Source organism: Oncorhynchus nerka, linkage group LG4, assembly GCF_034236695.1.
Source record: "Oncorhynchus nerka isolate Pitt River linkage group LG4, Oner_Uvic_2.0, whole genome shotgun sequence".
NCBI lineage: Eukaryota > Metazoa > Chordata > Actinopteri > Salmoniformes > Salmonidae > Oncorhynchus > Oncorhynchus nerka.
Genome location: NC_088399.1, coordinates 41884052 through 41956140, shown reverse-complemented (window position 1 = coordinate 41956140; position 72089 = coordinate 41884052). Strand labels below are relative to the sequence as shown.

At 42.2% G+C, this 72089-nt stretch overlaps 1 protein-coding gene across 1 annotated transcript; it reads right to left on the bottom strand.

The window, feature by feature from the left end:
• Positions 1-33623: 33623 nt before the first annotated feature.
• On the bottom strand, positions 33624-62540 carry LOC115128926 (reticulon-4 receptor-like). The gene is made up of 2 exons (XM_065018109.1): positions 62465-62540; positions 33624-35724 (listed from the first exon to the last, which is right to left on the bottom strand). Exons 1-2 carry the CDS (start codon positions 62538-62540, stop codon positions 34334-34336), a joined length of 1467 nt encoding a protein of 488 aa, XP_064874181.1. The 3' UTR covers positions 33624-34333.
• Positions 62541-72089: the final 9549 nt, after the last annotated feature.

Genomic DNA, 72089 nt, shown 5'->3' with positions numbered 1-72089 from the left:
GCCAGAAGGAAGCCACTCCTCAGTAAAAGGCACATGACAGGCACATGTTATTCAGCGGTAGGGACTTGGAGACTAGTCAGGATCGTGGGAAAGTTGAACGGAGCAAACTACAAAGAGATCCTTGATGAAAACCTGCTCCAGAGCACCCAGGATATCAGACTGGGGTGAAGGTTCACCTTCCAACAGGACAATGACCCTAAGCACAGAGCCAAAACAACGCAGGAGTGGCTTCGGGACAAGTCTCTGAATGTCCTTGAGTGGTCCAGCAGCCAGAGCCTGGACTTGAACCCGATCGAAGATCTCTGGAGAGACCTGAAAATAGCTGTAACAGCAACGCTCCCCATCCAACTTGACCATGCTTGATAGGATCTGCAGATAAGAATGGGAGAAACTCCCAAAATAAATGTGTGCTAAGCTTGTATCCAAGAAGACTCGAGGCTGTAATCGCTGCCAAAGGTGCTTCAACAAAGTACTGAGTAAAGGGTCTGAATACATGTGTAAATGTGATATTTCAGTTGTTTAGTTTTTTTAAAATTTGCAAACAATTCTAAAAGCCTGTTTTTGCTTTGTAATTATGGGGCATTGTGTGTAGATTGATAAGGGAAAAAACGATTTAATCAATTTTATAGTAAGGCTGTAACGTAACAAAATGAGGAAAAAGTCAAGGGGTCTGAATACTTTCTGAAGACACTGTATAACCAACGTTGATGAAGATTTGAAGCTGTATCTTTATCTAAGAGCATTTGTGTTAGATCCGTGTTAGATCTAACTTTTGTCTCCTATTTGAACGCCGTTGGGGGGGGTGATGGGTTCTGACTCCTAAACTTGAAATATTGAGTGCCATAATCTGGTTTCTACACCAGAAGTTAATGGTTATCTGTAGGAGGAATGTATATGGTGGAGGCAATTAAGCTTGGAATGTATTGAGTAACGGAAAGGCAATAACATGGTCGCAGTCACTGATAAGGGTGGAGAGATGTTGTTTAGTGAGGAATGGGGGGCCGAGGTCAGGTCACATTAAGGGAGAAGGAACAGTTTATTGCTCGCATCATCATCAAACATGTCTTTGTCTTATGCAGTTGTATGACCCAGTGGGTGAATAAACTTGGTTTGAGCTTTACTAAGCGTCCGTGAGGTTTAGTCGGTTAATTTAGAACCTAACAGGGGGAATAATTTATCTCAGATCTGGATTTTTTTATTAATTAAATCCGGTGGTCTGATTGACACCAGACAATTGCTTATATAGCACCAGGTTGCAAAGCACATTTCGTTTTCTTCCTTTTTTTGTAAGTATGGTATTGGAGCCCTAAGGACATCTCTGTCCTACAGGGAGAGGCTATGGAGCAGCCTGCACCAACACAACTTCATGATGCCGTTATTGCATTGACTTAATGTGGTTTCAGAGTGCCTGTAATCTTATTAGCTTGCCTCTCACAGGAACAGCTCTCATAAGCCACCTCACGCTTCCAAATCTGATTGCATCACTGCTCACACCAATGATTCTATATCTTCATTGGTGACATCATGGAACATGTGTTTCCCGCTGTGATGTGTTTCTCTGTGTTTATCGCTTGAACATTTTTCCTAACAGGGCAAACTGTAAAACTGTTTTTGAGTGCTACATTAAAGATGTTTTTACACATGACTTAAAGGTCAACGTGATGCACAACAGCAGTCTCTGAACAAAGTAGGTCACATATTGGTCTTAGTCATGCATGTGCCTCGAAGCACGACACAAGGTGTTCAGTGAGGTTTCACTATGTCATGCTTCTTAACACATTTATGAAGTACATAGAACATAACTGTTAACTCAAACACGCCAACAGCATAGTAAAAATGGACTTGCTTTTAAGCTAATACCAGGCTGGACTCGCTTCAATGTTGTATTGACATTGAACACTTGACAGCTTCCATTGTTTTTTGCAATAATGATTGAAGTGGAACAAATAGGAACGGTATGGTACTTCTCTCCTCTACAGTACACACACACACACACAGTTCTGCATGGCCTTGCTTCCTCGATCCGTGTAATGAGGTGACAGTTGGACAGTTCACGCTTGGCTTGCGACACAACCTTAGGAGCTGCTTGTTGTTCTTTAGGCTTCCGCTAGCCATGGGTGGAGATTTAACCTTGAAATCCATTTGACTTATTTACAAAAAAATGCTGATATGTAATAGTTGATTTTTAGAGTTGGGTAGAGATGTAGAGCTTTCAACAATTCTTTTTGAAGAATTCTGAACTGTATTTTACAGTAAGGGGATAGTGTTCCAGCCCAGGAAATGAGATGCTTTCAATTTACGTCAAATGTTTTATTTATCTGTTTGAGAGAAACAATGTCATATATAATTGCTTGAAGGAAACCATGTTTCATATTCGTCTACACCAAATATATTTTAGCAGCAGCAGTAATGTAGGCAACACCACCACTTCCATCCATCTGAACAGGGTGTGGTCTCTGCCTTGCAATAATAAGCCCGCGGTTGCGGTGGCTAAACTCCAGAGTTATACCTTATCAAATATTAATGTTCATACTCAAGTTAACATGAAATCATTACTTGTGTTGTCACACGGTACAGTACAGGGTGAGCAGATGGACGTAGTGCTCTAACGCTTGAGTAGCTTGAATATTTCATCCACAGGGCACCATAGGATGTGCAAGGTACAAAGGCTACAAATCACGGTCACGTATGCATCGGATGGTGCATGCGCAGCAAATTTGCAGGTGTTAAATCTTGGTGTTGAGGTAAAAAAAAAAAAAAGTGTTGTGAGTGTTATATCTGAGTGTTGAGTCTAGTGGAGTTAACACCAGTGGGATTGAAACTGACACCGCCTGCTGTGAATATGTGAAGTGTTAACCAGGTGGTGTTGTTGTTAAAATGACTGTACTCAGTTAATTTCCGTTAACTCTCAGAATTTCCGTCAACTCTCAGTTTAGATGATTTAGGTAGTCTCATTAATACATGTCCCTACCTTGGCAATCATTCTTACTGCAGATTGCAGGAGATTTTAAAAGGTCCAATTGTTGGCTCTCCTAACTCTGGTCGGATTCCATTAGGAATGATGTAACACTTTGCAAGCCAGCATAATTACTTGCCGTGGCCTGCAACCCAGGAGTTTCAGACTACTACAGTATGTTAGGGTAAACTAGGCTATCAAAGTATGGTATTGTCCAAAAAAATATTTATTGTCATAAATAATTGATTTTTTATAACAAAATATTTACTTGGTGAAGGCTACAGGAGTGAAAGCCATTGAATGCACCAATCATGTCTCTGTCACTAGCCAACACAGTAATGGGTGGTACAGGTACCTCTGAAATTCAAGCGAAAAGAACCCTGGGAAATAAATATGCAAATAAGGCTTTACACCCTACAGTGTTAAAACAACTCCCCAAAAATAGTTCCTGTAACACAGCAGATGTTAATTGCCTAACACTGAAAAAGTGTAACTGCATCAGCTCTAATATAATGTTAGGGACCCAACACTCTTGGGATGTTAGTTTATTAAAACATTTTGAATAGTGTCAGTTTAACACTATTTCGGTTGTTCACATATACACACTAAGAAGGGTTACATTTAAAATTCTGATCTCAAATTTTCTATGATGGAATGGCATGCTTTGAGCATTACTAAAACGTGCATGTGCAAAATTAGTCAAAAGTGCACACGTTTGAGCACATATCCATTAGGTCTATGGATTTTTTTTTTTTATCAACGCGAATGCGATGGAGCTATAAAAGCCCCACTCGTGGTCTTCTGAAATTAAACCTTTTTTTTTGACAGTGTGTGGAGCACAATATCACGGAGATGTTCAGACTTGTGTTCCATAGGCTGGGATCTGCACTCTGCCGCTGTTGCAAGATCACATTTTTCACTGGCTGTCCACTGGTCGCAAAAACAATGATTTATAGGCAGCTTGAACTTCTTCAATTCAACCATTATTGGGTTCAAATAGACATTTACATTTGTGAACAGCCCTCCACAACAACCACAATCCGTAAGGCGCAGATAGCTAAACGACAGAGCAGCAGTGGGATTGACATCATTGCGCTATGTCGGCCTAGATATCAATGATAAGTGATATCAAATCAAATGAAATTGTACAGGTCGCGGACACATATTTAGCAGATGTTATAGCGGGTGCTTATGATGGTGCTTATGCGAAAAGCTTATGTTCCTAGATCCAACAGTGCAGAAATACCTAACAATAAAAAACAATACAAACAAATCCTAAAAAGAAAAAGAAAGGAATTTAGAAGTATAGAAATATTAGTACGACCTATGTCAGAGTCCGATATATAAATATAGATGATGGGATGTATAGACAGTATGGACAGTAAACGGACAGAAAAGGGGTGTACAGCAGTATTTAAATAGTATAGGCCTTGACTAGAATACAGTATATACAAATGAAGTGGGTAAAACAGTATGTAAACATGATTAAATTGACCAGTGTTCTATGACTTTGTACACAGGGCAGCTGTCTCTAAGGTGCAGGGTTGAGTACCAGGTGGTAGCCGGCAAGTAACAGTGACTAAAGTTCAGGGCAGGGTACTGGGCAGAGGCTGGCTAGTGCTGACTATTTGGAGACAGAAGCTGTTTTTTAGTTTCTTGGTCCGAGCCTTGATGCACCTCTACTGTCTTCGCCTTCTAGATGGTAGAAGGGTGAACAGTCCGTGGCTCGGGTGGCTGAGGTCCTTGATAATCTTCTTGGCCTTCCTGTGACACCAGGTGCTGTAGATGTCCGGGCAGGCAGTGTACCCCTGGTGATGTGTTGGGCTGACTACACCACCTGCTGGAAAGCCCTACGGTTGCGGATGGGACACAAACAATAAAGATTGCTTTTATGCAAATTGCTCGTAGGCTTCACCACTGCTGTTGTCCTTAACTCTGTGTTTATTCAAATTGGAAGTATAATCTTTGGATGTCAACAGCAGTCTAACCATTGGAAAACAGCATACCACCCTGCATCCCACTTCTGGCTTGCTTCTGAAGCTAAGCAGGGTTGGTCCTGAATGGGAGACCAGATGCTGCTGGAAGTGATGTTGGAGTGCCAGTAAGATGCACCATTTACAATGATCTAACAATTACACTTGTGCCCCAGGGTAGTGACATTGCCCTGTGTAGGGTGCTGTCTTTTGGATGGGACGTTGAAAGGGTGTCCTGACTCTCTGTGGTCTCTAAAGATTCCATGACACGTATTGTAAGAGTACAGGTATTAACCCTGGTGTCCTGGCTAAATTCCCAATCTGGCCCTCATAACATCACGGTCACCTAATCATCCCTATGTTTACAATTGGCTCATTCATCCCCTCTCCTCTCCCCTGTAACTATTCCCCAGGTTCTTGCTGTAAATGAGAATATGTTCCTGGTAAAAAAAAAAAAAACATATCTTGGACTGTAGCCTGTTCCTGATCTTTTCCCGCGATCCATCAAACACATTTGGTGTCATCATAGTGGTCTCTGACTTGTGGTCAGGGCGAACAAACTTAAACTTGCACCTTTTTGCTGATTTGAATGTCATTGAGAAAAGAGCAAGGTGTCAAAAAAAAGTATTGTGCAAACATCCAAAAATACACATTCTGAATTTAAAGGTAATCCTAGAAGTAATCATCTACTTTTTCTGTAATCTGATTACATATTTTGTTGCTGGAAACGTAACGGATTACATTTTTTTTTTTAAGTGTTACTCCCCAACCCTGCATTTCAGAGAGACAAAGACTGTCTATCTGTCTGCAGTCTATAGTTCAAGAAGGTCTAAACCGGAAAACGGTAGGCTATATGATTAGAGGGCCATTTGCGCACTCCTTAGACTAACATGTGGTCAGGACTTGGCAGAAACAGGCTTTCAAGACCATTTCAACTCCTATGTGCATCTTCATAGCACTTATCAGACACAGTCTAATTCCCTTAACCCTGTGTGTCCTTTGACAAGACATCTAAGAGGAGAGATAATGGCTCATCCATATGGGGGAAATGAATGGGGTAAAAGCAATCTTTACTGTTTGTGTCCCATTGATTATACTCTAATGCATTCATGCACCTGACAATCTCAATGAGGTGAGAAAGCAACATTCAAAATGAACATTGCATGAGGTAAGAGAATTAAAAGGCATCCGGAATGTTCTGTAGATGTCACAGAAGGTGCAGCAGCAGTTTAACATTATGTCCCTCTGATGTAATGCTTACTAAACGATACGTATCCTTTTGGATTTTCTGTCCGTAAAGGCACGGTAAAGCCGTGATGTGTGAGCTCTCTTTGAAGAAATTAGACCTGCCTTAAAAAAAGCCATGACATAGCTACTTATCGTACATTTGACTGAATTATTGCTTATCCATGAATTATAAATCTCGTAAAATCCCCGGAGTCACCAAATCTGTACACCTCTGGCTATTTCATTCTGGCCGTATTGAAAAACCATGTATTGTCATGTCATGGCTTTTGGTTCTCAAGCATGACAGGAGATTACTTAACCCCTGACCTTGGCATTTTTGGAGCAGAGTTTCATCTCACGCAACCTCTACTGTTTTGAATAGGGTCATATTGACCTTGTATTGTAAAGGTTATACATGTGAGGAATACCTCTGAAGTCACCTGACATTGAAACTGACATTGCATGTACCTGATCCTGTGTTCAGTGTTAATTTCATCAACAATAACTATGATGAAAAATACTCTGCAATTATCTGTTTTGTTCAAGCCGAAGCATGCAAGCAGAATATTTTATGTAATCCTCTCACTGGCAGAATTTACATTTTTCTGTTCCAAGGTCTGATTGAGCTGATCTGCCTGGCTTTCTCACACAGGTTGTGAGCATTGAGCAAGTTGAGGAAGCTAAACTCCTAGGTATAACATTGTTCAGTCAATTATCATGTTCAAGTCATATTGACAAAGTTGTTGTGAAGATGGGGAGAGGTATGTCTGTTATAAAATATGAACTGTGTTTTTTTTAACCCAAAAATCAACTGTACTAGTTGTTCAGGCTTTAATCTTGTACCATCTTGATTACTGTCTGGTAATATGGTCAAGAGCAGCACAGCAAGATCTAGCAAAGCTGCAGCTGGCTCAAAACAGAGCAGTATGCCTTGCCCTTAACTGCACAAACAGAACTAACATCAACAACATGAATGCCAGTCTTTCCTGGTTGAGGGTTAGATGAGAGAAATTTTCTAGATTTATGAGAAATATTAGAGTTATGACAATTCCAGATGGTCTGCCTAATCAAATAACACTCAGCTCGGATACCCATACATACCCCACAAGAAATAACATTCAGCTCAGTCACCCATACATACCTCACAAGAAATAACATTCAGCTCAGTCACCCATACATACCCCACAAGAAATAACATTCAGCTCAGTCACCCATACATACCTCACAAGAAATAACATTCAGCTCAGTCACCCATACATACCCCACAAGAAATAACATTCAGCTCAGTCACCCATACATACCTCACAAGAAATAACATTCAGCTCAGTCACCCATACATACCTCACAAGAAATAACATTCAGCTCAGTCACCCATACATACCCCACAAGAAATAACATTCAGCTCAGTCACCCATACATACCTCACAAGAAATAACATTCAGCTCAGTCACCCATACATACCCCACAAGAAATAACATTCAGCTCAGTCACCCATACATACCCCACAAGAAATAACATTCAGCTCAGTCACCCATACATACCTCACAAGAAATAACATTCAGCTCAGTCACCCATACATACCCCACAAGAAATAACATTCAGCTCAGTCACCCATACATACCCCACAAGAAATAACATTCAGCTCAGTCACCCATACATACCCCACAAGAAATAACATTCAGCTCAGTCACCCATACATACCCCACAAGAAATAACATTCAGCTCAGTCACCCATACATACCCCACAAGAAATAACATTCAGCTCAGTCACCCATACATACCCCACAAGAAATAACATTCAGCTCAGTCACCCATACATACCCCACAAGAAATAACATTCAGCTCAGTCACCCATACGTACCCCACAAGAAATAACATTCAGCTCAGTCACCCATACATACCCCACAAGAAATAACATTCAGCTCAGTCACCCATACGTACCCCACAAGACAAGCCACCAGGGGGTCTCTTCACAGTCCCCAAGTCCAAAACAAATTCACAGCAACGCACATTATTATACAGAGCCATGATCGCATGGAACTCCCTTCCACCTAAGAAAACAGATTGAACAACATCTCATGTAACAGCTGGGACAATGAGGGGACACACACACAAACACACACACACACAGACACATTAAAAATCACCATTGTTTTATGGTATTGTTTGTATTATCTTTTGTTGTTGTATTGTTTGCATGTCATTGTATTTTACATTTGTGTGACTGTCCTTGTCTATCAGTATATCTGTGTTTTGTTACTTGTCATGCTTTGTATTCTTTTGTGGACCCCAGGAAGAGTAGCTGCTGCTTTTGCTAAAGCTAATGAGGATCCAAATGAACAAATAAATAAACAGCTCCCAGGCAGTTACTTTTGAACTGATGCGAAGCCACTTGTAACTAGCCATAACTAGAAACAATGTTTAGTCTATCTCTTACTTTCATGTAGGCTATTTTTGTGTTGATCACATCAGAATCAATATTTCCCCATGTGCACTGTTATTCATTCATTTGTGTTGCAGTTCTTGCGCCGCAGTCTGCAAATGCAAGTCGGGGAAAACAAATGCTATTTGTTGAATATTAGGAGTACAGTAATTCTTCTAGCGTTTTTGTAAAGCTCAAATTCTCCCCTTTTCAAGGAATCCACTGTTATTTTACCCTCAAACACAGTTATAATGGGGGAAAATTGGAGCTGTAAATTATTTAACCTGTAGCCAAGGGGTTAATTATTGCTGGCATTGGTTACAATCTACCACAATATCAATGCTGCCAGCTAAGATATACGAAGGGACAGCAGGCCTATTAGGACAAGGCTATTTTTTATTTAACTAGGTAAGTCAGTTAAGAACAAATTCTTATTTACAATGACGGCCTAGGAACAGTGAGTTAACTGCCTTGTTCAGGGGCAGAACGACAGAGTTTTACCTTGTCAGCTCGGGGAATAAATCTGCCAACCTTTCGGTTACTAGCCCAAGCGCTCAAACCACTAGGCTACCTGCCACCCCCTATCTGAATGTGCATATGATGGAAGTTAGAGGTAGCCTAAATTGAGTACCACAGTATGAGTCATAATACCCCCTAAAACCTAGCTGTAGAACCCAGAAATGGTTCCAATCGTTTTTCCATCATTCATTTTTCCGTAGGGGATTTTACATCTACTTCATATAAGGTCTGTATTTAATGTAGGCTTACCCTGGCATGATGTTTTTGTAACCACACAAATATCTTCGGGCAAAGTAACATTTATCAATATATATGAAATGCAAATTAACAGCTAATGCGGCTACCATGCAGAACTACACATCCTGTTGCAAGCTTTGACATAATCGCTCATTGCCCAACATTGTTATGTTCCATCCATACGTCCATCCCTTCCAGACGGTTCCCCCTACCAATGTTGGTCCTCCTCAGTGACCACACGGCTGAGGGTTTTAATTCTCCTTTTGAGAACTAGAATCATAAGTACAGCCGTATAGCTCATCGCAATACTTCACCTCTTCGAGTATATAGTACCCTAGACTGTCCTGATCTTCTGGTTGAGCGTTCCAGATAATTCCTCCATTCCAGCAGAAATGTCCCATCTGCATAGTAGGATTTTACTGTGACTACAGTCAAGTCTGTTGGTTATAGTATTTGAATATAGACGTAACCATTTTAGTAATCAACATAGCTAGCTAGTAAAATGAACTTTTTTGTTGGTCTTTCAGAAAGGGTGGACCGGAAACCCAGTGACAACACTCAGGTCTGCAGCTGCCATTTTCCTGTGGGAAAGAGAAATGGTCCTGTATTTACCAGAAAGGGTAGCACATCCACCATGGCAGAAGAGGAAGATCCAGACACATCCACCATGGCAGAAGAGGAGGATCCAGACACATCCACCATGGCAGAAGAGGAAGATCCAGACACATCCACCATGGCAGAAGGGGAGGATCCAGACACATCCACCATGGCAGAAGAGGAAGATCCAGGCACATCCACCATGGCAGAAGAGGAAGATCCAGACACATCCACCATGGCAGAAGAGGAAGATCCAGACACATCCACCATGGCAGAAGAGGAAGATCCAGACACATCCACCATGGCAGAAGAGGAAGATCCAGACACATCCACCATGGCAGAAGAGGGAGATCCAGACACATCCACCATGGCAGAAGAGGAAGATCCAGACACATCCACCATGGCAGAAGAGGAAGATCCAGACACATCCACCATGGCAGAAGAGGAAGATCCAGACACATCCACCATGGCAGAAGAGGAAGATCCAGACACATCCACCATGGCAGAAGAGGAAGATCCAGACACATCCACCATGGCAGAAGAGGAAGATCCAAACACATCCACCATGGCAGAAGAGGAAGATCCAGACACATCCACCATGGCAGAAGAGGAAGATCCAAACACATCCACCATGGCAGAAGAGGAAGATCCAGACACATCCACCATGGCAGAAGAGGAAGATCCAGACACATCCACCATGGCAGAAGAGGGAGATCCAGACACATCCACCATGGCAGAAGATGAAGATCCAGACACATCCACCATGGCAGAAGAGGAAGATCCAGACACATCCACCATGGCAGACAATAAAGTTCCAGGCTCCTCTGCCACTGAAGAATGTAGGAGGTTGCTCTCTGCATAGTCGCAGAATGTTTTCACTGAGGTGCATTTTGAGGAAACAGCGCAGCTCAATGTTCTACTGGAGAATAAGCTGTATACCCGTAACAGTTATTCAGCATCACAGCTGTCTCATAAAGTAGTTAGGATGGAAACAAGACTTCCAGACAACGACATGTTCAACATTGTTGTTGATTACTTGGAATATTACAAGGTCACAGCTGTCAACTGCGTTGTCTAATTTTCCAAGTGGAGGGTCGAGATGCTGTAATTTGAGGATCAATTGTCTATTGCTCTTATGAAGTTGCATCACAGCTACACCGACTTGCACCTGGCAATGTTGCCATCACTTTCATTCACGTGATCCACAAGCTTTTTATCATTAGCATCATGAAGATTGTTCCAAGTCGGGAGAATAAACAAACTTGTATGCCTGCGTCTTTCAGGGGTCCAGCAGAAACTGCAGGATGGTCATTGACAACCACAAAAGGTTCACAGAGAGTGAGATACATCTCACAAAAGACATGGCGAGAAACAGAATCCATGTTGAAAGGGTAAATACTCAACCAAAAGATTTCAAAATCCTGAGATTCACCCCACCTCATCTGCGTTGTTATAGTAATGTGCTGGAGGAGACTTGCTGTGCACTTGTAAACATCCAAGACCCATTCATCAGAGAAGTAGCTGTTGATTGGGAAACAAGGCCAGACAATAAGGCATGTCGATTGGGTGTTGAGGGACCACTTGTCACATTGTCCAAGGTGTGTTTATGTTACGATAAACAATGTGTTTTCTCTCCAGATAAAGACGGTGATACAGCATTGAAGAAGATCTACCACTGACCAAATGTCTCTTTGTTTTCCAGTCCAACAGGAGTGCATCCCTCAGACCATCCGGTGAATGGACATCCTGTGCCAGTGTGGAGACTACAGTTGGGTCTCCAGTTGTGGAGACAACAGCACATCGAGCCTGTGGACGGATAGGTCAGTAACTCATCAAATATGATACAATATTGTGAAAAACAATGAATTTGTAGATGCATCACCATGTTTACTTTATGAACCCTTTCCCCCATGTTTTAGATGAGGCGTGACATGCGGAACATCAGGCTCACCCCACGATAAGCAGTGCATGATCAACGTCACCCTCAGCAAGAAAATATGCTGAAAGTGATTTCTCTCCCATCCTTAGACGTTCTCTCTCTCTCTCTCTCTCTCTCTCTCTCTCTCTCTCTCTCTCTCTCTCGTTAAGCAGTCCAGATGATTTTTGTAGGGTGTGTCCAATCCAACTCCACTTCCTCCTTATTTTTATTTAACTTGGCAAGTCAGTTAAGAACAAATTCTTATTCACAATGACGGCCTACCAAAAGGCAGGGGGACGGGGGCTGGGATTAAATATAAAACATTAAATAAAAATATAGCACCAAACATATCACGACAAGAGAGACAACACTACATAAAGAGAGACCTAAGACAACAACATAGCATGGCAGCAACACATGACAACACAGCATGGTAGCAACACAACATGACAACAACATGGTAGCAACACAACTTGGCAGCAGGACAACATGGTAGCAGCACAAAACATGGTACAAACATTACTGGGCACAGACAACAGCACAAAAGGCAAGAAGGTAGAGACCAACAATACATCACGTGAAGCAGCCACAGCTGTCAGTAAGAGTGTCCATGTTGGAGTCTTTGAATGAAGAGATGGAGATAAAACTGTCCAGTTTGAGTGTTTGCTGCAGCGAACTGAAAAGAGGAGCGACTCAGGGATGTCTGCTTTGGGGACCTTTAACAGAATGTGACTGGCAGAACGGGTATTGTATGAGTAGGATGAGGGCTGTAGTAGGTAAGATGCTGGGATGCCAGTAGGTAAAATGCCAAATGCAGGGATAGCACATAGCCCTTTGCTTTGATGTTGCTTGCTTTGATGTTGGCAGTTAATTTGAAATATTGTCAGTTAATCATTCAACTTAAACTGTCTGGCTAGTTAGCTGACAAACGAACATGCTGTGCAGATATATCTACAAATTGACCTGGCTAATTGATAGTTTGAGGAGGAGTGACACGATGCTGTGCTGTTACATTTGTAAATTACCTGATATAACAGCAAAATGAGCTTAACTGAAACTACATTAATCGTTGCATTATTTCAAATACTGCTGCCATTTTCCATTGGGAAAGAAAAATGGCACTGCATTTACCAGAAAAAGAAGCTCCGCACAATGAATGGGGAAATAAATGATTTAAACATCACAGCATCATTCCCGCTGTGCCCATGATAAAATACAATTTGAATTGTGTCGGGCTACTGAATGAAACTGTGAGGAGATGCACTCAGACCGGCCTTTGTGATTGAACCTCCGTTAACTACACTACTTTAGTTGGCTGATTTGAGCTAAACTTGTATGCAATAAAACCTATTCTGAGAGCCTAGTGTGTGTGTATGAACTATGTGGACAGGAGGCGCAACGAGAACGCTCATCCAGTGCCCCCATAAAAAGAACACTAATTGGATATAAAACCTCAAGGTAGGAACAAAAACTCATTTGTGTGCAATTTTGGGAGCATGTGGTGCTTGAAAAATCCCTCTAGTCCAGCAAAGGAGTCTGCCAGATGTCGTCACACTGGTGATGGAGACTTTGGTAGTCCACACAACGAAGAAGCAAGTCTCCCTTCCAGTGATGTGGAGCTGCCCTTGGACCTGGTGCCAGTGGGGATGGTCTTCACGGAGACGGTAAGACCCGGTCTCTTCCTGGATATAGAAATCCTTCAACTTCACTGCCTCTTCAATGGTAAGGTCCCTTGCACCATAGGGACACTTGACCTCCAACACTGTGATGCCCACTAGACTATCCGGTGGGGCAGCCAGGATCCCAGACCCCGTGACCAAAAGCCCTGACTGCTGCACATCAATCCCTGTAGCAGACCCTTTTCTCTGTATATATCAACGATGTCGCTCTTGCTGCGGGTGATTCCCTGATCAACCTCTACACAGACGATACCATTCTGTATTCATCTGGCCCTTCTTTGGACACTGTGTTAACAAACCTCCAAACAAGCTTCAGTGCCATACAACACTCCTTCGGTGGCCTCCAACTGCTCTTAAACGCTAGTAAAACTAAATGCATGCTTTTCAACCGTTTGCTGCCCGCACCCACTCACCCAACTAGCATCACTACTCTGGACGGTTCCGACTTAGAATATGTGGAGAACTAGAAATACCTAGGTGTCTGGCTAGACTGTAAACTCTCCTTCCAGACTCATATTACACATCTCCAATCCAAAATTAAATATTGAATCGGCTTCCTAAATCGCAACAAAGCCTCCTTCACTCATGCTGCCAAACATACCCTCGTAAAACTGACTATCCTACCGATCCTTGACTTTGGCGATGTCATCTACAAAATAGCCTCCAACACTGTACTCTGCAAACTGGATGCAGTCTATCACAGTGCCATCCGTTTTGTCACCAAAGCCCCATACACCACCCACCACTGCGACCTGTATGCTCTCATCGGCTGGCCATCGCTACATATTCGTCGCCAGACCCACTGGCTCCAGGTCATCTATAAGTCTGCTAGGTAAAGCTCCGCCTTATCTCAGCTCACTGGTCACCATAACAACACCCACCCGTAGCACTCGCTCCAGCAGGTATATCTCAGTGGTCATCCCCAAAGCCAACACCTCCTTTGGCCTCCTTTCCTTCCAGTTCTCTGCTGCCAATGACTGGAACGAATTGCAAAAATCGCTAAAGATGGAGACTTATATTTCCCTCACTAACTTTAAACATCAGCTATCTGAGGAGCTAACCGATCGCTGCAGCTGTACACAGCCCATCTGTAAATAGCCCATTCAATCTACCTACCTCATCCCCATATTGTTTTTATTTACTTTTCTGCTCTTTTGCACACCTGTATTTATACTTGCACATCATCATCTGCACATCTATCACTCCAGTGTTCATTTGCTAGATTGTAATTACTTCGCTACTACGTACTATGTATTGCCTTACCTCCTCATGCCATTTGCACGCACTGTATATAGACTTTCTTTTTTTCTATTGTGTTATTGACTGTATGCTTGTTTATTCCATGTGTAACTCTGTGTTGTTGTTTGTGTCGCACTGCTTTGCTTTATCTTGGCCAGGTCGCAGTTGTAAATGAGAATTTGCTCTCAACTAGCCTACCTGGTTAAATAAAGGTGAAATAAATAAATAAATAAAAATATCTGTGCCCCACTTTACAGACAACATCCCATCCAATGACTGTGATCTGAGGACCCTTTTTAGCAGCGACGGAGTAATGTGCTTGGCCCTAACCTGGCCGTCAACCTCTCGCTCCTCATGGTGTGCCAGTTGGGGGTGGTGCCCTATCCAACTGTTGACTGTCGTATAGCCACCTGCTGCTCCACCGACAGCGCCATGCCAGCCAGGATGCCTGCATGGGGATGACAGAGAGGATAGCAGTTGTTCTGGCTCAGGTTCAAGGAGCCATATCATTCCACTGAACCTCCCCGGAGACGGTTCCTTAGGCACTGAAGATCCTCTTCTGTGGACTCTCGGGTCAGAGGGTTGTAGTCTTCGACCGGGTACAGGTCCTCCACTGACTGCACCTGGTCGGGCACAGCTGGCTTCCTCCACTCGCAATACACATCTGTACAGCCAATATCGTGAATCACAAAAACAGCTGCATAGCTACACTTATGAGCTGCACGGGGTCATCTGCATGTGGTAGAGACCTGCCAAGAGGAAGGATGCCTAAATGCCATGTCTTTCAATACATGAGTTTGAACACCTTGAAATGCACTTGTTGTGAGAAATGTGCATTATCAATCAAGTTTGATTTGATTGATGCCATTACAGATGTAGAATATTTAATAAACTGTCATTTTAACATGAGGACAAGTGCATTTTTTCCCATAAACTTTATCACTTGACACACCAATCATACAGTGGGAAGGATCCCATAAATCAAGACTGTGTGAATGCATGTACATTTACATTACATTTAAGTCATTTAGCAGACGCTCTTATCCAGAGCGACTTACAAATTGGTGCGTTCACCTTAAGACATCCAGTGGAACAGCCACTTTACAATAGTGCATCTAAATCTTTTAAGGGGGGAGGGGGTGAGAAGGATTACTTTATCCTATCCTAGGTATTCCTGAAAGAGGTGGGGTTTCAGGTGTCTCCGGAAGGTGGTGATTGACTCCGCTGTCCTGGCGTCGTGAGGGAGTTTGTTCCACCATTGGGGGGCCAGAGCAGCGAATAGTTTTGACTGGGCTGCGCGGGAACTGTACTTCCTCAGTGGTAGGGAGGCGAGCAGGCCAGAGGTGGATGAACGCAGTGCCCTTGTTTGGGTGTAGGGCCTGATCAGAGCCTGGAGGTACTGAGGTGCCGTTCCCCTCACAGCTCCGTAGGCAAGCACCATGGTCTTGTAGCGGATGCGAGCTTCAACTGGAAGCCAGTGGAGAGAGCGGAGGAGCGGGGTGACGTGAGAGAACTTGGGAAGGTTGAACACCAGACGGGCTGCGGCGTTCTGGATGAGTTGTAGGGGTTTAATGGCACAGGCAGGGAGCCCAGCCAACAGCGAGTTGCAGTAATCCAGACGGGAGATGACAAGTGCCTGGATTAGGACCTGCGCTGCTTCCTGTGTGAGGCAGGGTTGTACTCTGCAGATGTTGTAGAGCATGAACCTACAAGAACGGGCCACCGCCTTGATGTTAGTTGAGAACGACAGGGTGTTGTCCAGGATCACGCCAAGGTTCTTAGCGCTCTGGGAGGAGGACACAATGGAGTTGTCAACCGTGATGGCGAGATCATGGAACGGGCAGTCCTTCCCCGGGAGGAAGAGCTGCTCCGTCTTGCCGAGGTACCATTCAGAATAAATATACTGAACAAAGATACAAACACAACATGCCACAATTTCAAAGATTTGAGTGAGTTACAGTTCATATAAGGAAATCAGTCAATTTATATAAATGAATTGTGCCCTAATCTATGGATTTCACAAAATAGGGACAAGGATCATTAAACCAGACAGTATCTGGTGTGACCACCTTTTGTCTCATGCTGCCTTGACTAATCTTCTTCGCATAGAGTTGATCAGGCTGTTGATTGTGGCCTTATGTAATGTTGTCCCACTCCTCTTCAATGGCTGTGCGAAGTTGCTGGATATTGGCGGGAACCTGAACACGCTGTCGTACACGTCGATCCAGAGCATCCCAAACATGGTCAATGGGTAACATATATGGTGAGTATGCAGGCCATGGAAGAACTGGGACATTTTCAGCTTCCAGGAATTGTGTACAGACCCTTGTGACATTGGGCCTGCATTGTCATGCTGAAGCATGAGGTGATGGCGGCAGATGAATGGCACGACAATGGGCCTCAGGATCTCGTCATGCCATCTCTGTGCATTCATATTGCCATTGATAAAATGCAATTGTGCTCGTTGTCTGTAGCTTATGCCTGCCCATACCATAACCCCACCACCACCACGGGGTGCTCTTTTCACAACGTTAACATCAGCTACCCGCTCGCCCACACGTGGTCTGTGGTCGTGAAGCCAGTTGGACGTACTGCCAAATTGTCTAAAACAATGTTGGAGTCAGCTTATGGTAAGGAAATGAACATTCAATTCTCTGGCAACAGCTCTGGTGGGCATTTCTGCAGTCAACACACCAATTGCACGCTCCCTCAAAACTTGAGACATCTGTGGGATTGTGTTGTGTGACAAAACTGCACATTTTAGAGTGTCCCTTTATTGACCCCAGCACAAGCTGCAGCTGTTTAATGATCATGCTGTTTAATCAGCTTCTTTATATACTACACCTGTCAGGTGGATGAATTATCTTGGCAAAGGAGAAATGCTCACTAACAGGGATGTTAAAAAAATATGTGCGCAAAATTACTAAGCTATATGGAATTGTTTTAAGAAATAATACCAAGGAACATTTTGCTATTTGATTAAACATTTCAAGACCCCTTGAAGTATCAAAAATATATTTAAAACAATTATTTGATGACATTTTTTATTTGGCCTTAATGCTATTAGCTCATACAAAAGCATTGAATAACATATTCACTGGAACAACAGATAGTACCACAAAACAATCTAAAGGAAATGTGTTTTGAAGTGTCTGTCCTATGTCTGAGAGATATAGGAAGTATCAGGTGAACACACTTGAGAGTCTCATCTTTCCATAGAGGGGTCATAATAGCTTGGACGCTACAGATGATTTTGTGAGAAGACCGATTTTCGAGACGTCTCATGGTCTGACAAACACAGCTCTAGCTCTGTCACCTTTCACCACAAATGTGGGAGTGGGACATTGGTGGATGCGGTCGATTGAGAGGCATCCAACGCAAAACAGATATCTCTAGCTTAAACTGACGTTTTTTTAATGGGTATTTTTGTATTATGCTAATTTAGTGACATAGTAGTATGGGCAACTTAATGTGGATGTGCAATTACGTATTCCTTGTTCCAATAACTGATATCACTAGACCCTTATTATCATGTAATTACATAGTAACATCTATGTAACTACTAAAGGAAAGGAAAAGGGGGATACCTAGACAGTTGTACATCTGAATGCATTCAACTGAAATGTGTCTTCCGCATTCAACCCAAACCCTCTGCATCAGAGAGGTGGGGGGGCTGCCTTAAACGACGTCCACGCCATAGGTGCCAGGGGAACAGTAGTTTAACTGCCTTGCTCAGGGGCAGGACAATTGATTTTTACATTGTCAGCTCAGGGATTCGCTCCTACCCGCCAGGCTAATTACTACTGTGGAGTTACATAGTAATAAGGGCAACATAATGTAACGCATTACCGAAAATGTAATGCATTGCATTATACAGAAAGTGTATTTTTGACATGATTTCCAATGTCAAAATATGTCAGTGCTTCTAGGGTTAAAACAGACATTTTCTTCTATCTAAAGCACTCGGACTAGGCTGTAGATATACAGTACATTACCAGCTCCCACAGACGTCAAAACGACCTCTACACAATGTTCTCAGCTTAGGGAAGCCTGAGGAGGACAATTCACAGTTTTTGTGAAAATAGATCATTTGTCTCAATCAAGACTATGCTCCTGGCACAAAGATATACAGTACAAATCAAGTAAATATTGAATGAGTCATGTCAATCGATTAAACAAGGATCTGTGAAATATCAGAGAGAGCATACCACAGAAGACCAGTTAGTCTTAAGACTAAGGGGCTGATGCTAATTACCCGCATGTTTCTTTCTCTCTCTCTCTCTTGTGGCCTTGTTAAGAAGGACAAGGTGTTTCTTATTCAGTCCCACCTGGGGACCTTCTATTTTCCAGCTGTGCTAGCGGAATCTCACACTGCTCAAAAGAAGAGAGCTAGAGAGAGCAGTATCACACAGTCCTCCTCCACATGAACCTGGCCATGAAAACAACTACAAGGATGGAAGCATTGAAGATCTGAACACAAAGACACAGCCAGCCTTCACGGGAAATAAAATGACACTTATTCTATGAAAGACGTACAGTTGAAGTCAGAAGTTTACATACAGTTACGTTGGAGTCATTAAACTTGTTTTCAACCACTCCACAAATTTCTTGTCAACAAACTTTAGTTTTTGCAAGTAGTTTAAGACATCTACTTTGTCCATGACACAAGTAATTTTTCCAACAACTGTTTACAGACAGAATATTTCACTTATAATTCACTGTATCACAGTTCCAGTGGGTCAGAAGTTTACATGCACTAAGTTGACTGTGCCTTTAAATAGCTTGGAAAATTCCAGAAAATGATGCCATGGCTTTAGAAGCTTCTGAAAGGCTAATTGACATCATTTGAGTCAATTGAAGGTGCACCTGTGGATGTATTTCAAGGCCTACCTTCAAACTCAGTGCCTCGTTGCTTGACATCATGGGAAAATCAAAAGAAATCAGCCAAAATTGTAGACCTCCACAAGTCTGGTTCATCCTTGGGAGCAATTTTCAAACACCTGATGGTACCGCGTTCATCTGTACAAACAATAGTATGCAAGTATAAACCCCATGGGACCACTCAGCCGTCATACCGCTCAGGAAGGAGACGCGTTCTGTCTCCTAGAGATGAACATACTTTGGTGTGAAAAGTGCAAATCAATCCCAGAACAACAGCAAAGGACCTTGTGAAGATGCTGGAGGAAACAGGTACAAAAGTATCTATATCGACAGTAAACGAGTCCTATATCGACATAACCTGAAAGGCCGTTCAGCAAGGAAGAAGTCACTTCTCCAAAACCTCATAAAAAAGTCAGACTACGGTTTGCCAATGCACATGGGGACAAAGATCGTACTTTTTATGCAAATGTCCTCCGGTCTGATGAAACAAAAAATGGAACTGTTTGGCCATATTGACCATTGTTATTTTTGGAGGAAAAAGTAGAAGGCTTGCAAGCCGAAGAACACCATCCCAATCATGAATCACGGGGGTGGCAGCATCATGTTGTGGGGATGCTTTGCTGCAGGAGGGACTGGTGCACTTCACAAAGTAGATGGCGTCATGAGGATGGAGAATTATGTTGATATATTGAAGCAACATCTCAAGACATCAGTCAGGAAGTTAAAGCTTGGTCGCAAATGGGTCTTCCAAATGGACAATGACCCCAAGCATACTTCCAAAGTTGTGGCAAAATGGCTTAAGGACAAAGTCAAGGTATTGGAATGGCCATCACAAAGCCTTGACCTCAATCCTATAGAAAATTTGTGGGCAGAACTGAAAAAGCGTGTGCGAGCAAGGGGACCTTACAAACCTGACTCAGTTACACCAGCTCTGTCAGGAGGAATCTGCCAAAATTCACCCAACTTATTGTGGGAAGCTTGTGGAAGGCTACCCGAAACGTTGGACACAATGTAAAGGCAATGCTACCAAATACTATTTGAGTGTATGTAAACTTCTGACCTACTGGGAATGTGATGAAAGAAATAAAAGCTGAAATAAATCATTCTCTCTGCTATTATTCTGACATTTCACATTCTTAAAATAAAGTGGTGATCCTAACTGGCCTAAGGCAGGGAATTTTTACTCTGATTAAATGTCAGGAATTTGCAAAAAAAACTGTTAAGATGTATTTGGCTAAGGTGTATGTCAACTTCCGATTTCAACTGTATGTGTTATGTAACATTAGTAAGACATTACAGGGTTGCATAGGAAAACATGTGTGATTTATTTAAAAGGTGTGGAGGCCCATAGGCAGTTTGCATGATATTTCCTCTTTTCAACTTTGCAAAAGTAGTGGAGCAATTTTGGCAGATAGACCCCTTACCCCCCAACTATGACACATAGCATAAAGCCCACCCAAGGCAGGACTTCCTTACCCCTGCACTGAGCTTTGACCTGAAATAAATCCTATTCACATTGCAAGATTCCAACAAGGATTTCACAAGTATTGTATTTTCCTCGAACCTCGCAGATAGTGTTTCAGACAAAACTCGCCTCGAGCCCTGGCAAGTGCAGCAAGATACAATGCCATAAGTAATTCCTTACCTTTGAGTTTGGGCACCAGATAGAGGTTGGTCGCCCTGTCCCCTTCAGCGAGAATACATTAAAAAGGAATTGCTTCAACGCTTGTGGTCTGGAAGCCTATAACGGCGCTCCTAGCGTGAAAAATGCCACAGCATGACATTTTGAATGCTTTTATTTCTTGAAGAGACGGCTGCTGGAAACCCCATGAGTGGAATCCAGTGAGGCTCTTCCTCTCCGGCTCCTACTCCTGCCCTTGAGATGAGTCACAGTGGCTCTGGTACTGAGAGGGTTGGAGAAGTCAATGATGATTGAGGATGCTGTAATTAAATGACCATAAATATAGAATTAACAGCCCTTTCCATTCTGAGTGGTAAAACTTCAGGGTATATTTTTGTTAGGATTAAATAAACAGTGTTCTTCCTATAACAAATGTTGCTGTAATAGCTTACATTTGATAATGGTCTGAAAAATGACTTGGTAACAAGAATACTTACCAAGACTTGAAGATTCAGTGAGGAGGAAGTTGTGTAAAACGTGTACATGTATTCTCATTCTCTAACAATTGGTTTGTTGGTTTTCATACTATAGTATGTTGGACCATCTGACATGGTTCCTCTCGCACCTGGATTTTGCTGTGAAGTTCCACTGGAAACTACTGTAGTAGGCTTCTGAATGCAATTACCGCTGTTACATAATTGAAGCTGCTCTCTGTCTCTCCCCAGCAGAATGGTTCTGAGCGCTGTTTGAACTCTCTGATTAAAAGTGAATTTCCTAATCAAAGGCTTCACTTCTTAAGTGAGGAATGTGTCATCTGTGTCCCTCAGTTTCATTCTCATATTGAACATTAACTTGAACCATTATTTGTTATCTTCAGACCATGTTTGGGAAGCAATGAAGTTAAGAGTAATTTCACAAGGAAACTTTGCACCTAATACAGTAAAGTTTCAAAGTCTTCCAAATATGTTGACCGTATGTCTCTGTTGTCTAATGTTAATGTTTATAATTATAAAGTATGATATGAACTGAAAGTGTTGTCAATTGAAGCATATATGAGACACATTTAACCAACAACTGTAGTGCCAGTAACACAACTATGGTAAAAGTCTTGTCAAAGCTAAGTGTGAACTTATTCCCAGGTTTTCTACTTTAATATTACGATTTCACTGCAATAACCTTTTATCCGAGAGCATATAGAGCATAACAAAGAGAGAGTACTTGAGTTGAAAAGTTATGCTGAGATTAATGGACTGGGGCAGAAGTCAGGTTTCAAAATAGATCCTCTACGGAGCAAGACTAACCGCGTTACTTTATTCCATTAAAAGTCAGAAAGTCAGAAAAACAAAGGGGAGAAAAGTCCCTCAGCTTGAAAAGTTGGCATGTTAGTATCAATACACGACAGGCTATGCACAAAGCAGTCGTCTTAGTGAGACGAGATCACTTCTGCAAGGTTTCATGTTGTTCTGAATATTGAATGGGTGAGAGATTGTGGCAAGCCGGTCATGTTAAAAATCTGTACGCATTATGTCAACAAAAACCAGCCAGATGCATTATTCAAAGCAGACTCGCAGCAGGTAATTAGAGGGGGAAAAAACACATTATGATATAAGCAATGCATGGTTGTGGAAAAGTTCCTGTGTGAACAGACCACCTGAAGACAAGGCCATCAGGCCCTAACAAAGATTCTTATCCTGTACGTACTCACTGCGGTTTTATAACGGTTTTTACCCTGTTCTTATCCTCTACATGGCGGGTGGGTCCAGAGATGCATCCTTTCTTATCGTCACTCAATGCCTAGGTTTACCTCCACTGTACCCGCACCCTACCATACCTCTGGCTGTACATTATGCCCCGAATCTATCCTACCACACCCAGAAATCTGCTCCTTTTATTCTCTGTCCCCAACACACTAGACGACCAGTTTTGCTAGCCTTTAGCCATACCCTCATCCTACTCCTCCTCTGTTCCTCGGGTGATGTGGAGGTTAACCCAGGCCCTGCTTGTCCCCAGGCGCTCTCATTTGTTGACTTCTGTAACCGTAAAAGCCTTGGTTTCATGCATGTTAACATCAGAAGCCTCCTCCCTAAGTTTTTTTTCTTCACTGCTTTAGCACACTCCGCTAACCCTGATGTCCTAGCCGTGTCTGAATCCTGGTTTAGGAAGGCCACCAAAAATTATGAGATTTTCATCACCCAACTACAACATTTTCCATCAAGATAGAACTGCCAAAGGCAGAGTTGCAATCTACTGCAGAGATAGCTTGCAAAGTTCTGTCATACTTTCCAGATCTATGCACAAACAGTTTGATCTTCTAATTTAAAAAATGTATCTCTCCAGAAATTGGTCTCTTACTGTTGCCGCCTGTTAAAGACCCCCCTCAGCTCCCGAACAGAGTTCGTTCTGTTAGGTGAACTAAACTGGGATGTGCTTAACACCCCAGCAATCCTACAATCTAACCTAGATACCCTCAATCTCACACAAATGATCAAGGAACCCACCAGGTACAACCCTAAATTCATAAACATGGGCACCCTCATAGATATTATCCTGACCAACTTGCCCTCCAAATATACCTCTGCTGATTTCAATCAGGATCTCAGCGATCACTGCCTCATTGCCCAAATCCACTATGGGTCCGCGGTCAAATGACTACCCCTCATCACTGTCAAACGCACTCTAAAACACTTCAGAGAGCAGGCCTTTCTAACCGACCTTGCCCGGGTATCCTGGAAGGATATTGACCTCATCCCGTCAGTAGAGGATGCCTGGTTGTTCTTTAAAAGTAATTTACTCACCATATTAAATAAGCATGCCCCTTTCAAAAAATGTAGAACTAACTAACAGATGTAGCCCTTGGTTCACTCCAGACCTGACTGCCCTCGACCAGAACAAAAATATCCTGTGGCGGACTGCATTAGCATCGAATAGTCCCCGTGATATGGAACGTTTCAGGAAAGTCAGGAACCAATACACGCAGTCAGTTAGGAAAGCAAAGGCTAGCTTTTTCAAACATACATTTGCATCCTGTAGATCTAACTCCCCAAAAAATTGGGACACTGTAAAGTCCATGGAGAATAAGAGCACCTCCTCCCAGCTGCCCACTGCACTGAGGCTAGGAAACACTGTCACCACCGATAAATCCACGATAAGCAAGAATTTCAAAAAGCATTTCTCTACGGCTGGCCATGCTTTCCTCCTGGCTACCCCAACCCTGGCCAACAGCTCCGCACCCCCCGCAGCTACTTGCCCAAGCCTCCCCCGCTTCTCCTTCACCAAATTCCAAATAGCAGATGTTCTGAAAAAGCTGAAAAACCTGGACCTGTACAAATCAGCTGGGCTAGACAATCTGGACCCTCTCTTTCTAAAATTATCCACCTGGCCAAGGCTTTCGATTCCGTCAATCACCGTATTCTTATTGGCAGACTCAACAGACTTGGTCTCTCAAATGACTGCCTCGCCTGGTTCACCAACTACTTCTCAGATAGAGTTCAGTGTGTCAAATCGGAGGGCCTGTTGTCCGGACCTCTGGCAGTCTCTATGGGGGTACAACAGGGTGCAATTCTCGGGCTGACTCTTTTCTCTGTATATATCAGCAATGTCGCTCTTGCTGCTGGTGATTCCATGATCCACCTCTACGCAGACGGCACCATTCTGTATACATCTGGTCCTTCTTTGGACACTGTGTTAACAAACCTCCAAACGAGCTTCAGTGCCATACAACACTTCTTCTGTGGCCTCCAACTGCTCTTAAACGCTAGTAAAACTAAATGCATGCTCTTCAACCGATCGCTGCCTGCACCTGCCCACCCGTCTAGCATCACTACTCTGGACGGTTCTGACTTAGAATATGTGGATATCTATACATACGTACCTAGGTGTCTGGCTAGACTGTCAACTCTCCTTCCAGACTCACATTACACATCTCCAATCCAAATTTAAATCTATAATTGGCTTCCTAAATCGCAACAAAGCCTCCTTCACTCATGCTGCCAAACATACCCTCGTAAAACTGACTATCCTACCGATCCTTGACTTTGGCGATGTCATCTACAAAATAGCCTCCTTATTTTTTATTTTACCTTTATTTAACCAGGCCTGGGAACAGTGGGTTAACTGCCTGTTCAGGGGCAGAACGACAGATTTGTACCTTGTCAGCTCGGGGGTTTGAACTCGCAACCTTCCGGTTACTAGTCCAACGCTCTAACCACTAGGCTACCCTGCCGCCCAATACGTCTGCTAGGTAAAGCTCTGCCTTATCTCAGCTCACTGGTCACCATAACAACACCCACCCGTAGCACGCGCTCCATCAGGTATATCTCACTGGTCGTCCCAAAGCCAACACCTCCTTTGGCCTCCTTTCCTTCCAGTTCTCTGCTGCCAATGACTGGAACGAATTGCAAAAATCGCTGAAGTTGGAGACTTATATCTCTCTCACTAACTTTAAGCATCAGCAATCTGAGCAGCTTACCGATCGCTGCAGCTGTACACAGCCCATCTGTAAATAGCCCATTCAGTCTACCTACCTCATCCCGATATTGTTTTAATTTACTTTTTTGCTCTTTTGCCCACCAGTATTTCTACTTGTACATCATCATCTACACATCTATCACTCCAGTGTTAATTTGTTCAATTGTAATTACTTCGCTACCATGGCCTATTTATTGCCTTACCTCCTCACGCCATTTGCACACACTGTATATAGACTTTTTCTATCGTGTTATTGACTGTACTTTTGTTTATTCCATGTGTAACTCTGTGTTGATGTTTGTGTCGCACTGCTTTGCTTTATCTTGGCCAGGTCGCAGTTGTAAATGAGAACTTGTTCTCAACTAGCCTACCTGGTTAAATAAAGAAAAATGCTTTATTTTCATGGATTGACAAATGATAGCCTCTAACTCATTATTGGAATAATTATTTGCGGTACACTAATGCGTTTTTAACAACCCCAATGGACAATATGATCACTAGTTTGTATGGCCTATCATCATTTCAGGCCAAGTGACCTAACAGTGAATGAATTGATATGGATGAAGAATGTGTTGCCCTTGGTGATACATATCCAGCTACTATTAATTGAAATGTATAACACTATTACTGCAGTGCTAGGCCTCTTTGTTTCAAGAACAACCCTAACCCTAACATTCGGTTCCCAGCATATTCCTGTCCCCAAACAGGAAGTGAATGATTATACCCATGAACATGAGTATTATCTAATGTTTGACTAATGGCAGTGATTGGGAGGCTAGATCATCCAGCTAGATCATCAATGCTCTACAGTGAGGACCTTATCAATGAAGGGGTCAGACATCTGGTCATAGTCATAGTCTTTTTAAATGTCATTTCACACCTTGAGAACATTGAAAATGCACTGACAGCAATAACAGTAGATGATTGATTGTTCAGATGATTTACAGTGTACCTCATGGGGGTTTAATTATTCTTTGAGCCATTGCAGTACAGTTGGGATAGCTGAAGCGATGGTGAGGAGTAACCCATCTAAAACTCACTTGGGATTCACTTGTACACTATGCTATTCCCATAAGAATGTGCTTGTCTTACTTATACTTGGGGGTGTACTATTCATCCCTGGTGTCCTTAACCTTCCGGAAGGTACACATCTTTGTTGTATCTCAACAACAAGTATCTCAACTTGTACCCACACTTTTGCCCTTAGAACAGCCTCAATTTGTCAGGGCATGAACTCGAGAAGGTGTCGAAAGTGTCCACAGGGAAACTGGCCCATGTTGACTCCAATGCTTCCCACGTTTGAGTCAAGTCGGCTGGACGTTCTTTGGGTGGTGGACCATTCTTGATGCACACAGGAAACTGTTGAGTGTGAAAAAACTGAGTAAATGGAACATTTTTCAGATAGAAATAACACCATTCTCCATGCACTGTAATTTACACATTGATGTGAACTATTGATAAGAGCTAAGTAAATGAGTAAGGCGTTTCCATAAGGTGATTCTAAATATAGATTTTTTAAAATAAATTAATTGTTTTAGATATATTTTACCTTGTGATCCCTGGAGACAAATGTGAAACCAGTCATATGCAGCAAACTGAAGCATATCAACATATCCCCTTTTCCAAATTTATGAAACGCTGGCCGTGTAACTTGCAATAAGGAAATTTGGAGACCCAAGCTATAGACTTCTGTAGCCATGGGCAAATGACAGTACACAGCACCAAACCTACCGAGTTGACTTGTGATTTCTAGAATGTTCTAATTATGCTCTGCTTTTTTGACACTGCACTCCACTGCAGGCTTTAGTTTTAACTTATATTGATTATTGTCCAGTCATATGGTCAGGCGCTGAATATAATGACCTAGAAAGGCTGCAGATGGCCCAGAACAGAGCAGCACATTTTGCTCTTCTCTGTAATCTGAGGGCTAATATCAATACTATGCATGCCAGTCTTTCTTGGCTAACAGTTTATGAGAGACTGACCGCATCACTTCTTGTTTTTATAAGAAACATTAATTTCAAATTGTTTGCATAGTCAACTTACTCACACCACTGACACACACACTTACCCCACAGACATGACGCCAAGGGTCTTTGCACAGTACCCAGGTCAGGAACAAATCTGAACAGCAAACAATTAAAGGGAAGGCTTTAGATAAATGTTCAGAAAACCCTATTGAATGAAAACTCCATGAGAAATCTGTTGGCCAGCAAGTGGGAGGGTTTTCAGTGGTTGGATTACATTTATTAAGCGCGAGCAAGTAAGGCGTGCATAAGAAAGGCGATAAATGTGCGAAGTCTGAATCGGGCCCTATATGAGTATATTATTTATTCATATATTATATATGATTGTTTTTGCTTTTTGCTTTGAACTGATAAGCGGTTTTGAAGTTTGTCTTGTTGAATGAATGAGGGAACGAATGAGTAATTAGAAGCCCGAAAGACTTTCAAATTCGTATTGTTAGTCCAATTGTTGCTAGATTTCAAACACATTTTATTTAATCCCATCACTCACAGTAGTAATAATAAGGATAAGAATAAAATAATGTGTTTTATTGTCACATACACCAAATAGGTGCAGTGAAATGTGTTATTTTACAGGGTCAGCCAGAGTAGTATGGCGCCCCTGGAGCAAATGAGGGCCTGTACAGTCTAAAGGCGTCAGCATGCTTCAGTTCGGCTGGCGCCTAGCCAGCCGAACCGAACGATGGTGCTCGCATACTCCCTTGAAAAAATCATTAATACTATGCTATATGGATTTGTTTTAAGAAGGTCATATCATTTAGCTATTTGATATTGAATTTTAAGACTCCTTGAAGTATCAAAAAATATATACGAAAATTATTATGTTGAAATGTTTTATTTGGCCTTACTGCTATTAGCCTATACAAACGCATTGAATAACGGATTCACTACATGGAACATAAGTCCCAAAAATAAAATAAAAAGGAAGTTTGTTCTGAAGTGTGTGTCCTATATTTGAGAGATATAAGAAAAATCTGGAAACATTTTCATTAATTGTTTTTACACCTATTTAACCCTTTATATTGGCACTAAACAGTCTCCATACTTACATCCATAAAAAATGTTCAACTGGTACCGGGGGACCTTCAGACGAGAGCAAAACAACTGGCATGTATGTGTTCGTTAGAGTGTCACCTTACGATAGAGGGGTCATAATCTAGGCCAAACCGTTCGGACGCTACAGACAATTTTGTGAGAAGATCGATTTTTGAGATGTCTCATGATCTGACAAACTCTAGCTCTAGCTTTATCACCGTTCACTGCAGACGTGGAAGTACAACATCGGGGGATGCAGTGGATGGACACGCAATCAATGCAAAGAACAGATATATCTCGCTTAAACTGACAGATTTTTATGGGGATTGTTTTTGTTATGCTATTTGCATTTCCGACAGGATGCTCTCAATGGTGCATCTGTAGAAGTTTGTGAGGGTCTTAGGGGCCAATTGAAAATGATGGACTACGTTTCACATCTCTGTGAGTGAAACACTAATTTTACTTGACCAAGATAGATGAGCTGCAGTAATCAATCGTTCCTATTTGCCACCATTCATATCTAGCTACTGTCAGTGACTCAAGCACAATCAAAGGTATTTATCGAAACAAAAAGTTCAAGTGGAACAGAAAAGAAGTGCTGTAATTTATCAGGAGTTGGCATCCGCAACCTTTCGAGCAGGTCTCTTTTGAGTAATGCCAATAAAACCCAAGCGCCTATGATGGGGTCCTGTGATGTTGCCTTGGGCCCTTACAGTATCGATCCTGAGCATGTTTGTGTTCCTGAATGATTCATGTGTTATGGAAATTGCCTATGGAATAAAAATGGGATCTATGTTTAAATGCTGAGATACAAGTACTAGTGCTCGTTATACAAGTATTAACAACCCTTTCACTCAAAAAGTTTAGTCCATGAGGTCCAGTGGAAATATTGTTTCTGGTTAAATATTGAATTGATTAAATATTCCTATTAGAAAGTTAACCTTGAATGACTGTATGATTGACTGGAAAAACTATTGTCTTTAAAATTATATATATTTCTCCAAAACAATGATTTGCACCTATTTAACTATTTTACCTACTGTACATTATGCCAATACATGTGTGGAGGAATCTAAAAGACCATATTCCCCTGAAAGTTAAGTCAATGATAGTTTGGATGATACTATTTGGAAAGGAACTCTGTGCAGGAGGCACATTTCCCATTACATTACTGCCTTTTGTTGAAATGGGCTGACAGATGCCTTAAGCATATAATGCAAAGTCCCATAGGTTCAATGCTGCCTAGAAACTGTCAAAAGAGGACTGCAACAGATTCCTTCAGTAAAACAGCAGAATGTAAATGAGAATTTTCACTATTGAAGTGATTCTGTTATACACATCTATTGCTATTATATCATTCATATTTTCTTTACAAAGTATTGTGTTATTGCTTTTACAGTACATTTGCAAAGTATTCAGACCCCTTGACTTTTTCCACATTTTGTTACGTTTCAGCCTTATTCTAAAATGTATTTAATAGTTTTTCCCCCTCAACAATCTTCACAAAATACCCCACAATGACGAAGCAAAAACAGGTTTTTAGATTTTTTTGCAAAAACAAAATAATTAAAATGAGGAAATATTTAATTTACATACAGTACCAGTCCAAAGTTTTGACACCATTTTCTATATTGTAGAATAATAGTGAAGACGTCAAAACTATGAAATAACACATATGGAATCATTACCAAAAAAGTGTTAAACATATCAAAATACATTTTATATTTGAGATTCTTCAAAGTAGACAACCAGATAGGATGGCATATCGCTGCAGAATGCTGTGGTAGCCATGCTGGTTAAGTGTGCCTTGAATTCTAAATCAATCACAGACAGTTTCACCAGCAAAGAACCCCCACACCGTCACACCTCCTCCTCCATGCTTTATGGTGGGAACCACAAATGCACAGATCACCCGTTCACCTACTCTGCATCTCACAAATTTCGAGTCATCAGACCAAAGGACAGATTTCCACTGGTCTCGTGTTCCTTGGCCCAAGAAAGTCTCTTCTTCTTATTTGTGTTCTTTAGTAGTGGTTTCTTTGCAGCAATTCAACAATGAAGGAATAATTCACGCAGTCTCCGCTGAACAGTTGATGTTGAGATATGTCTGTTACTTGAACTCCGTGAAGCATTTATTTGGCCTGCAATCTGAGGTGAAGTTAACTCTGATGAACTTATCCTCTGCAGCAGAGGTAACTCTCAGTCTTCCTTTCCTGTGGTGCTCCTCATGAGAGCCAGTTTTATCATAGCGCTTGATGTTTTTTGTGACTGCACTTGAATAAACTTCTTGAAGTTTTCCGGATTGACTGACCTTCACGACTTAAAGCTTATTTGAGATGTTCTTGCCATGATATGGATTTGGTCTTTTGCCAAATAGGGCTATCTTCTTACTCATGAAGCTGGTTGAGAGAATGCCAAGAGTGTGCAAAGCTGTCATTAAGGCAAAGGGTGGCTACTTTGAAAAATTTCAAATTTCAAATATATTTTGATTTGTTAAACACTTTTTTGGTTACTACATGATTCCATATGTGTTATTTCATATGTTGTATGTATTCAGTGTTATTCTATAACATAGAAAATAGCAAAAATAAAGAAAAACCCTTGAATGAGTAGGTGTGTCCAAACTCTTGACTGGACTGTAAGTATTCAGATCCTTTACTCAGTACTTTGTTGAAGCACCTTTGGATATGTCGCTAAAAGCTTGGCACACCTGTATTTGGAGAGTTTCTCCCATTCTCTCATCTCAGGCTGTCAGGTTGGATGTGGAGCATCGCTTCACAGCTATTTTCAGGTCTCTCCAGAGATGTTCGATCGGGTTCAAATGCGGGCTTGGGCTGGGCCAGAGACTTGTCTTGAAGCCCATCCTGCATTGTCCTGTTAGAAGGTGAACCTTCGCGCCATTCTGAAGTCCTGAGCATTCTGGAGCAGGTTTCATCAAGGATCTCTGTACTTTGCTCCGTTCATCTTTCTCTCGATCCTGACTAGTCTCCCAGTCCCTGCCACTGAAAAACTTCCCCACAGCATGATGCTTCCACTGTAGAGATGGTGTCAGGTTCCCTCCAGACGTGACGCTTGGCAATCTTGTTTCTCATGGTCTGAGATTCTTTTAGATGTATTTTGGCAAACTCCAAGCTGGCTTTCATGTGCCCTTTTCTGAGGAGTGGCTTCTGTCTGGCCACTCTACCATATAGGCCAGATCGGTGGAGTACTTGCAGAGATGGTTGTCCTTCTGGAAGGTTCTCCCATCTCCGCAGAGGAACTCTGGGGCTTTGTCAGAGTGACCATCAGGTTCTTAGTCACCTCCCTGACCAAGGCCCTTCTCCCTCCGATTGATCAGTTTTGCCTGGCTGCCAGCTCTAGGAAGAGTCTTGGCGGTTCCAAACTTCTTCCATTTAAGAATGATGGAGGCCACGGTGGACTTGGGGACCTTCAATGCTGCAGAAATGTTTTGGTACCCTTCCCCAGATCTGTGCCTTGACACAATCCTGTCTCAGAGCTCTATGGACAATTCCTTCTACCTCATGGCTTGGTTTTTGCTCTGACATGCACTGTCAACTGTGGGACCTTATATAGACAGGTGTGTGCCTTTCCAAATCATGTCCAATCAATTTAATTGGTGACAGGATTTACCTGAGCTCAATTCTGAGTGTCATACTTATGTAAATAAGGTATTTATGTTTTTAATTTTATATATTTTTTATAAATTAGCAAAAAAAAAGAAGAAAACCTGTTTTCGGTGTGTCATTGTGGTGTATTGTGTGTAAAAAAACAATTTTACTGTCACGTCCTGACCTTAGTTCCTTTTTATGTCCCTATTTTAGTTTGGTCAGGGCGTGAGTTGGTGTGGGCATTCTATGTGTTGTTCTATGTTTTTGTATTTCTGTGTTTGGCCTGGTATGGTTCCCAATCAGAGGCAGTTGTTTATCGTTGTCTCTGATTGGGAACCATACTTAGGCAGCCTGTTTTCCCACTATGATTTGTGGGTAGTTGTTTTCTTTTTTTGTGTTTCTGCACCTTACAGGACTGTTTCGTTTTCGTTCATTCTCTTTGTTATTTTGTTTTGTGTTCAGTTTAAATAAAAATCACATGAACACTTACCACGCTGCGCTTTGGTCCACACCTTCTTCAGACGAACATCGTTACATTTAGAATAAGGCTGTAACGTAAAAAGGGTCTGAATACTTTCCGAATGCACTGTATATTGGCTAGTACTACTGGGAGTGGTGGGATTCAATTAAATTAGTTAGAAATCCTGCAACAATTGGACGAACAATATGAATTTGAAAGTCTTTTCATTTAAATGAAAGGAGTCAGCCACACCCTTCTATGACCTATTAGATATTCAGTGGCAGGAAAGCATTATTACACTTAATATATTTCCAATATCCCTGAGATTGGCCTTGAATTCACAGCGTGGCGGTGCATCGGCAACCCCACATTGATTTATGTCTGTTTCAATGTTGTTTTCAGCAGGTCTCCACTCTCGGGTTTCGCAATAATTACATCTTCATGATACATTCCAGCGTAATCAAGAAAAAAATAGTGGTTTCTCAGGAGGTTAAACATTGTATTTATCCAAATAGAAAATGTTATTACGTTACTAAGCTGCCAGAGACAAGACAATCACTATTGACAACGCTTTCCCTTCTGTGGAGTTGATAACCAGGAACAGAGGCTATTTTTCCTACTCATACAAAGCAAGCTGGTGATTAACTATACATTATTCATTTGCTTGAATAGATAACATAACAAATGTAAGAAAGAGAATACTTTATTTGTAATATATTTATACTTTTACACAAGTAAAATAAAATGCATATGAATGAAGAGTGAATGAATAGACAGCACTCTTTTGAGAATGCTAACTGTAACCACAGCGTGACAAGAAAACAAAACGCAGAAATATCATGGTCTCGGTTCAATCTGTAGTGCTGAATGTCAGCATGACAACCTGTTTGAAACGTAAAGGCAATGTTCCTACGTTCGAGGAGACTGCATTCACGGTAAACGCTGCATATGTCAGCTCAATCTGGCTAAGGCTGAACTTCGGCGAAACGGATTGAATCGAGACAGCAAAGCATTTGTACGTTTACACTTATGAACATAAAAATCATCATTAACAAAAATACACGGAGTAAGATCTGTCACATCTTTGGGGTTGTTATGAAGGAAACCTCGAAAGGTTCTGGATTTGAAACAGTAGCACTGTTTCATTGTCTTTGTAATAACCAGTCACCACCATTGGCAGAGTAAGCTTAGAGACGATAGGACCTCCCAGAATGAGTCATTTTCATAGCTGAGCAAAACATACAGTATCAACTGGGCACAAATCCATGAAATATATACATTTGGAATTGACATACTGTAGAAAGGCATCCATTTGTTGATGTGTGTTTTTTTAGCGCTTCCATTTCTCTTTTCAGATTCATATCTTTAGATCTATGAAAGATTTCCCCCTTCCCACCCCTGGTACTTAGCAGGGCCTCCTGTACTGGCCTTACACTGGCCCATATTATCCCTCTGTGATTGTAAATCCTAACTGAAGTCTAAGGATAGCCAAAACAAAAGAAGAATGATAAGCCTCCATGCTCCGATTGTAGATCCGTGGGACTTGAGACACAGAGAGTCTGACATGTTCTCCTTAGTACACATGTTCTTTTTTTCAGGGTCATTGGAGGGATCTAGATCCTCTGATGAATGGTCCAGATTGTTAGATAATGTTCCTCCTGGCCCATCGTTCAGGCTCTCTTTGTTCTGGGGTTCGTTGGGGTCAGCTTCCAACAGCTTCGTTTTGGAGATGTTTTCCTTCTCCTTCAGAGGATCGTTGGTGATTTGTCTGCTGTTGTAGGAAGACTGATCTGGAAGACCCTTACTGGAGATGATGGACGACTTGTCGTTGTCTGAGAGGCAGCACCTAGGAATACCAGCCCTAAGTGGACTCTCCGTGGTGAGTTTTCCAGAGCGAGCCTTAGAACTGAACACACTAACCCAAGTATGTTGAGAGCTCTCATAACAACCCTCCAGGTCAGGGCTCTTTAACCGTTTCAGGTCTTTCCCAGCCAGTCTAGCTGGAACATGGCACTCAAGCTCTGAGCTAGACCCTTTGAAGCCCTTGAACCAGTCCCACAGGGTCCTGGCCCGGCAGTCACAGATCCACTGGTTCCCATTCAGACGCAGGTACTGGAGGGACACCAATGGGTCCATGGTCTCCCCTGTCAACACTGTTAAATTATTGAAGAACAGAAACAAAGTGGTCAGCTTGCGCAGGTCATGAAATGCCTTGCGCTGGACAAAGGTCACTAGATTCTGATGGAGAAGCAAGCGATCCAGGCTTACCAAGCCGCGCAGCATGTGATCCGTCACAGTCTTTATCTTGTTGTTGTGGAGGAACAGGTAGGTCAGGTTAGCCAGGTCCAGAAACGTATCGTCATGCAGAGTTAGTAAACTGTTGTCCTGGAGATAGAGGTGCTGCAGGGAAAAGAGTCCCCTAAACACACCCACAGGCAGCTCAGACAAGCCACACCTGTGCAGATGCAGGGTGTGCAGTCTGGAGAGGCCTCTGAAAGCTGTGGGGCTGATGATCCTTAAATCATTGTCCCCTATGTCCAGCTCCTCCAGCCTCTCCAGGCCGTAAAAGGCCCCGGCCTCAATGTGGCTGATGTTGTTGGAGTAGAGCCAGAGGACGGTGAGGTTCCTGCAGGGGCTGAAGCTGGTGGAGCGCACCACAGTTAGCTTGTTGTTCTGGAGGAAAATTCGTTGGCTGTGGACAGGGATCTCTGTGGGAATGGAGTAGAGGCCCTGCTGCTGGCAGGCCAGGGTGGGCCGTGGCTCGCTGTGGCATATGCATGGCGCTGGGCAGCCCTCCACTCGACCCTCTATCGGAGGCGCTAATTGAAGCCAGAGGATCAGAATGTAGAGTTCACCAACTGCAAATGAGAAAGACACGAGTGGGTAATGAGAGTTTGTTGGGGTTCACAGAAAAAAAAAATCTGCTGTAAATCATCCAAAATAAATAAGGTGCTATCATTTAGCATACTGTAGCACATTTAAACAGTCCCTTAAAATTACTCACAGTTGCTATAAAAGCTAGAACCTAAAAATAATGGAAAAGAAAATAATACAAGTAGAATTGTGGAATTAATTTTAATTTTGATTTTACATATTCAAATGTAGTGTTCTTTAGATTTTATGATTTTATGGAATGAGGCAGCAACACACCACCTTCTATAAAATGGCCGTGGCCATATTTGCAAACCTTAAAATAAATCAGTTTTGCAAGTCTTATTAACAGTGTAGAAGATCCTGGTTTCGTTTTCGCTGGCTGTGCCGTAACATTTCATCTCTGTTCAGACATCTAACTGCATAAGAACGGTGACATTCTCTTTTCTTCATGTATTTGAATGAAAAACGGAATTCAAAGACATCAGGGCAAACGCCAAAGGGATTATACAGCCCCACAGAAACCAATATTTATTAAGTGAAATGGATATAATGCACTTATGACACTCAGTCAATTTACATCAAAAACTCTGCATTTCCCCCTATGAGTAAAGCACACTTTGCTAATCTAAAAGTGGAGAGCAGCTGGATTACACACCAGCTGGAGATTTATCTCAAATTGGGTAGCTTTTTACCAGTTCAATTTCAATCCTCTTCTGGAAGCACAGACCAGAGAGAGGAAGAGGAAGGAAAACGATGGAGGGAGGGAGGAAACGAGAGAGTGGGGGTAGGGGTTGGACTATTTCACAAATTAATAAAACATTGGTGGGTTGAGCAAAAAAATCCTCCACACTAACAGAACAAATGGAACTAATCACATATGAGGACACCTGGGAATTGCCACTCGGCCTGTGCTAGAGATCTCAGAGTGGATTTGCATGCTTGAAAGGGCAATTGACACAGGTCTCTCATGCCAGTGCTGACATCACATGTAACCTTGTGGAATGCCTACTGCAGATGAGATCAGACAGAACTCGTCTCCGGTGCAGGATGTGCTTTCCTCCTACGGTTACTACACTGTAAGTCTCTCTTATCGTAAAAGGAAACCCCAATTTTGATAGAACCAACATATTTGCTTTCATTGCCTTTAAAACGTGCCATTATCCTCAAAGGTTTTACATTGCATTACTACGTGCTTCGCCAACACATTTTATGGACTACAGGTATTTGCCTGTTGATATGTGCAGTTAATTCATGGAAACAAGAGGAATATAATATGGTTGTAATAATGGCTATGAGCATTAGAATTTGTGAGGCTTGTGAAGGCTGTCAGACCAGCAACAGTGAGACTGGAGTCTAATAGGGCACCGTTTTTTTTTTTTTTAACAGAAGGAGTGATAATTCGTAGACAAAGCATCTTCAAACCAGATGGCTTTTAAATAACAGTCGAATTATGACTCCAAAGCCAAAGAACCAACAACTGAATGACACATAGACGAATAAAGAGAGAGCGAGAGAATGATGCTTGTGAACAAAACAATAGATAACGCTAATTCACACAATATAATCTATTTGTATTCTAGTCATTTCATCAGAGCAATTCCAACTAGACAGTCATATTATTAGCATTGTGGGCATTGCCCACCGGACTCAGAAGCAGGCCTTAGTCACCTAAATTAAAAAATCCCCTGGCGCAGATGTTAGTTTTGGGACTATTAGACCTCTCCGAAGAAATGCTCACAGCTCCAGCATTATTTTCTCTATCGTAAAAGTCCCCACGGCTAATTATTATGTAAATTAAGCCATCATAATTTCAGGCACTAAGCGGTGGTTCCCAAATGAATACTGTATTTGGAGACTGTAAGAACTAAACAGAATGTGTGCATTTTCTGACCATAAATTGAAAGCTAAAACTGTACAATGCACTCAAAGATGTAGGTAAGTATTGACGTAAGAGTCATTTCGTGTCATTTCAGCAAGCCATGACAACCACCATCTCCGATTGTTCTGAAATCGTTTCTGTAGTAAGAAACAGGTAAGATTGGTATTCCTTTTTGAGAAATTAATATATTGATTGCACTCAAATTGCCGATTTTAAATGTAATTTATAGGATTTAGACAATATTCAATAAATATTCTGTAGTACCCAAAATTCGATCTGGACAAAACATTTTCCTACCAATGAGTAAGACATTAGGAATAAAAAAGGTTTAAAGCCACCCACAGACCCCCCACTCCACACAACAATCCCATCCCAACAACCAGTATACTGTATAAATTCTTTATGTTTATGTAGTATAAGCAGTTTCCCTGTATTCCTGTGCATGTTCTTTTCCACCACTGTTCAGAGAAAGTAGTAATTGAAGTCGCTTGCATTGATTACCATCAAGTAGTGTGGAAGTACCATATTTGGAGCATTAGTTGCTCCTGTTCCTACTATACCGCCTCACTATTTTCTCCATTTTGCTCATCTCTTGGGGTTTATTAAATAGATCACAACATTTCCTTTGCAACTTTGGGAAGAAAACCAATAGATTGTGCTCATGAGGAAAACATGAGGGCGGCAGGTAGCCTAGTGGTTGAAGCGTTGGACTAATAACCAAAAGGTTGAAAGATCGAATCCCTGAGCTGACAATGTAAAAATCTGTTGTTCTACCCCTGAACAAGGCAGTTAACCCACTGTTCCTAGGCTGTCATTGAAAATTAGAATTTATTCTTAACTGACTTGCCTAGTTAAATAAAGATAAAATAATGTGGTCATCCTCATAGTTCAAGCCAGTCCTCTGTGAAAGCAATTTAGTTTGTCCTTCTCTTAGAAACATAATGCTTCCACCCAACAATCCTTAACATTTACATTTACATTTAAGTCATTTAGCAGACGCTCTTATCCAGAGCGACTTACAAATTGGTGCATTCACCTTATGACATCCAGTGGAACAGCCACTTTACAATAGTGCATCTAAATATTTTAAGGGGGGGGGGTGAGAAGGATTACTTCTATGTATTCCTTAAAGAGGTGGGGTTTCAGGTGTCTCCGGAAGGTGGTGATTGACTCCGCTGTCCTGGCGTCGTGAGGGAGTTTGTTCCACCATTGGGGGGCCAGAGCAGCGAACAGTTTTGACTGGGCTGAGCGGGAACTGTACTTCCTCAGTGGTAGGGAGGCGAGCAGGCCAGAGGTGGATGAACGCAGTGCCCTTGTTTGGGTGTAGGGCCTGATCAGAGCCTGGAGGTACTGAGGTGCCGTTCCCCTCACAGCTCCGTAGGCAAGCACCATGGTCTTGTAGCGGATGCGAGCTTCAACTGGAAGCCAGTGGAGAGAGCGGAGGAGCGGGGTGACGTGAGAGAACTTGGGAAGGTTGAACACCAGACGGGCTGCGACGTTCTGGATGAGTTGTAGGGGTTTAATGGCACAGGCAGGAGCCCAGCCAACAGCGAGTTGCAGTAATCCAGACGGGAGATGACAAGTGCCTGGATTAGGACCTGCGCCGCTTCCTGTGTGAGGCAGGGTCGTACTCTGCGGATGTTGTAGAGCATGAACCTACAGGAACGGGCCACCGCCTTGATGTTATTTGAGAACGACAGGGTGTTGTCCAGGATCACGCCAAGGTTCTTAGCGCTCTGGGAGGAGGACACAATGGAGTTGTCAACCGTGATGGCGAGATCATGGAACGGGCAGTCCTTCCCGGGAGGAAGAGCAGCTCCGTCTTGCCGAGGTTCAGCTTGAGGTGGTGATCCGTCATCCACACTGATATGTCTGCCAGACATGCAGAGATGCGATTCGCCACCTGGTCATCAGAAGGGGGAAAGGAGAAGATTAATTGTGTGTCGTCTGCATAGCAATGATAGGAGAGACCATGTGAGGTTATGACAGAGCCAAGTGACTTGGTGTATAGCGAGAATAGGAGAGGGCCTAGAACAGAGCCCTGGGGGACACCAGTGGTGAGAGCACGTGGTGAGGAGACAGATTCTCGCCACGCCACCTGGTAGGAGAGACCTGTCAGGTAGGACGCAATCCAAGCGTGGGCCGCGCCGGAGATGCCCAACTCGGAGAGGGTGGAGAGGAGGATCTGATGGTTCACAGTATCGAAGGCAGCCGATAGGTCTAGAAGGATGAGAGCAGAGGAGAGAGAGTTAGCTTTAGCAGTGTAGAGCGCCTCCGTGATACAGAGAAGAGCAGTCTCAGTTGAATGACTAGTCTTGAAACCTGACTGATTTGGATCAAGAAGGTCATTCTGAGAGAGATAGCGGGAGAGCTGGCCAAGGACGGCACGTTCAAGAGTTTTGGAGAGAAAAGAAAGAAGGGATACTGGTCTGTAGTTGTTGACATCGGAGGGATCGAGTGTAGGTTTTTTCAGAAGGGGTGCAACTCTCGCTCTCTTGAAGACGGAAGGGACGTAGCCAGCGGTCAGGGATGAGTTGATGAGCGAGGTGAGGTAAGGGAGAAGGTCTCCGGAAATGGTCTGGAGAAGAGAGGAGGGGATAGGGTCAAGCGGGCAGGTTGTTGGGCGGCCGGCCGTCACAAGACGCGAGATTTCATCTGGAGAGAGAGGGAGAAAGAGGTCAGAGCACAGGGTAGGGCAGTGTGAGCAGAGCCAGCGGTGTCGTTTGACTTAGCAAACGAGGATCGGATGTCGTCGACCTTCTTTTCAAAATGGTTGACGAAGTCATCTGCAGAGAGGAGGAGGGGGGGGGGAGGAGGATTCAGGAGGGAGGAGAAGGTGGCAAAGAGCTTCCTAGGGTTAGAGGCAGATGCTTGGAATTTAGAGTGGTAGAAAGTGGCTTTAGCAGCAGAGACAGAAGAGGAAAATGTAGAGAGGAGGGAGTGAAAGGATGCCAGGTCCGCAGGGAGGCGAGTTTTCCTCCATTTCCGCTCGGCTGCCCGGAGCCCTGTTCTGTGAGCTCGCAATGAGTCGTCGAGCCACGGAGCGGGAGGGGAGGACCGAGCCGGCCTGGAGGATAGGGGACATAGAGAGTTAAAGGATGCAGAAAGGGAGGAGAGGAGGGTTGAGGAGGCAGAATCAGGAGATAGGTTGGAGAAGGTTTGAGCAGAGGGAAGAGATGATAGGATGGAAGAGGAGAGAGTAGGGGGAGAGAGAGCGAAGGTTGGGACGGCGCGATACCATCCGAGTAGGGGCAGTGTGGGAAGTGTTGGATGAGAGCGAGAGGGAAAAGGATACAAGGTAGTGGTCGGAGACTTGGAGGGAGTTGCAATGAGGTTAGTGGAAGAACAGCATCTAGTAAAGATGAGGTCGAGCGTATTGCCTGCCTTGTGAGTAGGGGGAAGGTGAGAGGGTGAGGTCAAAAGAGGAGAGGAGTGGAAAGAAGGAGGCAGAGAGGAATGAGTCAAAGGTAGACGTGGGGAGGTTAAAGTCGCCCAGAACTGTGAGAGGTGAGCCGTCCTCAGGAAAGGAGCTTATCAAGGCATCAAGCTCATTGATGAACTCTCCGAGGGAACCTGGAGGGCGATAAATGATAAGGATGTTAAGCTTGAAAGGGCTGGTAACTGTGACAGCATGGAATTCAAAGGAGGCGATAGACAGATGGGTAAGGGGAGAAAGAGAGAATGACCACTTGGGAGAGATGAGGATCCCGGTGCCACCACCCCGCTGACCAGAAGCTCTCGGGGTGTGCGAGAACACGTGGGCGGACGAAGAGAGAGCAGTAGGAGTAGCAGTGTTATCTGTGGTGATCCATGTTTCCGTCAGTGCCAAGAAGTCGAGGGACTGGAGGGAGGCATAGGCTGAGATGAACTCTGCCTTGTTGGCCGCAGATCGGCAGTTCCAGAGGCTGCCGGAGACCTGGAACTCCACGTGGGTCGTGCGTGCTGGGACCACCAGGTTAGGGTGGCCGCGGCCACGCGGTGTGGAGCGTTTGTATGGTCTGTGCAGAGAGGAGAGAACAGGGATAGACAGACACATAGTTGACAGGCTACAGAAGAGGCTACGCTAATGCAAAGGAGATTGGAATGACAAGTGGACTACACTTCTCGAATGTTCAGAAAGTTAAGCTTAAATAGTCCACAAGTGACAGCTCTCTGAAAGGATATCCCTATGGTGCAATTATAATATGAAGAATTTTCCTACAAGCCCATAAATGTTGATGGAGAAATGGGATAGGGGACTAAAATGTTGTGACAACAATAATATAATGCAATATATTGCATGGCTTTGTAATGCATTCCCTGTGGATCTGGTGATGTTTTTTCCCACCACTGTTCAGAGAAATTAGTAATTGAAGTCTCCATTTTGCTCGTCTCTTGTGTTTATTAAATAGATCACAACTTTGTCAACCACAACAAAAATATCAGGAAACATCTCTATATGTATTGTGATTAGTGGCATTGACCAACCAACCCAACCTAATACCATTACCAAACACTTCACAGTGTGTGTTTGGGACTTTTACCATTGAAGACCATAAGACTGAATCTATTAGAACTACTGTAGCCTAATCATTTCCTTGTTCAACTGGAATGGTCTAACAGTAACTAATCTGGAGCTTTTGTGAAGGGAATAAAACATACACAAAGGGGTCGTTTCTTGGACACAGATGAAGCGTAAGAGAAGACCTGAATTGCTTTCACGGAGGACTTGAATTGTGAGGCTGACCACACAATGTATTTTCTTCATGAGCCAAATCGATTGGTTTTCTTCCCAAAGTTGCAAAGGAAATGTTGTGATCTGTTTAATAAACACAAGAGACCAGAGAAGTGGATGAAAAACTGAGGCGGTATAGAAGGAACAGCAGCATCTAATGGTCAAAACACTACTTCATGGTAAACGATGTAAGCAACTTCAATGACTAATTTCTCTGAACAGGGGGGGGGGTAAACATCACCAGATTCACAGAGAATACATTACATAGTAGGGAAAATCAATACTCCAAACCACAGCTTCATACTACTTGTCAAACATAGAGACTTGAAATTCATACTGGTTGTTGGGGTGGGATTGGCGTGGGGTGAGGGGGTCCGTAGATTTTTTTGTTGTTGATTTTCCATGTTTTACTCATTAGTAGGAAGAAGTTCGGTCCAAAATCAGATGTTGGGTACTATATTTATTGAATATTATCCTATAAATTCCAATAAATTAAAATGGTCAATAAAAGTCAGATAAATTAAAATGGCCAATTTGGGTGCAATCAATTAGAAAAAAAAACAAGTTGCAGGAATGCTTATTGTATCGGTTACTAACTACATAACCAATTTCAGAACAATCTAAGATGGTGGGTGTTGAAATCCTCTTTCTTGTGCTTTTTGAGGTGGAACAACTCATAATGTGTTTACAGTAAATTCACAGCAACGTATCATCAAATGTCTTAACAGGTTGTAAAGATTTACAGGACCCCCATTATTTGAAAGCCAATGGAATCCAACCTTAGCCATTGTACAGATATCTTGCAATCACTTTGCACCATTGAGAAAGGACCTATAAAAATACAGCTACAGATGTAGGATTTTAATTTGATCACCCAGGTTGCAGGTGCAAACATGTCTATTAATTATAATCCACATAATAATTAACATTTCCTTTTTGCTGCAATATTATTTTCCTGCTGTAGCAAACTGGCTCGAATTAAGATCCTAGATCTCTATTAGATTGCCTCCTCCCAGCACAATTCTCAAGAGACAGCGGACTATGACATACTTTTTCATATAAAACCAATCTTTGCACTGCTTGGAAGTCTATGGCTATTATATGTGGCAGCCATCCCAGTGGTACTTTTCAGAGGGAGAAAAAAGCATAGCTTTCAGCACCAAGCAATGCGAGAAGAAAAAGCTGATGCTTGCTAGACAGGATGCCACAGTACAGACAGTCACAACAAGCTATTAAAACTGCAGAGCGTTGAGGTCAGCTCGGGAAGAAGTGTTTGCAGTAAATGTCCATGAAGTCAACTCGACAGGTTAAAACCACACAACCCAGCAAACTGTATCAGTAAAGATGAAGGATCTTAATTTGAGCCAATTTGCTACAGCAGGAAAATAATCCTCTAGCAACGGGAAATGCAAACATTTATGTGGATTATATGTAATTAATGGATATTTTTCTGAAAACTTTAGAAACCATTATAAACCTAAACTACACCATAAATGTGCATTTTGTTCTGTGCAGGAAAATTCTCAGCAACAAAAGAGTGATCAAATTACGATCCTACATCTGTATTTGAGCAAAATAATTTGTTTCAGATTTGAATCAGATTTTTTAAATCAAATGAATCAGTTCGAATGAATTCCAGATATAAACTAATACTGTAATTGCAGATCTGGCAGCATATTGCAAAATCAATATATCCCTGGTTAAACCAACTAGCAGACACAGACAGAGCATCACATCAGTCACAGACTTTGCAAAAAATATACCGCAAGATTATTCCCAATGAATGAAAAGGTATTAAGTGCACCGGTGTGCATATGTGCATAGCAATAGGTGTGTCCTTGCGCATCATCTACATTCATGACAGACTGGTGCTTTTTAAAAACCTCTTTAATGTGTCATGAAACAGTTTGACAAGTGTTTCTCTGACTGTGACGTGCACGTCATCAGAAAAAAGCAAAGACATATATATTTTTTTTGCACCAAGAGGCAAGAGAGATAGGGTGCCTCAACCTATCACAAAAAACACTCAACTAAAGTTTGACGGTGTTCTAAAAGGTTTTCTTCATCCAGGCATGTGTTGTGCTGAATATCCTATGGCGGAGGAAAAGGTCCTGCATTATTGACTAGCTGCTCCTGTTCGGGGGTGCCTGGGTACACTAAGCCCTCGTGGTGGAAAATGGTTTCTGCAGTAACGAGGAGCGATAAGGCACAAGGCCACTGAACCCCAGTGCCTCTAGATCATCGCATGGCCAGGCACTGGAGTTTCTCATTGCACAGCTGATAAGAGATTCTCAGCCACAGCCCTTTATTGATCCATCACCTTTTCATTTAGTGAGCTGTCCAGTCTAAGCCCTACCGTTCCCGACCCTCCACAGCACAGCACCCCTGCTGGCCAGCCTAGCCAGGCATCCCTGTTGGTCTTGTTCCCTTTATTTTCTCATCCTCTTATCTCGCTTTTGCTGAACAACAACCAAAATGTAAGCTGACGTGAAATTAGTTTGTGTACCTCACTCGACTTGGCCCTGAATATAGGGGTAGGAGGTGTTGTGCAAGCTGAAGACAGCGTTCTGATAAGAGGCTGTGTTTGACAGGGGGCAACTGTGATGGTGGAGGATCGCACAGCTGTAAGGACCCCTATCTGCTGCCTCCACTGTTAATGCTGTCACAGAGTAGAAGAGAAGGAGAGACTGAGCCCACCGTCCTCTTGCCTGTCACTGACAGAGTCTGAGCTGCCTTGGTACTGCTGTACTCATATATGTAACATATAAAATATAGTTTTTTAATAAGAAAATGTAGGATACATGTGAAATATTTACAATTGGCCAAATAATATATATACTGTATATGAAAAATATCTAATACATTTTAAATACATTCCAACATATATTACGAAATGTATTTCAAATGTACTGTATATATACATTTTTTTTACATTTAAGTCATTTAGCGGACGCTCTTATCCAGAGCGACTTACAAATTGGTGCACACATGTATGTCAAATGTATATCACACTATTTGTGAAATGGATTGGAAAATGAATTAAACCTATTTCAAAATATATTCTGAAAAACATGAAATAATGTATTTTAGAATATGGTTTCACATATTTATCAATATTTGATAAATATATTTGAAAAAATGTATTTGGAAATGTTTTGTCAAATATTTCCAAATACAACACCCATTTAAATGTATTTGTAATAATCATACATATTCACTACTGTTCAAAAGTTTGGATCACTTCAAAGAAAATCTACTTTTTTGTCCATTAAAATAACATCAAATTGATCAGAAATACAGTGTAGACATTGTTCATGATGTAAATTACTATCGTAGCTGGAAACGGCTGATTTTTTTATGGAATATCTACATAGGCGTACAGAGGCCCATTATCAGCAACCATCACTCCTGTGTTCCAATGGCACCTTGTGTTAGCTAATCCAAGTTGATAATTTTAAAAGGCTAATTGATAATTTGAAAACCATTTTGAAATTATGTTAACACAGCTGAAAACTGTGTTTAAGGATTAAAGAAGCTATAAAACTGGACATCTTTTGACTAGTTGAGTATCTGGAGCATCAGCATTTGTGGGTCCAATTACAGGCTCAAAATGGCCAGAAACAAATCACTTTCTTCTGAAACTTGTCAGTCTATTCTTGTTCTTAGAAATGAAGGCTATTCCATGTATGAAATTGCCAAGAAACTGAAGATCTCGTACAACGCTGTGTACTACTCCCTACACAGAACAGAGCAAACTGGCTCTAGCCAGAATAGAAAGAGGAGTGGGAGGAGTGGGAGGCCCCGGTGCACAACTGAGAAAGAGGACAAGTACATTAGAGTGTCTAGTTTGAGAAACAGACGCCTCACAATTCCTCAACTGTCAGCTTTATTAAATAGTACCCGCAAAACCCCAGTCTCAACGTCAACAGTGAAGAGGCAACTCCGGGATGCTGGCCTTCTAGGCAGAGTTGCAAAGGAAAAGCCATATCTCTGTCCAGTGTCTGTGTTCTAAATATTTTATTTTTTATTTGCCAGTCTGAGATATGGCTTATTTTTCACATTAGCTCAACAGTGCCGTGGGGGATACCGATCCAATAGAGGTTAACACCCGTCCGCTTAACCAATGTGTCAGAGGAAACACTGGTTAACTGCACCCGGGCCGCCACAAGGAGTTGCTAGAGCGCAATGAGCCAAGTAAAGCCCCCCCCCCCGGCCAAACCTCCCCTAAACCCAACTGTGCGCCACCCTAAGGGACTCCCAGTAATGGCCGTTTGTGATACAGTCCAGGATTGAACCCGGGTCTGTAACTCAAGCACTGTGATGCAGTGCCTTAGACCACTGTGCCACTCAGGAGGCCATAATTGTTATTTTTTTATAAAAGTGTATAGAAAATATAATACATTTGCCAAATCATAATGTCTTAACAATTAACCTTTAGTAGGTTATTTGGTACCATTAGGACCACAGAACTGGCAGTGTACAAGCTTAACCTTAAACTACAGAACAAAACAGAACACATTAACTGGATGAAGTGGCCAAAAAATCGTTAAGATTGAACCTCTCCTCCAAGTCTTCTAATTGGCTGCCACCGCTACAATATATTTTGTTAAAAGAACATGATACTGTACATTAAGGGTCATGTAGTGACTCCATAACTTTCATGTGCATATGACAAATAAACAAACAAACTTGATGAGAGCATTGACTTGATGAGAGCATTGACTTGATGAAAGCATTGTCACTCTATGTAAAGGGGAGACTAACGAACATGAGTGTGTTCTCCGTTTTGCTCTCACGAATGTGATGGGACTCATATGAAGGTAACCCATACAAACGAATGGAAGTATCACGGTAGTTTTGTGGCAACAAAAATAAGGGGTTAAATATGTGTCCAAAAAAAAAAGAAAATATTTCCTGAATTTTCTTATGTCTCCAAGATATAGGACAGACACTTTAAAACTTTATTCTTTATGTTTTATTTTACTGTCTTTTTTTTGCCATTTATGAATGTGTTAGTCAGTGCATTTATATTGGCTATAGTAGTAAAGGTAACACTTGGAATGAAAAGTTTAGCAAACAAAAAAAATGTTTTTTTTAGTTAGTTAACTAAATTTATGGGTCTTTTTTTTTTTTTTTTACATTGTAAGACCGCTAAATAGCTATAAGACTGCTAAATAGTCCATGTAACCATTGAATTATCTGCATTGACCCTATCTTGCACTGACTCACAAGACTATATATACACTCACTCACACACTCCACTGACCATCTCATACAAAACCCACACAAATTCACATACACTACATACGAACACTACACACATAACACACACACGCATACCAACACAACACACACATACATACGGTGCCTTCAGAAAGTATTCATACCCCTTGACTTTTTCCACATTTTGTTAAATTGAGATTTTGTGTCACTGGCCTACACACAATACCATAATGTCAAAGTGTAATCATATTTAGAGAAATTTTTACAAATGAATTACGAATGAAAAGTTGAAATATATTGAGTTAATAACTATTCAACCACTTTGTTATGGCAAGCCTAAATAAGTTCATGATTAAAAATGTAATAAGTTAATGAGTTGAATAGACTCACTCTATGTGCAATAATAGTGTTTAACGTGATTTTTGAATGACTACTGTACCTCCTCTCTGTACCTCACACATAATACTGTTCAGGGATTACCGTTCAGGGATGTCCCCATGAGGCCAACGGTGACATTAAAACAGTTACATAGTTTAATGGCTGTGATTTGTGAAAACGGAGGATGGATCAACAATACTCCACAATACTAACCTAAATTACAGAATGAAAATAAGGAATCCTGTACAGAATAAAAAATATTGCAAACATGCATCCTGTTTGCAATAAGACACTAGCGTAAAACTGTAAACAATTTGGCTAAGATATTATGTTTATGTCCTGAATACAAAGCATTATGTTTGGGGTAAATCCAACACAACACATCACTGAGTATCACTCTTCATATTTTCAAGCATGGTGGTGGGCTGCATGAAGTTATGGGTATACTTGTCATCGGGAAGGACTACAGTGTTCTTTTTTAGGATAGAAAGAAATGGAATAGAGCTAAGCACAGGCAAAATCCTAGAGGAAAACTTGCTTCAGTCTGCTTTCCAACAGACACTGGGAGATGATCAACAACCAACTTGATGGAGCTTAAAGAATTAGTGCAAATATTGTACAATCCAGGTATGCAAAGCTCTTAGAAACTTACCCAGAAAGACTCACAGCTGTCACCGCAGCCAAAGAGGATTCTAACATGTATTGACTCAGGGGTGTGAATACTTATGTAAATTATATATATCTTTATTTCATTTTCAATACATTTGCAAACATTTCTAAAAACATGTTTTCACTTTGTCATTATGGGTTATTATGTGTAGATGGATGAGAGAAAAACATGCATTTAATAAAAATTGTATTCAGTCTGTAACACAACAAAATGTTGTGCATGAATACTTCCTGAAGGCACTGTACAGTATGGACACTAGTCTTCCAACATTACCATGGGTTGAAGAACTAAATGTGGCAACTTTCAGAATGAATCAAACCACCGTTTTCCTCCATTTGTTCATAAAGGCTCTCCAAACCTGTTTTTTATGGTTCATAAATACTTTCCTAAACCGAAATAATCGACAAGATCAGAGTATTTTTCAATCTACCAATTGGTGCTGAAATGGAGACGAATATGCATATATTTATACCTCATTTATACAACATCGATATACAACATTCTAACTAAAAGGTGTACCGTATTTAAAGGGAGGACTTAAGATAAGTGTACTGAAATGAAATTAATGAAAACTCCACGAACAAATCTCTTGGCCAGCAAGTGGGATTTCATTTATTATACATTTGCTAACATTTCTAAAAACATGTTTTCACTTTGTCATTATGGGGTATTGTGTGTAGTTGGAAAGAAAATCTATTTAATACATTTTTCATTCCGTCTGTAACAACAAAATAAGTTAAAGGGTATGAATACTTCCTGAAGACTCTGTACACACATATACTTTCACACTCAACATATGCAGCTGCTACTCTGTTTTTTATTCTTACTCTTATTATTATTTATTCTGATGCCTAGTCACTTTACCCTGCCTCTATGTACATATCTACCTCAAATACCTCGTACCCCTGCACACTGATCTGGTACTGGTACTCCCTGTATATAGCTTCGTTCTTGTGCATTTTATTCCTCTTATAGAGTTACTTTTATTTCTTGTGTTTTTTAAAATCTGCATCAATGGGAAGGGCTCGTAAGCAAGTATTACACAGTAAACCCGTATGCGCATGTGACAAATAAAATGTGATTTGATTTGGAGAAATCAATAAATCTGATTTTCAATAGGAATACCGACTTGGTAAAGTGCAAAAATGTATCATTTTGACATGTCCCTCCATGCCCCTTCTAAGAAGATATTAACCCATTAAACCTCCAAAATACTCCATGTTTCCACCATCACTGTAAAGCCCTAGTTATTTAGGTGACTTTGAGAAAGTTCTTTCTGAAGATGATTGTTTATTTCTTGGGATTCATGTACGTCTGTCCCTCATTTGAAGGTGAACCCTGTTACTGGAATTGAACTCTTGCTTCATTCCTTTTAAAATATTTCTTCCAAAATCAACATTGAACATCTAATAGTCAAATTATAGTGTAAAAACAGGTGAGCTGGTTCTACTCTTTTTGGCCATTTCCGGGAGTTTAATACTGTGCCTACAGTATTAATCAGCTGCCTAAAACTTGCCATAGCAATATTTACTTGCAGCTTCTTTTTTTTTTTTACAATAGTGCCAGTGCACACACTTGTTTTCTTCTGAAATATGTAAGGCTCTATGTGTGACTCCTGTGCCAATACTCATACGTTTGGAATGAAGCCTATGATTATGTAAGCTCAACCTGGAATTTTGTTTGTTAAAAGGAGGAGCCACCTTGAATTCATCCTATTTTGGACGTTTTCAATGGGTACACTCTCCAGCATGAATATCATGAAGACTTCAAAACGAGTTTGATTGTATTGGGTCCCATGTCAGTCTGCTTGAAAGCCAAACCAGTTTTCACCTCACCATCCTCCCATTGATAATAGAACAAAGCGGAAAATGTATATTTCTTTCATGGAGGCTGAAAGGTTGAGTTATACAGCACCAGTCTTCTTCACCTGTACTGCAAATAGTCTCACATTGCATCTATTATGCAGCAATGTTTCACAAGAAAAGTGGAGCTTGCCTTTCCAATCCATCCACAGTGAAAGGCAGGTTCCTGCTCTGTAATCTTTACCAATAAAAGAGAACATCTCAGAAGTAACAAAGGATGAAAGCCCTGCCAAACCTGAGTAATTTCACAGAAACAGGCCAACATGGCAAATTATGCCAATTGAAGTAGAAACAGCAAACGGTGACAGCAACAGCTCCTTCCCATATACCTATAATCATAAATGGAAGGAAAAAATCCCTGTTACATCAGCTTTCTATCAAAGTGCTTTAAAGTTCCAATGCAGCAGTTTTTTTTATCTCAATATCAAATCATTTCTGGGTAACAAAACCTTACTGTGATTGTTTTGAATTAAATTGTTCAAAAAGAAACAAAAATAGCTTCTTAGCAAAGAGCAATTTCTCATGCAAGAATTTAGCTAGGACTGTCTGAGAGTGGTCTGACTGGGAAGGGTGAAACTGAAAACTAGCAGTTATTGGCAGAGAGGTTCGGAACTCTCTTTCTTATTGGTCATTGATGTCACCAGGCAGGCCAAAACTCCATCCCACTACAACAGGCTGAAATTTCAGGCAAACAAACAGCTCTTAAAGTAAAAGGGCATTACCATAATTTCATAGTATTATTCCAACCTCATAGTGTGGAAATACATTTGAGCTAATTAGCAGACACTCTTATCCAGAGCAACTTACAGTAGTGAGTTCATACATTTCCTTCATACTGGTCCCCCATGGGATTCAAACCCACAACCATGGCATTGCAAGCCACGTGCTCTACCAACTAAGCCACACAGGACCCAGAGTATGGGAAACATTTCCATGACATAGACTGACCAGGTGAATCCAGGTGAAAGCTATGATCCCTTATTGATGTCACTTGTTAAATCCACTTCGATCGGGGTAGATGAAGGTGAGGAGACAGGTTAAAGAAGGATTTTTAAGCCTTGAGACAATTGACACATGGATTGTGTATGTGTGCCATTCAGAGGGTGAATGGGCAAGACAAAAGTGCCTTGCACAGTGCGGTCAACTCAATATTAGGAAGGTGTTCTGAATTTTAGGTATACGTAGGGAATCATATTTTGGACTGCGCTGGGCCTTCAGCAACATGTTGTCATTACTAATAGAGTTAGATTTGTATGGGAGTCACACTTTGTGTCGCTACTGCTTTGGTTCATGACTGTGTGGTGGTCCTTGAGTGGGCGAATGATGCGAAAAGCATTAGCATGCCCTCTAGTGTTAGCACAAGCCTCCCTGCTGGTGTGACTGGCTAGCACAGTGACCAGGCTGTCAAATGACAGCGGATATCCAACCTGACGTATTTAAGTGCCACAGCAAGCAGACCATGGAGAGAGCACATGCCAAAGACAGCCAGGGAAAAGAAAAGGGCTGTGTGATGTTGCATCCTAATGGCCCTCGTAAAAAACCCTGCATATCTGCCGTAGATCCTCCATACAGTGCATTATATGGCTTAGCCTATTTGAATATCTCAAATATCTTGTGTGTTTTGTCACATATGCACACACAAATATGAATGCCGGTGTTAGATCGTACAGTAATACTGATCAAACAGCATTATTTTCAGATATGAATAAGCTGTCTGTCTGTACACAATCCTTTATGTACTTTGGCAGCTTGAATTTAAATTGTATCAATGAATCAACTTAATAAGCATCACACTCTCCATTTCTCCCTGCTTCTCTCCATCCCTCTTTGTCTTTCACACCCTCTGTTTCTTACCTCTGTAAGTCGTCTCTACCTTGCATCTCTCACGCTCACTCTCTCATTCCCACCCACATTGACCTAGCATCGATTTTTTTGGAATGAAACTCTTCAAATACAGTTGATCTGTCTCTCGCAAAGACTGAAATACAGAGGCTGAAGTTCTAAACCATAGTATGGGAAACCATCAAAGTGAGCAGGTAATCCTTTTGGAAAATAAAATCCCCAGAGAAGCTTCTGACTGTGGATAAGGGCAAATTGGATTAATAACACTATCTGATTTAATAAGCTACACTATCATAATGTTTGATTCAGTTCATTTGTGGGTGACCTGGTGTCTTTGGCTTTGAAAGCCAGAAAATAATAAATCCTCACGACACAAAATGAATCCTACAAACTATCATCGGACATTTACAGGTGATAATGCCTGTCCAAACTCTTATCAACCTGATGTCAGATTAAGATTTTGCAAAAATCATTCTCAGTCAGCAAAACACAAAAAAAAGACACTGAAGGGAAAATAATAAACTGCACAAAAAATAGAATTTAGGTGATAATGCCTGAGATGAATGCCACCTTTTTAAACTGAACTGCAAAAAAAGGAGGAAGGATGCCTATTTTTAAACAAACAATGACTTAAACAAAAATGACTTCTTTAGGAATGTATTCCTTTGTGTGGCATTAATCCACATGCAAAGCAGATTGGTTGTGTTTGGGTGACTTGTCCTTCCATGAGAAAGGATTTGCTGAAGATGGGGTTTGAGTCCTATAGGCAGTATGGATAAATAGAGGAGCAGAATGCTGCCAGACAGACTAGTGAAAAACAGACCGCAGTTCCACTGTAAAAGTGAAATTGATCTGGTTGCCAGTCAGATATATCTTGACCATATCCATGTGCTCCATACTGGGCTCCTCCCAATCAACACAGTCTATTGGATTACCAGGTAATTCATGAACTTTAAAAGTTATTGCAACTCCATTGGAAACTCAAATTCTTCCCCATCCAATCTCAGTGTTCCTGACTGAGAAGTGAGCAGCGATATCACTATCATGATATCACGTTTACCATAGGGCCTGCTAACATACAGTAGAGTGCTTTGTAGGAAATCCCATAATGTCTGACCTAATCACAATTCCACAAAAATTATTTTACAGAGCAGAGTGATATCGGAGAGGCCAGTAACAGTGATTCACTGCAGCTTGCTGTATTTCATCTATGGAAAATGTTTTACTGAGGAAGATGAAGGTTAGAAAATCCAATGCTGGTTGGTTTACACATGTATACACTTTAGCAGGACTCTTGAGCATCCAGGCTTTTCATGCTCAGTGGGAAATGATGTACAGTGGCAAGAAAAAGTATGTGAACCCTTTGGAATTACCTGGATTTCTGGTTGGACTTAGATGAAGATCCGATCAAATTTTATGACCAATTTATGCAGAAATCCAGGTAATTCCAATGGGTTCACATACTTTTTCTTGCCACTGTACACTGATGCTACTGTTTATGATCTATCCTGTTGCCCAGTCACTTTATTCCTAGATATATGTACATACAGTATCTACCTCAATTACCTCGTACCCCTGCACATCGACTCGGTACTGGTACCTGCATATAGCCAAGTTATCGTTGCTCATTGTGTATTTATTCCTTGTGTTATTTTTCTACATTTTTCTCTCTGCATGGTTGGGAAGGGCCCTTAAGTAAGCGTTTCACTATTAGTCCACACCTGTTGTTTACGAAGCATGTGACAAATACAATTTGATTTGATTCAAACCCTCAATCAGACCACAGAGAGGACATTACAAAGACCTAATACGCTGTCGTCCCTGCTAGGCCTGCTGAGCCTAACCTAGACAGCTATGATAGACAGGGACACAACCCTGGCCTGTATAGCGGCCAGCATTTAAGGGAAAGATATCACTGAAACTATGCTATTATAAAGGCAAGCTGAAATCTCAAGATGTTTCCATCCTGTCCTCTAAACCGTCATGGTAAGTTGCAGCTTTTGTTAAGGCCAGGCTAAAAGTGTGGGCTGCATGAAGAGAGGGGCATCAATATTCTATTACCTTTCTTCTTCTTCAGAATTTCCCTTTGAGAGAGCGCTTTTGAGAATCCTCTGTTCTCTAGTCGTCCAAATTTCCCTGTCTTCCCGAGAGGCCTGAGATGTCCCACCACTCTCTCATTCGATGTGCGTTTGTGCAGTATCTTTAAGGGGAAATTATTTTAAATTCAAAAACAAAAGCTCTGGCATTATTTATAACATGCACTGTCAGAACTCTCTGGTAGGGCTCCTTCTGCATGGGGTTGGGAAATGAATAGGGTTGGAAAAGGGAGCCCCGATTCACTTCCAGGGGAGAAGTCCAGTAGAAGTTATTACATTAATGGAGATAAAAGCAAAAGATAACTAACCTTTTCTTTTCCCACTAGGCATTCTGTAGTTTCTTCATACTAGCATTAACATAGAGTACTCTGCATGAAAATCCTGGGTAATTTATTGGTGTGCTAACGAATCATCACGGCGTAGGAATGAACCATATTTGTGGCCTTACTGCTCTATTGTGTTTAGCCAGTTAGGCCACCAATGTATTATCAGGAGCAGTAGCATAGCCAGCAGTAGCGTAGCCAGAGATTCATTGGCTTGTGGGCCAGCAGAAATTTGGGTAGGCCCAAAAAATAAAAACAAACACACATTTTGCCATGGGGCAGAGAGGAAAATGTGCCGTTTTATAGCTAACATCATGCTATTCTACACATTTTGCCATGAGGCTGAGAGAACATGTTGCATTTTTAAAGCGAATCAAAGCTAAAATATACTGTAGGTGCGTTAACTGTGATAAAGGCAATGGATTATGAGCTGTCTTGTTTGCTAAATGAACATATTAATTAGGCAGTGGCATGGTGCATATAGCCAAAGAAGCACAATATGCCTCAATTGGTCATATTTGTGGTTTATTGGGGGTGGGGCTTACAATTAGTTATTTTTGGCCACCCATCCCATGAGAGTGAATGTCATTCCAGTGCACTGCTTGCTATGAATTCTATCTGATGGTGTTTGCATGTTTAGGTAAAAATACAAATAATGTTCCGTTTGGAACACTGACAAGTAGAGAGGGTATTTTGTTTTGCTTGGGTGGGCCTGGCTCCCCAGTGGGTGGGTGGGTAGGTGGGCCTACCCGTGCCTATGCGGCTGTTCAGGAAAGGCTAAGTCAGGAAAGGCTACGCCATCTTTTTTCATGCCTCAATACAGCACAATCTCACAACCTGACGGTCTGTGTGCAGGCTTTTCACAGACTCACTTCTCTCGCTGAATTAATGTATTCACTTGTTATTATTCAAAGACACTCAACACTTTATTGCACTTGTGCAAGTTTAATGTTGTTTAATGTTGTGAAGCTGATCGCTATAAACCTTTGTTTTTATTCTATTTTTAAGTTAATCAAATCAAGGATACTTTTCTACCATAGTAAGTGGGTATGCAATGCTTGGTGCACTGGATCCATGTCAGTAAAACGGTTAACTGTTCTTAGCTCTGTTCGTTAACTCATCTGCTTCTCACTCCCTTCTCTCCATATGTTGTAAAGGACTGCAGCATATAATGATGAGACCAGTGGGATGGTCATCATTTTTATTTTTTTTTTACCTTTGAAAGATTTAGGAGCACTTTCTTTGGATATTATATCTCCACACAAGAGCTCTGGCTCCAGTCTCCTTGCTTGTACTCACATTGTCCACCAACAGCATGGGCGCCATCTGTTCATATGGAAGTAGGAGGCAAACTATGCCAATGCGCCCATAATGTGTGATGGATTAGTGCAATCTGTTAATACAGCAATAAGGCACTCGAGGGGGAGTGTGTTTTGATTATGATGATTGTCGGTTGTGCTCCAATCCCTGAATACCGTCAACATGCATAGCCAGGACAATAATCACGATAACGTACAAGCTCCAGTTCCTTATTGTTTTTATAATAACTTTTCTATTGTATCTTTTTTTTCACACCTAGTCAATAGTTATTGGCTTTATTTAAAAATGCTCATGATTGCTTTAAAGTGGCAATCTGCAGTTCAATCAATAACACCCCGCCACTGTTTTGGTTAAAAGCCGAGGGGTGGAGCCGGAGGAATGTAACCAATTGCATAGATGGAGCCATGGATTCAAGTACTGACCACCAACATTCTAGTTTGAACCATGTTTTGAGGCTATACACTGTTCACATTTACATTGTTTACCAACATTGGAGTAAAACAAGCCTATATTTTGGATTCTGACAGCTGAACTAAGCTCTTGCAGCATTTATAAGTTACATTATTCAATAATTAATGGCTATATACAATTTATTTAAAAGTTTAAAAAAAATGATGTATCAATCACAGATTTCCCCTTTAACTGCAGGTTTGACTTGCTGAGGGTGTTATGAACTAGACTGAGGGAAAAAAACACTGAAATATTGCTGAATCTCTGCATTGTCTCTATATCGATCAATTCTATGGAATGTCTACAGTCACGCCGACAGGATCCTAATTTTCTTAATGCTTGTAGTCTACAGTACTGCTTGCAATTATTGAACAAGAATTGCACTTTGTTTGCATCAATCACACCATCATTGTAATGTTAATTGTTAAGCGAAAATTCTGAGAGTAGTTGTCATTCATGTTAAATACATTGGAAATATGTGGGAGATATTTTTGGGGGAGAATGTAATGTATGGATGCTGGTTGATGCAACCGAGTGTTCTTACTGGCATGAGTAAGAACATATGGCATGTATGATACATATAGTACTGTGCAGTGGGATGTTTCAGGCGATGCATTTATGATGCCCAAGGAGAGGTATGAACCATCACCTTCAAGCTGTTCTCAAAATCCCATCACTGTCAGAAAAACAATGTAGATAGTAATGTTGCAACCTGGGAGTCTGTGCCTTTCCTCAGAAAATAAAATATTCTCAGCTGACATTACAACGTATCTTACGTGGGAAAGTATTGCATTCTTTTATTCTGCTATCAGTAAGGATACAGTGCCTTGCAAAAGTATTCATCCCCTTTCGCGTTTTTCCTATTTTGTTGCATTACAACCTGTATGTAATTTAAATTGATTTTTTTATTTGGATTTCATGTAATGGACATAAACAAAATAGTCCAAATTGGTGAAGTGAAATGAAAATAATAATAATAATAATTTACATAAAAGTGGTGCGTGGATACTGTATATATTCACCCCCTTTGCTATGAAGCCCATAAATAAGATCTGGTGCAACCAATTACCTTCAGAAGTCACATAATTAGTTTAATAAATTCCACAATCTAAGTGTCACATGATCTTTCACATGATCTCAGTATATATACACCTGTTCTGAAAGGCCCCAGAGACTGTAACACCACTAAGCAAGCAGCACCACCAAGCAAGCGGCACCATGAAGACCACGGAGTTCTCCAAACAGGTCAGGGACAAAGTCGTGGAGAAGTTGGGGTGGGTTATAAAAAAATATCAGAAACTTTGAACATCCCACGGAGAACCATTATTAAAAAATTTAAAATATGGCACCACAACAAACCTGCCAAGAGAAGGCCGCCCACCAAAACTCACACACCAGGCAAGGAGGGCAGTAATCAGAGAGGCAACAAAGAGACCAAAGATAACACTGAGGGAGCTGCAAAGCTCCACAGCTGAGAATGGAGTACCTGTCCATAGGACCACTTTAAGCCGTACACTCCACAAAGCTGGGCTTTACGGAAGAATGGCCAGAAAAAAAGCCTTTGCTTAAAGAAAAAAATAAGGAAACACATTTGGTATTCATCAAAAGGCATGTGAGAGACTCCCCAAACATATGGAAGAAGGTACTCTGGTTAGATGAGACTAAAATTGAGTTTTTTGGCCATCAAGGAAAATGCTATGTCTGGAGCAAACCCAACACCTCTCATCACCCCGAGCCACCATCCCCACAGTGAAGCATGGTGGTGGCAGCATCATTCTGGGGGTATGTTTTTCATCGGCAGGGACTGAGGAACTGGTCAGAATTGAAGGAATGATGGATGGTGCTAAATACAGGGAAATTCTTGAGGGAAATCTGTTTGTCTTCAAGAGATTTGAGACTGGGGCAGAGGTTCAACTTCCAGCAGGACAATGACCCTAAGCATACTGCTAAAACAACACTTGAGTGGTTTAAAGGGAAACATTTAAATGTTGAAGAATGGGCAAAAATCCCAGTGGCTAGATGTGCCAAGCTTACAGAGACATACCCCATGAGACTTGCAGCTGTAATTGCTGCAAAGGGTGGCTCTACAAAGTATTGACTTTGGGGGGGTGAATAGTTATGCAAGCTCAAGTTTTCTGTTTGTTTGTCTTATTTCTTGTTTGTTTCACAATAAAACATATTTTGCATCTCCAAAGTGGTAGGCATGTTATGTAAATCAAACTATACAAACCCTCAAAAATCTATTTTAATTCCAGGTTGTAAGGCAACAAAATAGGAAAAATGCCAAGGGGGTGAATACTTTCGCAAGCCACTGTAGATAGCACTTACAAGTTTGAAAGCTAGTCTCAATGCTGCATTACTTATTTATTGAAACACTGATAATTGGCTTACTGGCACATGCGTCTATGTCTTCATCATCATCATCATCATCATCACGTCATAATCATCATAACACTCTCATAAACCAGTTTACTCTCCCAAAACGCCTCATTGCATCACAGAGCTCTGCCTGTATTAACAGTACCATGAACCAAAATGAGTTCTAACCACAGTAAATCCCATCAGTGTCATTCAATATCCATTGATCCACACTGTTCAGTATATGAGGAAACCATTTACAGCACAGACAATGATCTGTGGCTTTACGCTACAATATCCAAGCAAAGGAAAATGCAGGTTTACCCATGCATGTCTGTGTGATCTAGTTGAAGATGCACATCTGCCACACACTTTTCCTCTCTAAAATGGTTGCCTCCATCTGGCTCAATTATCAATCAACCAAGCCATTGTTCCCATCCTCTACAACACGCAGAATAATGAGCAGCACATGCCTTCCACCAATAAACCACCACCTAACCATCCACCTTCCCACCCCCTTTAATGGTAGATCCCGCCCCCTCCATGTCCACAACTAATTGAACCATAAAGTCTCCAGCGAGCTAATGAAAGGGGCCCACCCACACCATGCTCACACACAGGAATGGATCTAACCCTTCTTCAATTACGTCTTAGCTAAGGCCAAAGGCGTAGCTAATGGATTTCAATAAATGAGGCTGGCTGCCCCAGACAATTTGGATGCTGATTTATGTGTGCTGAGCTGTAGAGGGAGAGTGGTTGACGTACAGGAGCACTATAGCAGGAGGATCTGTGAACGTGTCCGTAGATGTTTCTCCTATAGGAATATCATGCTCTGCAGAGTGTTATGACCACCGGCTCAACCTTTTAGAGGTGATAGGTTTAGGGAAGGATTTAGCTTTAAGCTGCAGGCTACATTCCTGGTGTTAAAACACTGATGTTTCCACTCAACATAACAAATCGTAAGAGCATCTGACTGATCTTTAAAGCTGAACAAACACGGCAGAGCCGTAACAAAGGAATTCGGATTATTTTCTTGGATAGGAAAGGATTCATGCTTTGTTCTCACTAGCAAAAAATGCTATATTTACAGTGCAGACTGTTCTCAAGGTCTTCCCTCCAATAGATAAGAATGAACAATATATATTTACATTTACATTTACATTTAAGTCATTTAGCAGACGCTCTTATCCAGAACAAATTGGTGCGTTCACCTTAAGACATCCAGTGGAACAGCCACTTTACAATAGTGCATCTAAATATTTTAAGGGGGTGAGAAGGATTACTTTATCCTATCCTAGGTATTCCTGAAAGAGGTGGGGTTTCAGGTGTCTCCGGAAGGTGGTGATTGACTCCGCTGTCCTGGCGTCGTGAGGGAGTTTGTTCCACCATTGGGGGGCCAGAGCAGCGAACAGTTTTGACTGGGCTGCGCGGGAACTGTACTTCCTCAGTGGTAGGGAGGCGAGCAGGCCAGAGGTGGATGAACGCAGTGCCCTTGTTTGGGTGTAGGGCCTGATCAGAGCCTGGAGGTACTGAGGTGCCGTTCCCCTCACAGCTCCGTAGGCAAGCACCATGGTCTTGTAGCGGATGCGAGCTTCAACTGGAAGCCAGTGGAGAGAGCGGAGGAGCGGGGTGACGTGAGAGAACTTGGGAAGGTTGAACACCAGACGGGCTGCGGCGTTCTGGATGAGTTGTAGGGGTTTAATGGCACAGGCAGGGAGCCCAGCCAACAGCGAGTTGCAGTAATCCAGACGGGAGATGACAAGTGCCTGGATTAGGACCTGCGCTGCTTCCTGTGTGAGGCAGGGTCGTACTCTGCGGATGTTGTAGAGCATGAACCTACAAGAACGGGCCACCGCCTTGATGTTAGTTGAGAACGACAGGGTGTTGTCCAGGATCACGCCAAGGTTCTTAGCGCTCTGGGAGGAGGACACAATGGAGTTGTCAACCGTGATGGCGAGATATATATATATATATATATGATATATGATTTATAACAATTGTCAGTGGAGACCAGATAATTACTCTCTCTCTTCCTACAGACCAAAGTGTAACTGTGCACACTATAGGGAACTAAGACTAGCTATACTTGTCATGCTTGTCATATTGCAAAATGCCTCAGACACTTTTTATACACAACAAACTCTAGATAACTCCAGATAGCCATTCTTCCTCAATCCTCTGTCTCTTGTCTCATCTTTGCTCTTACTTCATAACATGGTTTCCAATATCTGCTCTCAAGTATTCTACATGCCTCTAATCCCAACACCCTGTAAGCAATCTCTCACATTCTCTCTCACATTCTCTCTCTCTCACACATTCTCTCTCACATTCTCTCTCTCTCTCTCTTACATTCTCTCTCTCCCTCTCTCTCTCTCTGAAGATGGCGACGTACTGTATGGTTGCCCTCTTGCAAGCTCTGACCCAATTTAAATATTTTGTTATCCTTTTGGTGTTTATCTTTACTGTTTTTGCACAAAATGTGTCCGCTATCATTTTTTATGATCAACAATAACCTCAATTCCGGCTTCAACTTCGACTCATCTGCCCTGGGCTCTATGTGTACCTTCGACCCAATCTTTGGACTAACCAATAGGAAATGCAGAGGCATCCTGATGAGAATAAGGTTAAGGTATAACCGGCTACCACTTCTCTCTATTCTATTGTATTGGCCAGTCACTTGATAAAAAGATGGATGACCTCCAATCGTGGATTTGCTACCAACGAGACTCATAACTACAATATTCTCTGTTTTTCTGAAGGATGGCTTTCGTACAAGATAACCCCCATGGCTCGAAAGATTCTCCATTTACCGAACGGACAAGACATTGGATTCAGGGAAATCCAGTGAGGAATGGGGATGTCTCTTCACAAGACACAGGTGGTGTGGTCAGCATGTAAGACACATAATGCCCAACTTCTATCAACACGTCTCCTTTGCCACTAGGGGCGAAAGAGTCCTAGACCCCTGTTACTCAACCCACAAGCAAGCATACAATAATTATAATAATAATAATAACACACTACATAAACCAAAAGTATGTGGACAACTGCTTGTCGAACATCTCATTCCAAAATCATGGGCCGTAATATGGAGTTGGTCCCCCCTTCGCTGTCATAACAGCCTCCACTTTTCTGGGAAGGGGTTCCACTAGATGATGGAACATTGCTTCAGGGACTCACTTCCATTGAGCCATGTGCAGGCCAGTCAAGTTCTTCCACACCGATCTCGACAAAGCATTTCCGTATGGACCTCTCTTTGTGCAAGGGGGCATTGTTATGCTGAAACAGGAAAAGGCCTTCCCCAAACTGTTGCCACAAAGTTGGAAACAAAGAATCATCTAGAATGTAATTTTATGCTGTAGCATTTCCCTTTACTGGAACTAAGGGCACTAGTAGCACAAACCTAGCACAAACCATGAAAAACAGCCGCAGACCATTATTTCTCCTCTACCAAACTTTACAATTGGTACTATGCATTGGGCAGGTAGCATTCTCCTGGCATGTGCCAATCCCAGCTTTGTTCATTGGACTGCCAAACTGTGAAGCGTGATTCATCACTCCAGATAACGCATTTCCACTGCTCCAGAGTCCAATGGTGGTGAGCTTTACACCACTCCAGCCGAAGCTTGGCATTGCGCATGGTGATCTTTGGCTTGAGTGCGGATGCTCGGCCATGGAAACCCATTTCACGAAGCTCCCAAAGAACAGCTCTTGTGCTGACATTGCTTCCAGAGGCAGTGTGAAACTCTGTAGTGATTGTTGCAACCGAGGACAGACGATATTTACACGCTTCAGCACTCTGCGGTCCCGTTCTGTGAGCTTGTGCGGCCTACCACTTCTTGTCTGAGCCGTTGTTGCTCCTAGATATTTCCACTTCACAGAGTGTGTACTTGATTTTATACACCTGTCAGCAACAGGTGTGGCTAAAATAGCAGAGTCCACTAATTTGAAGGGCTGTCCACATACTTTTGTATATAGTGTACATGGGACTGAGAGTGCAGTATTCATACCCCTTGACTTTTTCCACATTTTGTTACTTTACAGACTTATTCTAAAATGGATTAAATTGTTTTTATTCCTCATGAATCTACACACAATACCCATAATGAAAAAGTAAAAACAGACTTCTAGATTCTTTTGCAAATGTACCAACAAAAAAAGGTGGAAATATCATATTTACATAAGTATTCAGATCCTTTACTCAGTACTTTGTTGAAGCACCTTTGGCAGTGATTACAGCCTCGACTATTCTTGGGTATGATGCTAAAAGCTTGGCACACCTGTCTTTGGGTAGTTTTTCCCATTCTTCTCTGCAGATCATCTCAAGCTCTGTCAGGTTGAATGGGGAGGGTTGCTGCACAGCTATTTTTAGGTCGCTCCAGAGATGTTCGATCGGGTTCAAGTCCGGGACCTGGCTGGGCCACTCAAGGACATTGAGACTTGTCCCCAAGCAACTCCTGCATTGTCTTGGCTGTGTGCTTAGGATCGTTGTCCTGTTGGAAGGTGAACCTTCGCCCCAGTCTGAAGTCCTGAGTGCTCTGGAGTAGATTTTCATCAAGGATCTTTCTGTACTTTGCTCCGTTCATCTTTCCCTCGATCCTAGTCTCCCCAGTCCCTGCCGCTGAAAAACATCCCTACAGCATGATGCTGCCACCACCATACTTCACCGTAGGGATGGTGTCAGGTTTCCTCCAGATGTGACACTTGGCATTCAGGCAAAATAGTTCAATCTTGGTTTCATCAGACCAGAGAATCTTGTTTCTTATGGTCTGAGAGTCTTTAGGTGTCTTTTGGCAAACTCCAAGCGGGATTATCATGTGCCTTTTACTGAAGAGTAGCTGGCCACTCTACCATGAAAGCCTGAATGGTGGAGTGCTGCAGAGATGGTTGTCCTTCTGGAAGGTTATCCCATCTCCACAGAGGAACTCTGGAGCTCTGTCAGAGTGACCATTGGGTTCTTGGTCACCTCCCTGATCAAGGCTCTTCTCCCTCGATTGCTCAGTTTGGAAGGGCGTCCAGCTCTAGGAAGATTCTTGGTGGTTCCAAGCTTCTTCCATTTAAGAGTGATGGAGGCCATTGTGTTCTTGGGAACCTTCAGTGCTGCATACATTTTTTGGTACCCTTCCTCAGATCTCTGCCTCGGCACATTCCTGCCTCGGAGCTCTACGTGTTTGCTTTGAAATGCACTGTCAACTGTTGGTACTTTATTCAGACAGGTGTGTGCCTTTCCAAATCATGTCCAATCAATAGAATTTACCACAGGTGGACCCCAATCAGAAACAGCTCCGGATGATCAATGGAAACAGGATGCACCTGAGCTCAATTTAGAGTCTCATAGCAAAGGGTCTGAATATTTATGTAAATAAGGTATTTCTGATTTTATTTTTCTAATAACCTTTTTTGGCTTTGTCATTATGGGGTATTGTGTATAGCTTGATGAGGAAGAAAAATTCAATCCATTTTAGATTAAGGCTGTAACCTAACAAAATGTGGAAAAGGGGAAGGGGTCTGAATACTTTATACTATATACAGCGCTTTTCAAGGGCCCTAAGTCGCTTTACAATTGTAGAAATTAAAAAGAAAAACAGCAAAACAGTAGTCAAAACAAAACATCAGACTAAACAAAACATAAACAAAAGAGAGAGGTAGTCTCAAAGAAGGGAAAGAGTATGATGTATCAGTGTATGGGGAGGGAAGGGTTGGGATCTGGATACGAACACGGTTTAGGGTAAGGGCTGGGATTGGGATTTGGATACAAACCAGGTTTAGGGTAAGGGGCGTGATTGGGGTTAGGAAAACGAACCCGGTTCAGGGTAATGGTAGGGTAAGGGTTTGATTTAGGTGCAGTTCTGTATGGTGAAGAGAGGAGTGTCTTTAGGGAGGGGGAGCTTAAGGACAGGCCTTGTCAAAGAGGTGGTGCTTTAGGAGGCACTAAAAGATAGTGATGGAGTCAGAGTAACGCCTGGCCTTAGGGAAGGAGTTCCAGAGCCTAGGAGGTAGTCTGGAAAAGACCATGTCGCCGAAACTATGGAGCTTCAACCTGGGTATGACCTGCTGTGGTGGATCGGAGTGTGCATGTGTGTGGGTGGGGGGAAAAAAGGTCTGAGAGGTACATCGGGGCAAGATGGTGAAGGGCTTTGTAGGTCAGAAAGAGGATCTTGTAGTCAACGCATTGGGAGACAGGGAGCCAGTGCAGTTCACTGTCAGGACCAAGTGTGGGTGAGGAGTCGGGCTGCAGAGTTTTGAACCATCTGGCGCTTATGGAGGGAGCTTGAGTTAATGCTGGAGAGTAGTGAGTTGCAGTAGTCAAGACGGGAGGAGATGAATGCATGTATGAGGATTTCAGCGGCAGGACGGGAGAGGGAGGACCTGACTTTGGCAATGTTGCGGTGGTGGAAAAATTATGATTTGTCCAAGATGATGGCAAGATTGCATGCATGAAGGGAGGGAGAAACAGTGGTGTCGTCAAAGGGAGGGTGAGGTTGCCAGCTTTGGTGAGGGTGGATTTGGGAAGAGTTCTGTTGTATCACTGTTGAGCTTAAGAAAGTTTTGTTGCATCCATGTTATTATTGCAGAGAGGCAGGATTCAATGTGGGTCATAGGCGGGTTGAGGAGGGATTTGGTGCTGAGGTAGATCTGGGTGTCATCGGCATAGCAGTGGAAGTCAAGGATAAAGTGATGGAGGATCTGACCAAGAGGGAGGATGTAGATAATGAAGAGTAAGGGACTCGAACCAAACTGGAGGGGTTCGGGCAGGTTGTTGATTAGCAGGTGGGTTTGTAATTGGGAGGCAACAGTATGTTCCAGAGTCTAGGCAAGGAAGGGGAGGTTGGAAATGGGGCAGATGTTATTGAGGATGGTGGTGTCCAGTATTTTTATGATGGGGGTGACTGCAGCTGTTTTGTAGTTGGAGGGGACAGTTCCGTGGTCGAGGGAGAGGTTGACAATGTTTGTGATGGACAGAGAGCAGGCAGGAAGGCAGGCAGGCTTTGATGAGAAGACTGGGGAAAGGACCCAGGGAGCAAGTTGTAGTCTTGGATAACATGATGAGTTTTGAGATATACTGTAGGGAGAGTCAATGGAGACAAATTTGGAGAGCCGGGTTTCAGGTGTGACGGTTGGGAGGTTGACAGGGGGAGGGGCAGCTGAGGGAGATTGATCAGTCAGTAATGAGTTTATTTTGGTGAGCATGTCCTTGGAAAACTGAATAAATTAGTTGCACAGCTCAGTGGAGGGAGTAGAGAAGGTGTCATCATGGGGCTGAAGTAGTTTGCTGACAGTGGAGAAGAGAGTCCGGGAGTTCTTACTGTGGCAGTCATTGTTGTTAGAGAAGTAAGTGGACCTTGCAGCAAAGCGGTACACGCTAAGCTAAAGGACAGAGCTACCGCACACATCACAGCCAACCACAATGTTACAACTGAGGAGACGAACGCGTGCAAGAAGTCCCGCTACGACCTCCGCAGAGCTATCAAACAGGCAAAAGGACAATATAGGAACAAGGTGGAATCCTATTACACAAGCTCTGACGCTCGACACGTGGCAGGGGCTCCAGTCCATTATGGATTACAAAGGAAGACTTAGCCGTGATCTGCCCAATGATGAATGCTTCTCTACCAGACAAACTCAATGCATTTCATGCATTCAACAAAAACAACACCGAGCCATACAAGAGGGCCTCCACCGTCCCAGAGGACTGAGTGATCTCGCTCTCTGAGGTGGATGTGAGTAAGGCTTTAAATCTGGTCAAGAGGAATACCTATGTGAGAATGCTGTTCATTGATTACAGCTCAGCGTTCAACATCATAGTGCCCTCCAAGCTTGTCACCAAACTCGGGACCCTGGGACAGAACACGTCCCTCTGCAACTGGATCCTGGACTTCCTGACAGGCCGACCCCAGGTGGTGAGAGTAGGCAACAATACCTTTGCCATGCTGACCCTCAACACAGGGCCCCCCAGGGGTGAGTGCTTAGCCCCCTCCTGTACTCCATGTTTACCCATGACTGTGTGGCCATGCACAACTTCAACTCCATCTTAAGGTTTGCTGACGACATGACGGTGCTAGGACTGACCACCAACGGCGATGAGACATCCTAAAGGGAGGAGGTCAGAGACATGGCAATGTCAGGACAATGCCAGGAAAACAACCTCTCCCTCAACGTTAGCAAGACCAAGGAGCTGATCGTGGACTACAGGAAACAGGGGTGCGGGCTTCAAGTTCCTCAGTGTCCACATTATTGAGGTCTTAACATGGTCCTTTCACACCAGAACAGTCATAAAGAAGGCATGACAGCACCTCTTCTCCATCAGGAGGCTGAAATTATTTGGTATGGTCCCTCAGATCCTCAGGAACATTTACAGCTGCACCATCGAACGCATCCTGACTGGTTGTATCACCGTCTGGTATGGTAACTGCAACGCCCTCGACAGGAAAGCCCTACAATCGGTGGTGCAAACAGCCCAACCCATTACTGGGGGCAAGCTCCCAGCCATCCAGGATGTACATGCCAGGCAGTGTCCGAGAAAGCCTTGAAAAATTGCCAAGACTCCAGCCACCCGAGACATGGACAGTTCTCCATGCTCCTGTCCGACATGTGGTACCGTTTCATCAAGGCTCAGACTCCCTGTCCATGTCACTGTTAAAAATGACTATTCTCCCTCTCCCATAGACTATCCACGCTAACTCTATGCCAATCCACAGGACTCTACCAACTCAGACACACACACCTTCACTGTCACTCTTACTCATACGCACACACACGTACTCACATACACACACTCACACACACCCTCACTCACACACTCATTACTGAAGCCACACACTTAAACCCACACGCACACAGCTCGTCAAACCTACGCTGCTGTTCATTGATTGTTGATTGCAATTACCATGAGTATCTACTGTATTTGGGTCATGGGAAGGGTTAGCTAAAATATATTACATGTATATATTACCATTAGTATGCCATTGCCGTGCTATGTGGTTGTTGCCATGCTATGTGGTTGTCTTATGTCTCACTTTATGTAGTGTTGGGGTGTCTCTCTTGTTGTGATGTATGTTTTGTCCTATATTGTATTTATTTATATATTTTTAATCCCCCGTCACCGCAGGAGGCCTTTTGCATTTTGGTAGGCCGTCATTGTAAATAAGAATTTGTTCTTAACTGACTTGCCTAGTTAAATAAAGGTTCAATAAAAACAAAAGTATATTACCATAAATATTGATATATTCCTGCTACCCGCCACTTTTCAGCCCTGTTTACATGTATAATGTATTCTACTACCAGTCACTTGGTATGTATAAACCTACCTCAACCACTCTAGTACCCCTGCATATTGAATAAGGTACTGGTACTGACCTGTATTTACTAGCATTTCTTGGTTCTTCAACTTATTATAGTGTACTTCTTGTGCATTTTTTATAATTCTATGCTATTTTCTGTATTATTATATAGATGTTTTATTCTGTGCATGTGGCGAATAAACTTTAAATGTCTCTCTCTCACACTCACGCACACTTTGCACCCTGGTTTCTCGCTGCCTAGATTTCTAGCACACACTTAGATACTTCCAACCTCTGCTCTCTCCCACTCTCTCTGCTGTCCTTCTCTCTCTCTCTCTCTCTCTCTCTCTCTCTCTCTCTGCACTCCCTCTCTCTCTGCTCTCCCTCTCTCTCTGCTCTCCCTCTCTCTCTGCTCTCCCTCTCTCTCTGCTCTCCCTCTCTCTCTGCTCTCCCTCTCTCTCTGCTTCCTTTGAGCTATGGATCGTTTGATGTATTTTCAGCACACTGGGCATTTGGTTAGGATTATTATTAATTATTCAGGGCTGTTCTTCTCTACTCTTCTACCTGGTGTGATAGACAGGGGTCCAGCCTCACTCCCTGGGCATGGTGGTGAATCATACTTTATGTATAGTCATACTTCATGTATATTAAATTAATATTTTGGAGGCGTACAGTGGCATCACAGATGCACAGACAAGGTAAAAGTAGGCATGTAATAACTCATACAAAACAAGCAACACAACCTGGTCTCATAAAGTAAATGTAACATAGTAAACATAAATCCAAGACACTCAAATTAGTTTATGATTCATTTGGCATGGTTACGTAAAACAGATGGTTAATTAAGGCAAAAATGAAAGTAGGGTGATTGGTTGGGGTGGATGGGTAGACATACAAAACAAATGTCTGGCAACCCAAAGGTTGAGAGTTCAAATCTCATCACAGACAATTATAGCTACTTTGCAACTACTTAGCATGTTAGCTAACCCTTCCCATACCCAAAGGTTGCGAGTTTGAATCTCACCATTGACAACTTTAGCTAATTAGCAACTTGACAACTAACTTTTTAGCTCCATTGCAACTACTTAAAATGTCTTCCCCTAACCCTAACCCTTTTAGCTAACCCTTCCCCTAACCCTAACCCTTTTAGCTAACCCTTCCCCTAACCTTTTTAGCTAAACCTTCTCCTACCCTAACCCTTTTAGTTAACCCTTCCCCTAACCCTAACCCTTTTAGCTAACCCTTCCCCTAACCCTAACCCTTTTAGCTAACCCTTCCCCTAACCCTAACCCTTTTAGCTAAACCTTCCCCTAACCCTAACCCTTTTAGCTAACCCTTCCCCTAACCCTAACCCTTTTAGCTAACCCTTCCCCTAACCTTTTTAGCTAAACCTTCTCCTACCCTAACCCTTTTAGCTAACCCTTCCCCTAACCTTAACCCTTTTAGCTAACCCTTCCTCTAATCTTAACCCATTTAGCTAACCCTTCCCTAATCTTAACCCATTTAGCTACCCCTTCCCCTAACCCTAACCCTTTTAGCTAACCCTTCCCTAACCTTTTTAGCTAAACCTTCTCCTACCCTAACCTTAACTCTTTAACCTAACTCCTAAACTTAACTCGAACCTTAACCCTAGCCTAGCTAACGTTAGCCACCTCAGCACCAAGCTAGAATTTGTAACATATCATACGTTTAGCAAAATCGTAACATATTGAACATTTCTCAAATTCGTAACATTGTACGTTTTGCAAAGTCATAACATATTGAAAGTTTTGCAAATTCTTAAAATATAATAAGAATTGTAATTTGTAGCATATCATACGAAATGGGTGATGGACATCTACAAATAATTAATACATAAAATACCATATGAAACATAACATATCATACTAAATGGAGTGTCTTGGATTAACATACATAATAATACAAAATGCTCTGAGACCAGGTTGTGCTATCAGGTAATACACATGCCCTGCCCAATCCCCAACTCCCCATTGCGTGACTAGATCCAATTTGTCTTACAACATGAGCAGTGAACAGTGCAGTGGATAAATACATTTCATGAGCTCTGGTGGTCTCCATCAAAACCACTTAGCATGACAAGGGTGATTGCTCATGGTGGACAATATTCTTAAAGTTTCTGGCAAAGAGAGGGAAAACAAACGTTGCGCAAAACCCCTTTTTTGAGAAATCTGAGAAATTGAACCCTTGGAATGTCACATGAGTAAACTGGAATAACTCAGGCTTTACCTATAAAACAACATGACATGTTAACCTTGCATGTTTTATGTGTTGCAAGTAACTATTATGTAACATTACAAGATAATATAAGCCTATTTAAAAGATCAATGTAAAAAAAATAATAATACATTGGCATGTTAAAGTATGGCACCTAATTGAAAACACATTGAACAAGAAAACTGTAAATCAAGTAGATGTATATATGTCAGTAAATTGGCTCAGTTAGTAGAGGATGGCACCGCCAGGGTCGTGGGTTCGATTCCCAGGGCCACCCATACGTAAAATGTATGCATGCATGACCTTAAAATGCGTTGGATTTAAGCATCTGCTAAATGGTACATATTATATTATTAAAGGAGTAAACACTGACAGGTCTAAAATTGTTTTCTCCAAATAACCATAAAATACTGTGCAAATGGATCACATTATGTAAAATCATTATGTAAAAGACAAACAAGCAAGCAAACACACAAACAACACATTTGGATCTGATGTAAACGTAGCCCATACATACATACCTCGGATAAAAACGGACTTCATTTTGGAAATAGAATCCAAAAGGCACCCCTTGTGTGCGTGGTAAAATACTCGTTCTCTGCTTGGAAAAACAAAGACCCCGGTCAGAGAGATGGCAGTGGAAAATCCAGGGCACCGTCCATGAAAACTTTAGCCCAAGGTTTTAACATAGAACAGAGGTGGAGAACGCGGTCTCCTCTTCACGCCGCGTTCAGTCATTTGAGAGATGCGCGGGAAACAAAACCTTTTTTTTTTTACATTCGAATACAGGCAACCCAAAGGAACGTCTCCAAATGGACCACATAAACGCACGGGTGGCAGCAATCCAAACGGCAATAGGCTACACAATTAAAACCCATCAGCAGTCACAACGCAATCCACGGTTAGGAAAAGGCATATATCCAACCGTCCTTCGTTTGGTTTCCAACGTAGAGTTATCCTAGATGAGTGCACTGCCGGTTGGCTTGTGAGGGTGGGGATCCAAAGATATGCGCCTCTCTATCAGCATAGAACAAGACAGGGCAGAGGGAGCTGCATGCGCGCGCGGTCGTGTTCTTAGTGAACGTGAGAAGGTAACTGAGGTCATAGTGCTCCTGAACTTCTCTGCACTCTTTGGTCAGAACCCATATCATGGGACAACAACCACATAGAACGGATGATCCCAACAAACGATAATGCGCAGTTCAGGCACGTTATGTGATGAATAGCAGAACATATTGTTTCTGATTATTTAGTGATAGGCGTTGGCAGTGTGCTCTTGATTTTAACATAACAAAGAAAACGACATAGAAAACTAACGTCTTATATGATTCGTAATAGGTGGTTCGTGGTTGAGATCTCCCTGTCAGACTATTCTAAATTAAGATAGAGACGCCTCCCAGCGGTAGTGTGTGAACACCTCCCCGATTGTATAAGCCTATATTAAATTCCGAACAGCAAATAGCTGTAAAAATAAAATAGAAACCAATGTCGCTGCTTCATGCAATGTTTGCCACAGAGACGACGAACATATACTTTTCTCTGAATGTCGGTGATACACTTCAACAGAGATTGATTTTTGAGCTTTTCCACCTAGGCTCGTGTTTATGCGAATCAGCACCATGGACAGCGCACGTAGCCACCGCACTCTTACCTCAGACGGGTAAACTTGAGTCGGATAGGCTGTAGTAGCCTGGAGTTCAGATTACTGTCAATTGTAA

Excerpts from the sequence above, each read along its gene's own strand:
- LOC115128926 (XM_065018109.1), bottom strand. The coding sequence starts at position 62,540 with ATGGGTTTCCATGGCCGAGCATCCGCACTCAAGCCAAAGATCACCATG. Across the intron at positions 35,725-62,464 it reads CAAGCTTCGGCTGGAGTGGT|TTGGTGAACTCTACATTCTG; the intron begins GTAAAGCTCACC and ends TCTCATTTGCAG.